General features: G+C 46.4%; 1 protein-coding gene across 1 annotated transcript; it reads right to left on the minus strand.

The window, feature by feature from the left end:
* Window positions 1-30,940: 30,940 nt before the first annotated feature.
* Window positions 30,941-59,443, minus strand: MTURN (maturin, neural progenitor differentiation regulator homolog). Its single transcript, XM_010988036.3, has 3 exons — window positions 59,050-59,443; window positions 49,654-49,776; window positions 30,941-36,241 (listed from the first exon to the last, which is right to left on the minus strand). The coding sequence occupies exons 1-3, from the start codon at window positions 59,209-59,211 to the stop codon at window positions 36,131-36,133; spliced, it is 396 nt and encodes a 131-aa protein (XP_010986338.1). The 5' UTR covers window positions 59,212-59,443; the 3' UTR covers window positions 30,941-36,130.
* Between the last annotated feature and the right edge of the window lie 1,505 nt (window positions 59,444-60,948).

The following is a 60,948-nucleotide window of genomic DNA, read 5'->3' on the forward strand; positions in this document are numbered from 1 at the left end:
CCCATTCCCTCCTTCCTCAGTGCCTGGCAACCATCTTTCTACTTTTTGTCTCTATGACTTTGACTCCTCTAGGTACCTCAAATAGTAGAGTCATAAGTATCTGTCTTTTTGTGACTGGCTTATTTCAGTTAGCATAATGTCCTCAAGGTTCATCCATGTTATAGCATATGTCAGAATTTCCTTCCTTTTCAAGGCTGAATAATATTCCACTGTACGTATATACACCACACTTTGTTTATCCATTTATCCATCAAAAGACAAGAACTGCTTCCACCTTTTGGCCATTGTGAATAATGCTGCTATGAATATGGATTACAGATAGCTCTTTAAGTCCATGCTTTCCTTTTTTTTTTTTTTTTTTTTTTCGGTTTCAACAACTTTTTTGAAGATTCTATGTCAACATAATGGTCATTAAGTCCATGTTGAAAAACCATCAGGTAAAATTAAGAAGTGAGATGTGGAGAAGTTGGTCCAAAGTTAACTCCTTTTTGAGCTCATTCCTCAGCTGATGGTGGCAGCTTAGTGAGCTCACTCTGCCTCTGACAGTGAACTTCTCAGTGATTCACCAGATAAGTCACTGAAGACAGGCAAGTAAGGACATGGAGAAAAGACACAGGGAACTAGGGGTTTTCAGCTTGTCCCAGAGTGGACTCAGGTGTCTTTTCCCTGATCCAAGGTAATCTTGATGGCTTCCTGCTTAAAAATCAAGTGTTGACTTAGTGACTCTCCAGGGCTATGATTGTGGTTTGTCACCTTCTGGGTAGTGTGACCTCAACCAAAGCAGGAGGAGAACTCACCAAGATGTAAATATAAGGCAGGAAAAAAGACTTTTGCTATCTTCACATCTTGGCTGCCCCACCCCCAAGAGGGACGTGGCTTCAAAAAACACCTCCAAACTTTTTTTTAATATGCTCTGTCTTTTTTGTCAAACCAAGTAAACAAAACATTTTTAATAGCTTCAACATTAACAAAAAATGGGACCAACGTTTTTAATTTTGCTTGTAAAACGAAATCAGGCACCTGCAATCTAAAAGGTGCTAACTCACTGAAATCCCACACAGGGGTTTCCTCATGTAACTTTGCTTTTCATCAAACAACCAGGGCAGAGGGAGGGAGCAGGAAGCTCTGGAGCCAAACTCTAACATGGCCGTTACTTGAGATGCCAGGTTAAATGTCAATTCAACTTGCGGGCTAAATCTTAATAAATATCATCTTAATCTGAAAGCAAACTGAGTCTCTTAGAGAGAGGAAGGCAAATTTTCCATTCAGAAGACTAAAAGGAAATTGAAACTTAAAGCAAGCCATATGGGTCATGAGCCCCTGTCTGGAGGACCAAAGGGAAAGGGCTGATCTTAGAGACATTCCTTAGGAAACAGCAGTCCGCCTGCTGATAGATGGAATGTGTCAGAGTCCTTGGCAAAGAAACGTCTATTGAATCTGAAGTTGTTTGGGCTCCTTTGAAAATACTGGTATTAATCCAAGTCTATTATTACCATTGCATTTTCATTTCCTCTTTCCTCTTATGTTTATATTTCTTGTTGCCCACACTAGTCCTGAATGGTTTACCTGCCATTTACATGCAAGTAACACAAATATTTTTAACTACAGTGAGGTCACATCCTGACATTATTAACAGGTCTTTTGTTCATATTGAGTCAGGGGGAAAATTCTCTTGCTTTTCACGTAGATCTTAATTGGGCTTGAATAGAAAAATAATTTGAATTCCTCCTGTAATATTTATTAAGCACCATACTGTGCTAATATTTACCTGAAAGTTCAAATGATGCTGATGTGGATCTCCACCCCCAATTATCCCACTTTTTCTCTGCCTTTTATTGTTCTCTTCCACACCACTTCCCCCCAAAGAGAGGTGCCCTGTGGGTCAGTCAAAATTCACAATGGAACCTTTCTGAAAGGCCCACGCGGAGTCCGCCTTCTTGCTCCACGGCAAATCTGTCATCTAGCGGTTGGTCCTTTTTCCTCACCTATATAATGAAGCTTCTGATTTATTACAAACTTGGTCCACGGCCTAATTTCTGTTCATAACACCCTGTCATCTTTGGATGAACTGTGCTGTGCAAGGGCCAAGATTATAATGAAACACTGGCTTGACCATTCACAACAGCGGGAATTCAGAAACACAGGAGATGCTGTCTTCAACTGCGAACAAAGACGTTTAGAATACCCAGCGCCACTGCTTCTGAGCTGTGGGTGGAGGTTGCCTCCTTTCGTCCACTCTGCTAACACTTCCAAGCCAGGATCCTCATACACTTATTGAACAACAATGTCCTTATTTCAAATCTTTCAAAATACCACCTCTTCCAAGAAGTTCACTGGAATTAAGCAGAGGTGAAGTAACGATCTCCCTTCCTTATTCTGTTGCCTTGGAACAATTTCTGACCTCCCAGCCCCCAAACTGGAACCAGCTATTTACTGCATCTCCAGATGGGTTCCTTCATCTATAAATGTGTTCCCGCGATGTTTGCTAGAACATAAATGGCTTAAGACATCAGATGGAGCGAGCACAGAAGATACTAAAGATTAGGAGCTTTGCTTATTCAACTGCCTGTTCCAAAGGGCCCAGCACATAGCTGATGCTAATCATTAGGTGGAAGAATTAATTTAAAAATAATTAGGCTACTGGCTTATCACACAAACAGATTCTGAGATGCTTCTTCATAAGATCCCCACCACCTTTTAGGCTACTGAACACCGTGCTTGTGTTTCAAAAAAGTAAGTATAAATAAAAGAAACAACTTGGACCTTGGACAAATAGTAACAAAGCCAGACAAACCCAGCCCTGAAATGAGCAGTGGCAAGAATCCAACCACTGGTTTCTTAGTATCTGGCACTTACAGGAATGATGAGATGCTGCTTTGATACTGATTCCAAATTGCTGCTTCTTAGTCACTTAGCTTCTGCAAGATAATACTTTTTTTTCTAACCTTAAACCACAACGGTCAGAACCACAGAACAATATACCGTAACAAGAGAAGTGTGCACTCAAAGTGGTGTTTCTCAAAGTGGGTTCCACCCAGCAACAGTCCCAGGAGTCATCTGTGTCAGAAAGTGTTTTCGGGCCAGGTAAATTAGTCAACATCGCATATCACATCACCATCTGGGGCGTTACCACGTACACTTGTATGTTAAGGACTCAGAGAAGTTGACCTGCTAAATGTACTTGATCACAGAATCTTATTTTCATATAATGTCTATCACTTTTACACAGAACCCACTTCAGGAAAGACGTCTCTGCTTCAAGTTCATTGACAGCATTTCCATGCATGCAGAGCAGAGATTTGCAACCTGCAATAAGTTCATGCCAGAAATGACATGTGGGCCCTTGGCTACCAACACATTTTCCCTTCTTCTTCTGACAGATGACCTTGACCATCTGCCATGGGAGTTACATTTACCACATACCCTGCAAGTGAGGCTTGGCAGGTAGACCAGAAGGACCAGAAAGTAGGATGCCTGAGGCATAGTCTTACAAAGGCTGTCAACCATAGGGTAGCAGTGCCAACCCCCAGCTTGGGTTGAATGTGCCCTCACTCCTAGAGACACAGCGATGTTCTGTTGGTCAGAGATAGACTCTTGGCTGATCACAGGACTGGGTGGCAGCCCTGGAAACACATCTGATACTTATGTCAGCAGCAGACCAGAGACTGGCCCATTTCCTATGAATACTGGATTTAAGGGCGTACTTACTATTACTTTGAATAAGGTCCACAACCTAGCAGATTAGATGGGGAAATGTACACAGTTTTCTCTACAAAATTCAAATAGTCAGGGGTTACTGAGGTTTCCAAGGCAAAATATGTCCCAAACGTTGGCGTGTGAAACAGTTTTCCCAATCCTGATTGCAGGAAGCTATGGTGTCCTACTCAGCTGGAGGGCTGTGGTTTTCCTGCCATGATCAGGTGCTAGACTGATGTGCTTGTCCCCTCCCCTCCACCCTTCCACCCTGTGTCCTTTCCCCATCAGTCAGCCTGACCCCCTGCTCGCCTCAGAGATGAGGAGACACTGCAGAAAGCTGAGAAATATGTTAAAAAGTCATTTCTTAGCTTTTGATTTTTAAAAGCCTAAACCTCAGGAACAAGAAGAACTCAGGGCGTGAAAAATACACGTGGAAGAAAATCTGATGAGGGGACATAGTTTCCACCTGCCCCCATTCCCTCACTCAAACGGGCACTTTCCCAGGTGGGGAAAGGAGAGCAGAGAGGAAGGAGTGGGGGACACTGATGGGTCCTGGATGTGTGCTGTGCCCTGCTCTCCACTCCAGACTGAGAGTCAGAGAGGGGGAGGGATGATGGAAAAATCCAGAAGGTGGGAAGAAATGAAGTGTGTAGATGTGTGAAAGTGGCGGGATGGCAGAGATGTCTGCAGACTTTCTGAGTTCCCTTGAGAGCCGCGGGATTACCAAGTGTCCACAAATAGCACTAAACGTGTACAGAGAGCAGGGATGGGTGGGAACAAGGGGTCACTCGGTGAGTCAACGACCAAAACAATAAACCAACCACAATTCAACAATCTGAAAGGGTAGAGAGGTCCCAGGTGGGGTCCCTAGAGATGATCCAGGCAGACCTGTATGATGAACACAGTCGGACCTCTGCACACAAACCTCTGGCCCTGGTACTGGCTTCCTTGTCCCCTACTGTCCCCCAGCCCTGGTCTCGGTCAGTGTCAATATGGACAGATGCCCATGAAGACCAGATATGACTCTCACATACTGGTATGCTGCAAGTCCTCGGGAACTTAGACAATCTCAAAGGAAGAGGGATGGGAGAGGAGCAATGCTGAATTTATTGAGATTCAATTTATGCCTCTCCCACCCCCCAAATAGGAGGCTTATGACAGAAATTAATTTCTGCTGAAGGAGAAGTTTTATTTCATGCACACCTATGTTGGTGGGCTAAGATTTGTGCTTAATATTCTAGAATAGACAGTGATTGAATCCTAAATTACATGATTACCTCTATTCTGACAGGTTACCGTTTATCATGCTGAATCATGGTAGAAAAAAGGGTATAGCCTCATGGAGCTCAGAGACAGACACACATACACACAACACACAGGGAGACATACACAGGTACACACATAACCCCTAACATACGTATAAACACAACCGTACATGCTAGAGACGCACAGACACACACAGCATCTCGTACACATAGACACACACACCAAACAGACTCACATGCACACACAAACACACCCCTACTCCCCGGAATCAATCTGAAGAACGGATAACAGCGGCCTTTATATGAGTGATCCAGGCATAACTTCTAGAGCAGATGACCCTCAGCCACTGCTGTTAGACTTCAGGCATATGTGTTCTGTTTTGTTCCCATTTAATCTATCTTCCCTGACTGTGGACTCAATCCGCATCCCACGGGACTCCATCTGGAGTTCCTCACTGAAGTCTGCAAAGGCACATTTCCAACTTTGGTTCAATTGCCAGTGAGGGCAAGAAGGAAGTGTATGCGCTGCAGTGAATTTAAGGATCTGTTAAATCTGTAAAAGTGGATCAGATCATAGATCGAGAGCCTGTGCAGAGTGCTGCACTATACAGAATATACATTGCTCATTACTTTTGGTACCTACCACTCAGAATAAAAACACTTGAAATAAAACACACACACACACACACACACACACACACACACACGTATACATACACAAATGTTTCCTCCTTTAACCTATTTAGATTGTCCACACCACCCATTGCCTGATGATTTCTCACTGTAAGAAGTGTTGTGGGCAATAATTGGCCTCTACCACGGGTGGTGAAGGAGTGTCGTGTATCTTTGATCTTCTATATCAGATTTCATCTGCTCCAGGGCAGAGGAGTGTTGGACCCTACTGCAGTGGGAGAGGCTGATCTCATCGTCTGCCCCCTCCCCATAGCCAGACTTTCTATCCCTCCCTAGTTTTGAGCTTGACACATGGATGTAGGCATGGCTGAGACCCCTTTTGGAGCACGTCAGCACACTAGGGGTGACGAGATGTCAATATGGAAGGACCTTGAACCCCTGTCCCCTTCCCAGGGCCAGGCTACTACACCAGCATGAACTGTCCCACGTGAAAGAGACGTACTCTCTCCTTTCAGGTTTTGTTATCTAGGGTCTCTGTCAAAGCTGCTTCTAGTATATTCCAATTAACACCACATTAAAGGTGTTTGAATTTTAATGTCCTACTGAGAACAAGAGAAAGAGCCTTGGATCCACACATGATGGAGAGTTAGAACTGAGACCTTCTCCTAAAAGCAGAGCCCCATAAGGGCCACACACTTAATGGCTGGTTAGTCAGATAAAGTCCATTCGGAAGGGAGATGACAGAGAAAACTGTCTTGGACTTGGCTCTGGACGGGGAAAATATGCTTTCTGATTATCTCTAACTCCACTTGGACTGGGGCTTTAAATCTGCATTGCTTCATGTCTGGTAGAAGGAAAAAACACCAAACTCAGCCTGTGATGCACCTGAGACATCAGGCACAATCAAAGGCAGAACCACCCTGAGGGGCGCATCTTCAGCCCGGGCTGCACAGACAGAGGCCTCCTGGAGCGAGCTTTCAGAAGCCAAACAGGAGAAAATGATCCACCACAAGCAAGAGTCAGTAGGCAGAGCAAAACATTCAGGAAACAGCTCTCTGGTTTTCATTCCTCATGACTCCCCTGTGTGATGAGCTTTGCCGGAGCCCAAGGGGACTCCCTTGCCAGTCTGGGGCACAGGGACCTTCGCGAAGCTGGAACCCTGTGTCCAGGCTCCAGACTCTGGGTGCACCAGGCACATGGCTCTTGACCCAAGGAACTCAAAGGGAGCGTGGCATGTCCCTCTTGGGACTGCAGGCTTCAGGCTCCTCTCCCTTCTCTGGAGAAAACTGCATACGCACACACACAATCACATTTGGACAATTCAACTTTCCCAGCACGCAAAGCCTTTCTGCCATTTAGAGGGGTGTGTGTGGAAAGGGAAAAAACCCTTCCACACTTATTCTTCTGCAGTAGATACAAAACAAAAAGTGGTATCTCAATAGATTATTTTGGGAGCATCTATTTCAGAGCTTTTGGAGAGGATATTAATTATTAGTTTGGACCTCTGTGGAGGCTCTTGTCCCGTCTGCTTGATCCCTTATCTCCTCCCTACCGCCTGCCGGCCCTTTACCATTCAGCTCAAGTGCCAGCTCTCCAAGAAGATTCCCCAGGCAGTGGTACTTAGGTAGCAGTCGGTAAAAACGAGGACAGGCAGGGTTTACTGAGCATTTACACTGTGCCAAGAACTTTACAGGTAGTATCTGATTTCAACTTTCCAACAATTTTATGAGGTTGGTGAAATTATTACCTTTTTTTTTGCAGATGGAAAAACTGAGGCACAAAAGATTAAACAAGTCGTCGGAATTCCCACAGGAAGCGATAGATAGAACTGGCATTCAGACCTATAGGTCTGACTTCAGAGCCCACCTGTCTGTGTTTAGGTTCCCAAAAAGTAGACCCTTGAGATAAGGATGTGGGTGCAAATGGTCTGTCTAGGAGGTGATCCCAGAAAACCCAGAGGGGGTGGGGAAGTGAAAGAGGGAAGGAGGAGAGCCAGTAAAGGAAATATTCCTCGAGGGTTATCACTGCGGACAGAAGGGCTCAAGCTTGCCAAAGACCTTCTGAAGGGCCAAGGAAAACATACCTCAAAATTGCTGCCCCCAGGAGGGAGGGGGCTGGGGAGCTGGCGCCATAAACACAGTCCCTTGTTTGTTCAAAGTTGGCCCGCAGGGTCCTGACCCCTCAGCACTCTAGCCCGTCCTGTGAGCGGCCTGAGCTTGCTCCTCCAGGCCGAGAGACATGGGCGCTTGAGTGGGAGGCTGAGGCTGTGTGTGGAAATGGTCCCCAGAAGCTGTGGAAGACGTCCAAGGTGGGCCGAGCGGATACAGGCGGGGCACCCGTGGCATCTGCTGTACCAGCCGCCCACCCATCACGCTCTCCAGCCTCCCCTGTTATAATGCCATTTGTCACACTCCTGGGAAGTGGATTTTCTGCGTCTGCTTGTTAATCAGAACTCTTGCTTATAAGCGAAGAAAACTCCAGCTTCAATTAACTGAAGAAAGGGAGTTTGTTGGTTCATGTAACTACAAAGTTGGACATCGATCTACCCAGGATGAGGTGTTGCTGGGCAGGGGCTCGGGCGCTGTAATCACACCCTTGCTCCAACTCTCTCTCCCATTTCTTAGCTCTTCTCTCCTCTAGATTAGCTCTAATTTCAGGCAAGATTTTTCCAGGAGGTGGCAAAGGCAGCGCCTAGCATCTCCAGCATTATGCTGTCCTTACTTGCTGTCTCCGATGCTGAGAGTGCCTTTCTTTAGTTCCATCAAAAGTCCTGGGGGAGGATTTAAGTGGCTGACTTCGGGTCACATGTCCATTTATGAACCAACCACCATGGCACTCTGATTAGCCAAGCTTGGTCATGTGACTGTCCCTGGAGCCGCACTGACTGTGAGTGGGGCTCCCCACAAAGAGATGCTGAGCAGACGAAAGCGTGCATCCTCTATTCTTGTCTTCACGGCTAGACCACAATCTCCTTCAGTGTAAGGACTGTCTGGCTCCGCCTCGCACTCCCAGCTTCTCACCCAGCACGTGGCACATAGAAGGTGTAGACTTCATATTTGTTGAATGAATGAATCAGGCTCAGTCATGGTCTGAACATCCACAGGGCATCCATGAGGCTTTGCAAAGTTGTTATAAGGCATCCTGAGGTTAGGGTTCTCCCAGTGTTTGTGTTACCTGGCACAGGTGTCCTTCAAATTCAGACTCGCTCTAACTCCTATGCCAGTCTCCTCCAATGCATCAAGGTCTCCCTGAATGCCCCTTCCTCAGAGACACCTTTTTCCATCTCCTTAATTAGGACAAGACCCCTGCTGCAGGCTCCCAGGACACCTCATCCATCCCCCTTGTCAAACTCATCGCCTTATTGTAATTCCTTGTCTCATTATGCACCTTCCCTGCTGCCCTGTAAGCTCACGGGGGTGAGGGAACTCTGGGAGATTTTCTGACCACAGCCAATATTCTATGGATGTCAGCTGGGTTCCTACAATCCAGTTCAGTTCTGACATTAACTCTCCAGAGTTAGCCCAGACCCCCCACACACACAAGTTAAAGGCTCAGACCCACAAAACGACCCCCATTTTAGACGCCAGTCACAAGTCCCAGGACACTCATGCTTCTGACTCCCCAGCTCTCAATCAGGGGTTCCCACAGCCCCCTCCTCAGGTTCGATAATTTGCTAGAACAGCTCACAGAACTCAGGAGAACACTATATTTATGTTTACTGAGTTATTATAAGGGATACAAATGAATGGCCAGATGAAGTGGTACATAAGGCGAGGTCTGGAAGGGCCCTGAGTGCAAGAGCTGTTGAGCCCGTGGAGCTGGGGTATGTCACCCTCCCAGCAGGCGCAGGTGTTCATCAATCCAGAAGCTCAACGAATCCCCATGTGCAAGAGCTTTTCCAGAGCTCGATCTCCAGACAGTCCCATCACAAAGCTCCAAGAGTTCTGGAAGCTCTGTGCCAGGAACCAGAGACAAAGACCAAGCCCATTGCTTATCATGCCATGGGAAGGTGTGGGCCACATCTGCAGCTGTGCCCATGCCTGGCACGCACAGTATTTACCCAATGAATGAATGAGCTCACAAATGAATATGCTATTCCTGCTGACGTGTGGAAGAAGCTCCCCCAGGCGCCGGGATGGCAGCATTGAGCCCTGGCCCGGGAGCCTGTGTGGGTAATTAACACTGGCTCCTGCCAGTTTTCCAGGAGCGCCCTGGGTGGATTTGAAAGTGTGTCTCTCGTCACTCCAAGAAAAGCGATTGGCTCCCCGAGTGGCTGGCCCTAATGGCGCCCCAGGGGAAGCAGCTGTCTTTGGGACAAAGGGGACAAAAGCCACCTGGCTTCCAGTTTTCAGGCCAGCCCTTCTCCTGAGAAAGGCAGGCTCAGATGGGGCTTCAAGGAACTCCATGCTGGCAGCCTTCTAGTAAATTAGTCAGTGGAAAAAAAGGCCCAGACCCACCAGAAAAGCAGTTAAATAGGATTGTGTGGTCCCAAAGCTAAAGAGAAATTTTTCCTGAGAAACAGCTTCCCAGACAGAGGTATTGAGGTAGAACCAAATCAACATAATTCCAAATTGAGAATGTCTACCAGCAGGTTGAGGGATGGGGGACAAATAACCATATTAATGATTCTGTTCAGTCACTTTTCCATCTGTTGTCTAAGAAAAATTTTTAAAAAATAAGAATATTATTTCTGCTACTGCCAAAACCAAAGAAGTGTGATGTCCAAAATCAGTGAGAAACCTGGATCTTCTTTCACTGACATCAGAGCTCAAAGGGTTATAAAGATAAGAACAAATGGTATTCAAAAGATATAAAATTTGAATATATTTTCATCAAATAGGGTAAATTAAAATAAGTGTAAAAAACTTAAAACTTCTAAATGTTCATGTTTTCAAACATCTATTTGTCTTCTAAAATTCAAACTTTATCTTTGAAATTCAAAAGCAAAAATATAAGTTATAATGCAAGATCGCTAAATGTTTAAGTCAAAATTATTTAAATGAAATCATTTTAGAAAAATGAAACTATTCATGATTCTAGTGCCCAATGTCCATCGAGTTGCGCATGGAAGAAATGTGTCACACTTCACTCACGTTATATCAAGACCCATAGAAAAAATTGTTTCAAGGTAATGTGAGTGGCTTAACAGTGCAAAATGTCCTTCAGTTGTCACGTGCATCTACTGTAAATACCGTGCCAGTCTGAGCACTCCCAGAACCAGGACCAGGAATTGAAACTCAAAGAGAAGCCAGGCCGCCTGGCTGCACCAGGAACTGATACTTTGTTATGCAAGACTGGACTCCCTTTTACGCTGTCTGAGAGGAAGGAGTTGACAAACTGATTTGTCATTTCTGTTATCTAAGTACACATGCAGCTCAGATCCTCCTTGCACCCCAAAGCTGTGCCCACCTGAGTCAGGAACAGCAGAAGCTCCAGACTTTCCTTTGGTGGCCACAGGCCGATGTGGAGGTCTGGGGCTTGAGCTGTGCTGGTCACGACAGTGGCTGTTAAGGGGTATGGGTAGCTCTCTGCCAGCGCTGGTTGTTAGATCGAGAGGGCCAGGATGGATCTGAGTTCTTTAGTACATTTCTTGGGGGGATATGGTTTGTGCTGGGGGGCCTTTGAAAACAAAAGTGGGCAAATTTCTTTTGTCAAGGTCCAGAGGGTAAATAATTTTGGCTTTGGTCTCTGTTGCAATTGCTGTACTCAATTCCTCTCTTGCAGTATGAAAGCAGCCAAAGACAATTTCTAAGTGAACAAGAGCAGCCATGTTCTCAGAAAACATTATTTACCCTAACAGGCAAGATCTGGTCCAGTTTGCAGGCTAACACACTAACACACTAACCAACACACTAACTGACACACCAACTAACACACTAACACACAAGGCCCTGGGCAGGGGCCTCTCTTCCCTGGATCTAAAGGCAGCCCTGACTGTTCTCGTGCTACAATCCCATGAATTCAAGCATTTCTAAAGCAAGGGAGTCAAAAGAAAGGTGACACCTCTGTGTTAATCAGCCTGATGAGATTGCTGGGGTCATGGTTTAGTGACTTTGGGCAAATCCTTGAACCCCTCTCAGCTGCAGTTTCTTCATCTGTAAAATGGCCAACTTGCTCTACCCCGCCCCCTAGAGGATTGTTGAGAAAGTCAAAACAGTGATGATGATGATGATACTCTTCATTTGCAAAGTGCTTCACTGTTTTCCAAATTGTTTTCCACTTAACCCTTGCAAGACTCCTATGAGATAGTTATTCTCAATTTCATTTTTACATGTATGGACACTGGGAGGCAGAGTGTGTAACTCCCAACTGGTAACCAGCAGAAACCAGGTCTCAAAACCATGTATCTTTATTCCCAATGGAGGGCCCCTTTAACTGTGGGACCTCCATGTAAATACTAAGTGCAATGCAAAACCAGTGCTATTTGAAACATTATTTCTTTCAACTTGGATCCTTGACCTTCTGGTTTATAATTCTCCTAATATTTCAACTTACCATTGATGCTAGACGTTCTCCCACAATGTCTGTGACACATCTGAGTTACTAGTGAACAAACACCATTTACACCTATATCTTGGGCTGTGCCAACAGGAGCAGGAGACATGCCAACTTTATTAATTTCTCCCCGTATGGGCTCTTTCATTAGGCTGCCAATGAGCGAGCTCGCTGCCAACTCGGCAGTGGGTTACATAAGCATTGCTTCCTCTTGCATCTTCCCCCTGAAATCACTCTCACTTGTACAGGTTCAACGTGCACTTTGAGAAGGACATTCAGGAAACTCTCCTCTGCTTGACCGGGTTTGGTGATTAGATCTGACGCTGCCTCATTTGTTCATCATGGTTGTTTACCAAAGGGCACAAATTTTGCGATTGTAAACTCCAAGTCAAAGTTCAATCTCTTTTGTTCCAGTGGAATTACAACTTGTCAAATAGCTCTTGAAACCGGACTGTGTGACTTCTAAAGTTTAACAATGGTTCCCATTGTGCTTGTTTTTTACACTAAAGGGATGTAATAAGGATTATGTTCATCACTCTTTAAAAATTTGGTTCTTTCTGATGTTTTCAACCCCACAAGCTATTTCCTTATATTCACATTTAACTGTTCCTTGTCCATCTTTGCCCTTTCTCACTTAGATTTGACCATTTTAATCTTAAAATGCTCTGCTGCCCAACATGGTAGCCACAGATCACATATGGCTATTTAAATTAATTAAATTTGAAAATTCACTTCGTCTAGTCAAATTTCAAGTCTCTCTATAGCTCATGTAGCAATGGCTGTACCATACTGGGCAGCACAGATAAGATACAAGACTTTTCTATTCTTGCAGAATGTTCTATAATGGATTTACAGAAGTGAATGATAGATTTAGGAACTAGTTTGACAAACTTCATAATCTGGTACTAATTCATTTGAGAATGGCTCTTGACCCACCTGCTTTCCTCTTTTAAACCACTCATACTAATACTAAAACTAAGAGTGCCAGTGATCACAGGTACCATTTGCTGATTTCATGTCCCGTGCCAGGCACTGCCTATGCCCTTAGTGTATTTTGTCTCATTGAGTCTTTATAATCAGCCCACTTTACCATCAAGACTTAACTGGAACCTAAGTCTCAGGGTCACATAGTAGGAGGCAGACTTGAGATTTGAACCCAGGTCTTTCTGGCTGCAGAGCTGGAGGTCCTAAACACGCTGCTCTGTCAACTCCCCCTCCTCCTCCTCCTCCACAACCCTACTCTGATGTGGACCTGGCCAGTCAACCTGGCGACAAGGCCAAGACTGAAAGTCATGCCGGAGGGGTACCCTGCCAAAAACAAGTGCAGGGCTGGGCATGAGGAGACAGCATGAATTATCTAGGTGGGGGTGATTCAGCCCAGGCTCATTTCGTGCCAAAGTGAAAGTAGTGTTCTTCATAACTGAGCTACTGAGGCTTTTCACAAACTGGATCCTTTTCCGCTGGGAAGACCCAAATAAGATTCATCACTAGTGGGTCTGTTGGGATTGGTGAGTAAAATTTGACATTAACCAAAAGAACTGAATGCGTGGGTGGCAGCTCCTCCTCCCTGCCCCCTCTCCCCTTTTTCCATCTTCCGCCTCTTCTCCACCTCCTCCTTCTTTTCTCATTTTTTTTCTTTGTGAAAAAACTTACTTCATTCCACAGGTCCCATGTGCCAGCTATCATTACAGTCTGTGTTTCAATATTTTTCTCCAGGCCAACTCTAGGAGACTGGCTGCTGCCACTCCTTCAAAGCAAGCAGTCCGTGTGTCTGCCCTGAATGTTGCATTTTCACTTTGAAGCTTACATTTAGTTTTGCTTTTAATGCAAATAAATCTGTAGATTAGCTAGCAGGAAATTGCGTCCCTAGGAGGCAGCCTAGACGTTTCCTTTAGCTCAGCTGAAAACCCCACGTTTCACATCAGTCATGGATTTCTTAATTATCCTTCTTCCCTAGCATTCCTTTCTTTCCCTTTTTTCTTCTTTCTTTCACATGATTCCTTAAAATTTGGCTTGTTAGTTGTCAGGAATGACCGTATCTATTATTCCTTTTTAAATAGATTATAACATTGCCAGAGTGAGCAAATCCAAATTGGAACAAGTAAGATAGAGTTTTCCCCAAAATGAGTTTTCACAGAAAATGCTAAGCCTGGGATGCAGGGAAAATGTCGTTGGAATCAAACGATGTCATATGATCTTCAGGATCTAATTTGGCCTCCTCCAACCCACCCTGAAAGGAAAGGTGCTGGATGGCAGAAGGGAGAGCTGCACAAACCTCCCTCCCAGGACCATGGTTCTCTTGAACCTGAAGATGGTGTCTCAGATTCAGTCATGAGACCATTGATCAAGCATCCCTCTGGCATATTGGACACATGGAGTTATTAGCAGCAATCAGTAAGAACGCCAGAGCAGACCAATTAAAAAACTTCCATCTATTTAGTCATATTTGCAAGTTACCAACTATCAAACACCAGCCAAATCCTGTCCCTAATCAAGAATAATAAAACTTCCATTGAGAAGGCAGGATTCTGAGATCATGATGTCAGGATTGGGTTGAACTGCATGAGTCAGGATGGAAATTCACTAGGTCAACAGACAGAGTGATTTATACGAGATAGTAAGACTTGAAAGAGTCAGAACCAATGGGCTGGGACATAAAAGAACCACGTGTCAAAGCTGAATTTCAAGATTTCAAGACCTGGGCAAAATGGTTTCTAGATTTAACAATGCTGAGTGCTCTGTAGGCTCCAAGGGTCACGGACCATGTCTGTTTTTACTTCCTATTCAATCTCTAGCATTAAACAGGGCTCAACACAGAGCAGGTAGGTATTCGGTAAGTATTTTGTAAAGTAATGAATAAATAAATATATAAAGTGAAATTCATTCTTTATCCTTTGTCACAAATACCACCTCCCTTGGTCAGATATTGTCAAGGTGCCCTGAGAAGCTGTATGGCTGCCCAGATGCCCCAAATGGACAAACCCCACAATGACCAACGGTCTGTTCATCAAGAATTCCTGTTTTTTTCTTGTTTTTCTGCTCTCCATCAAACCTTAACTATGCTGAATTCTTTCCCTCAGAGCCAGTTCATTTCATTAACTTTTTGTACTGGGTCAATGCATGTAAATAAGTGTATCCATCCCTTATAATGCATTTTCATTCTAATGCCACAGTTAAGAGTGAGGAATTTCGGGTCAGACCTGGATTAAAATCTGCCACTTAATAGCTGTAAGTCACTTAGACTCTCTAAGGCTTAGTTTCCTCATCTGTAAATAAGACATCTAAATAATGCAATACCTACCTCAAAGCATCCTTGTGAGCACTAAAGAAAACTATCTGGCACGGTGCACATCACACAGAAAGCACACAGTTAATCAGCAGTTCTCAAAGTGTGTTCCCAGATGTCAACATTGGCACCATTAGGAATTTGTTACAACTGCACATTCTTGGTCCCTCTCCAAACCTATTGAGTCTGAAACTCTGGATGTGGGGCCCAACAGCTGTTGTTCTAATGAAATTTCTAGGTGATTCTGATGCAAGCTAAGTTTGAGAATCACTGCAGTAAATGCCAGTAATAATATTAATACAATAGCTAGCATTTATAATGTTGCGTTGATATTGTTATTGCTTTGACAGGAACCGTGTAGATACTTTAGCTCAATTGGTTTCCAGCCAAGTTCTGGGAAGCTTTAGGGCTCAAGGAGATACATGGGACACCTCTGCAAAATGTTGAGGGGCAGATCCCAGACAAAGATCTAGGCTGTCCCCAGCTCTGCTCTGACAAGTGAGCTCTACTTTCGCAGTTTCATGGACTTCAGTTCCATTCTACGCTGAGTTTTGCTCTGAAATAGATCTGGACAATCATTCCCTTGGCCAAAATGCCAACAGGAATTGTGCCAGACTACAGGGGAGAAGGGGCAGGCAGGAAGATTTTTCCCAGGGCTGCCCTGCATTCGGATCCAAGCTGCACAAGCATTCTCTGGGAACTGCGCTGGGACCTTTTGTCATACATCATATCACCAAATCCTCACAAGGCCTTCTCCCTGTTTTTTGGAGGAGAAAATAAGAATGCGAAGAGGTTAAGGAAACATGCCCAAGGTCACACAGCTTGTGCCACTGGGACTAGAAGCCAGATCACTGGATACTGAGATCTGTTCTCATCCTCCAAAAACGGCTGCGAGCCACACTTGAGCAGATAACCCCAACATGCAGAGAAGTCATCCATGGGGCTACTGGATACCTCTGCAGGGATGTTCAGATTATAGTTTTGGACTAATAAGTAGAAGGCAGCTGGCTTTTGCTCTACCATTTGCTCAGAACCAAGTCCTGGGACAACTGGTTGGTTTCTTCCAAAATGAGTCACAGTCACAAGGAGTTAGAATGTTCCAATTCAGAGGGGCTTTTCCCTGTTTGCTAAATCTGCCAGGCTGGGAAGATGATCTCAGCACACTGGATATGTAGGAACTGTGAGCTGAGAGTCCAAGAATCTGAATCCCAACACCCTATCACCATGCCAGCTCAAGTGTATGGTTTTAGGGAAGGCAAGTGTACCCCTATGGGCCTTGGTCAAATGCTTAAATAAATGGCCAGACTTGATACCTATCATCCAAGCTGGACTTTGAAGCTAAATTAGATGATATTGAGAGATCTTTGTGCATCTTGGAAATATGCAGTTGATTAATATTTTGTCATTAACTGCAGTATCATTCATTCATTGATGAAACCATCCCACAGGTGTTTTTTAAGTACTCATCATGTGTCAGGTGTTGTACCAGGTACCAAGAACACAACTGTGAACAAGACAGATGTGGTCCCAGCCTTCGTGGCGCCTCCACCTCGGTAGGGATGAGGGATCTCCGCTAGAGGTCTGTCCTGTGCTGATTACGAAGTATTGTTATGCGTCAGGTGCTAGGCCTGATACGAACTGCTGCACACAAGTGACTTCACTTGATTCTCACCACAGTCCTACGAGGCAGGAATAATGATCTTCAAATTACAGAAGCGGAAACTAGAGTTCGGAAAGTTTAAGTAACTGGCCAAAATAGGGTCTCCTGTTACTAAAAGGCAGGATCCAGCTGACTTCCAAGCCGTACTCTCAGCCTCTGTCTCATAGGATCTGTGTACACATATGTCCACATGCAGGAATCTCTCTGTCATGGTGCCTGCAGGAATAGCTGGCCTCCAGTGAATTCTTAATACGTAGCTATTCAGTAAATACACCCATCTGGGCCAAACTAGAGGCAGAGATCCCAGACGATAAGATGAATGGGGGTTGAGAAAACCGAGGGAGCATTGTAAGGAGTGAGGGCGGTGGGGACAAAGCCCCACCCAACAGTGGCCTGAGAAACAGGTGGGAGCAGAGGGACGCCTGAAACTGCTGTCCAAGCTGCTGAGAAGACACAGCGGTAGAAATTGTCTCCATCAGAAGTTTTCAGGGAGCGGTGGTGGTCGCCGGCGGAGACAGGAAGACGGCTGACACTAACCATCTCCCCCAGCTGTCATCACGGAAGGACATTCCATGAGTCAGGGACTGGCCCGTGACACAGACTGGAAGCTCTGTCCACCTGAGTGGCGTGAAAGAAGGGGGCTCACGGGGAAGGCTGGGCGGCAGTGTGCTGGCTGGGTTTCTCCTGCTCCTCCACCTGCCCTGTTTCTCCAGAGCGGCAGCGTTCAATAAACAACCAATTTGATGGGCCTGGCACGCAGAGATCATTTACCAGTGGTCTCTGAGTACAAGACTGGGTGAAAAGGTGACAACCGTTGTTATCAGCTGCCTTTACAGCAGGGCCTCATCACTCTCCCTTCATCACTTAAGCTACTCAGCTTTAAATAACCCTGTTTTAGAAAACCCTGTTAATTTGAAAGTCCCATTTCTTGCTTGCAAAAATCAGATTACTCAGTATCCTTGGTTTTAGTTGATGGAGTCGCATGAGGAAAGTAACTTCATTGTTACCTTTTTGCTCAGGCCACAGCAGGGAATAACTGCTGAGGATCCAGGCAAGCAGAGAAAGAAGAACCCAAACATTGGAGGTTGACATACCTGGGTTAAAACCACAGGTGTTTCTTCCTGTGGCGAGCTGACTCAGATGGCCCCCATCACCCTCCTCCCAGTACTCATGTCCTAGTGTAGTCCCTCCCCTTGAGTGTGGGCTGGCCTGGCAACTTCCTTCTAGCCAACAAAATACAGCAAAAGTGATGGGATGTCACTTCTGAGATTAGGTTATAAGAGACTATAGCCTCTGTCTTACTAGCAGACTCTCCATTGAGTCTCTCAAGTGAAGTTGCTACGTTTGTGGCAATCTGTCATACAGAAATAAAACACTAAGACCCTTCCCATCTGGGTGAATTTGGACAGGGTATTTTACCTCTTTAAACCTTACTTTTCTCATCTACCAAAAAGGCAGGGGTAGTAATAAAAAATGATAACAATAGTATGTCTGCCTTTGGGGAATTAAATGAGAAACTGCAAAAAAGTGTGCAAATGTTGAAGTCCCTTGAGTGAGCAAGAGATCTGGGCTCTGTCTGGGCTGGAGTCTGAAGAATAGGGGTGGGGTGGGGGTTGGAGTCACTCAGGAGTGGGAAGGGCTTCCCTGCAGCCATGAGGCTTGGAGCACAGGGATCTAAAGACAGGATGTCAAGTGAGAACAAAGTTGGGGACCCCAGAGATCACCAAAAGAGTTTAGCCAGACAGAGCGACAGATGCAGAGTAAAAGTGGGAAAGAGAGCTAAGAAGGTGGAGGGAGCCCTTTACATGGTGCCAGTGATGCTGATGGGTGGGAAGAATTGATTAGGACACTGTTTTAACACAAAGCAGAAATCGATTCATGTCAAGGGCACTGGAATCCAGGGCTTGGGTGCCCGCTGCTCTTGGCCCTGAGTCCCCACCCCATCTTATTAATGGAACTCCTCTCCACACTGAATCCTAGGGGACTCCTCTCTGAATGTGATTCCCAAGCCCTCCATCAGACGTCTACATTCAGCTGCCTGCTCAGCTTCTCTACTTTGTATCTAGTGGGCGTCTTAAATGTAACGTGTCCCGATCTGAATTCCTGATTTCAAACTCTTCCTCAAAACTCTGCTCCAGCCGCAGCCTCCCCACTTGCGTTTGTTCTGACACCTCTCTAGGGAAATGGGATGAGCGAAGACAAGCAGAAACTTACAATACATATTGTAAAAGATGCAAAATAGAGATTTAAGGAAAAAGAGTAAAGTGAACACCTTCCTCTCTCGGTCCTGCTGTCCTCACTCCTCTCCCACCACATCTGTGAGAACTGTTTCCGTATCAGAACCTGCAGAGCTACGTGCAAGCACCTGCCCAAGACATCACCTTTCTGCTCTGGATGAACAGATTGTTTCCTTTCCCTTTCTTTTATTATAAGCAACATGACGATGAACATCCATATCCATATGCACAATTATTTCTTCAGGATAGATTCTTAGAACTGGGATTGCAAAGTCAAAGTGTTTACACGTGAAATGTTTGGTAGAAAATGACATGATATTTTAACGCGTCTGAGCCAAGATACACTCTCACCAGCCGTGAGTGACAGTGCCTCTGAGCCAATGCTGGCCATTCTCAATCTTTTAAAACTTTGCCAAGAATGAGGTCTTGTCTTAATTTGCAGTTTCCTGATGACTAGAGAGCATGAACGCATTTTCAAGTATTTACTGGCCATGTGTACGAGTTCTTCAGGGAACTGCCTCTTTGTAGCTTTGGTTCATTTATCTGTCAGGTTATTTATCCCACATCACTAACGGAAAATCTGAGGACTGGAGAAATTAATTTCTAACTGGCTTGAAGTCTCACAACTAGTAAGTGGCTGAGCTGGGACTTGAGCTTGGCTCTGTTTCTCGAAAGTGCACACTCTCAACCACCAGGTCCGTTATTCTGCTTTCTCACATGTAGTGAGGGTTAACTAATGAATGAAAACCTGAAGGGTGCCTAAGGAAGCCAGCATCACTCTCTTGCAGAAGCCTGGCCCTTCCTGCTTTTACCTGCAATGGCCCAGCTGCGTGCAGCCACTCCCTCCAGGGGCCAGGCCTCCAGGAAGGCCCTGGGGAAGGCCACCAGCCTACCTGACTGACCACCGTGACTGCTGCCCTGCGCTGGGCCTGCCTGCTCGCTCTACAGCATTTAGCTGTAGGGCAATTACATTGCCCCTAAAGACACAGGCAGCCAGCACTAAACAGTAACCTATGGTTTACCGCCATTTCCTTACTTAAGCCAGTTGGAGCTAGACAGTCCTTGGCTTTTGGTGCAATTTATTCTCCCAAATTCAAGCCCAAGACAGCTCCCTGGATCTGACAGAGCTCAGCTGTAGACACGGAGAGGGAACACACAAGCAGCTGCTGCCAACTCATCTGACATCACGCCAGGGCCACCCTACCATTGTTTGTGGCAGAACAAGGCCTTTCTTTGGCAGAGGTTCGCAGCCCCGGCCGTCAGCGCCTATCAGGAATCTGGCTACTTCTCAGCAGGCCCAAGAGTGCTTGAGTGCACCCCAGGAAAGCCTTCTCTATAAACAGAAGTCCTTTGCAGGGTTTCCAGCCCCTGGCAGCCTGAACAGCATTGCACCATGTTCGACATTCTGCACTCGCCCAGCTGCGGTCATGGTGGGAGAGAGAATCTTGGGAGAGGATCTGGTGCTGTCAACAGGCAGCTGTTCAAACGTCCCAGCCTGGGGCCATCACAGACTGGCACTGGGGGCAGACCCTTGCTGCAGGCAGCTGCAGTTACTTCCACAGTGAGTCTAGGCAGCTTAGAGGTTTGATTCCACAGGCATATAATCAACCTGATCCTTTCATCACTCCAGACTCATGGATCCTCCTGGACAGTGATTCCAGTTGGGTCTTTGTGAACAGGTTACCATGACTTGGGGGATCCCTGAGGTCAACACAGACCCTGCTGGAAGAAGATGCTACAGGCGGAACCTGGTCCCAAACAGAACCCAGTTCTGCCACCCAGTGGCCCCAGCTTTGAGAAGGTGTCAAAGCTCTAATACAACTAACATATATAAAATAGATAAACAAGTTTATACTGTATAGCAAAGGGAACTATATTCAATATCTTCTAGTAACTTATGGTGAAAAAGAATATGAAAACAAATATATGTATGTTCATGTATGACTGAAGCATTATACTGTACACCAGAAATTGGGACAACATTGTAAACTGATAATACTTCAATAAAAATTAAAAAGAAAAAGTTCTAATACAGCTCTCTCCTCCAACTGAAATCCCTGTTCCCATCTCTGGAAGTCACAGGGAAATGCCACTTAATCTTCTATGGCGATTCTCAGTCTAAAGCAGAAGGGTCAGGTCTGTGGCTGGAGTGACCATTCCTGGTAACCAAAACCTGATCAAACAGCCACAGGGAGAAGGCCTACACCAGGAATGCATGTCCTTGCAGTACTGGGAAGGGATGTGCAAACCAAGGAGCAGGAAATGGGAACCAACTGGAATTAAGTAACTGGAAAAGAAAGGAAGATGGAGGCGAGAAACAAGGTTCTCAGGACATTGAATCCCAAAGGCCGGTTGTGCCAAGAGCTTTCATGGACTCAGTGGCCAGCACTGGTGGACTGGCCCTGTGAGACCCTAAGGAACCTGCCACACCCCTTGGTGACCATAAAGCCGTGAGGCTGGGTGGGGAATGGCGAAGATTCAGAGAAGTTTCTTTCAAAGAGAGATTGTTGGAAAAATTTCTAGGATTCCTGGGACTCTGAGAACTGGGATGGGACTAGATGTATGTGGTTCTAGACACAGAAACCTAGGTAACTTTATGCTACAGATTGTTTGTGTCCCCCCAGATTCACCTAATCCCTGGAGCAATGGGATTTGGGGGTGTGGCTTTGGGAAGGTGATCGGGTCATGAGGGTGACATCCTCACGTATGGGATTGATGCCCTTACAAGGAGACCTGAGAACTTCTTCCCCCCCTCATGTGAGGATACAGGAACCAAGCAGCAGGTTGTCCTCAGACACTGAATCTGCTGGTGCCCTGATCTTGCACGTCCAGCCTCCAGAACCGTGAGAAATACACGTCTGTTGTTTACAAGCCACTCACTCTATAGCTTTCTGTTAAAGCAGCTCAAACTGATTTAGACACTTTAATAGAACAACGTCACCCCCACCCCTCACCACTGGCTGGGAGGCACACGGGCCATTTTCCTACTCCTGGGCCTTCCTGCTTGAATGGGGCAGTTTCCGAGTCTTCTCAGAGATGGCGTACAGGCAGGCAGCCTTGGAGAGCAGCACCAGCCACGAGAAGGCGGGTGTCTTGTGTCGGGGCAGCCTCTATCCTGGGTTGGAAACTGTGTAGGAGGCAGGAGGGGCCACAGCATCTGTTCTCGCCTTCCCATCGGGATGTGTCTGGGGCTGGGGCTGCTTTATGACTTTCCTATTACTGATGCCACTTCCTGGAAGGTTGGCCGTTCAGGGATCATGTGCTAGAGGCAAAGAGGCCTGTACCATCCACCCACTCGTGTTCCCATTTCCTGGTAAAACCCAGAAGTCTCGGAGACTCACCAACAACATTCCCAACTCTAGGACAGAAATAGCCTTCCCAAGATGTGAGGACAAGGGCAGGTCCCTGGGGCTTGTGACTGGTCGTGTACTTCCGGTGCTTGCCACTCGACCCCCGAACCCACGGGAGCAGGCCAGTCTCAGAGCAAAGCAGATTCCCAGGAGGAAGATTAACACTGCTTTCTTCTCCCCTCCCCCATTCATTCATTCATTCATTCCCCAAAGGTTCCTTAAGAGACTATGCCGTGCCAGGACTGTGCTAAAGCATGGGAAGTGCAGTGGCGAATGGAACAGACAGAATCTTTGCCCTGATGCAGCTTATGATCCAGTGGGGCTGATAGGGAATAAATAAGTAAACAAAGAAATAAATACATTAGTGACTTATTTAGATAATGAGGTCTCCTGCCTTCTGGCCTCTTCCGGTAAGAGCTACCTTCAGTTGGCCAGCCTGATGGTACATTTATATTGAAGGAAGTGTAGTAAATTTCAGGGGTCCTCTGATTCAGTCTTTCGGGTCCCTTGGCAACACTCTCATCTCTTTCCTATTGGGGCTGACAGATGTACTGAGGGTGGTGGAAAAGTTTTGAGCTGTAATACAACTTGGCCTCTGCCCACTACTGTTCCCCACATGCCACAGGAGCAACGTGATGTCCTGTGACAGAGACGAGGCTTTGCAATCAGGCAGAATTAGCTTCTAGTCCCAGTTCTGTCCCCATGAGAGCCTAGAGGTGACTTTTCTCTTCTCCAAGTCATGAGATTTTAGTGGAGATAAAGCAGCAGCATCTCTGTAAGGCTTGTCTCCTTGTGAAGTAAGATGTGTTAGGACCATGGAGGCATTCTGCCCAGCACCTGGCACAAGGAACCTCATGATGAATCTTGGCTCCCTCTCAAGGCAGTGAGTGAGTTCTTGCCTGGAAGCCAGCTCAACCCCAAGGTTTCTCAAAGTGTGGTCCACGGACCACCTGGCAAGAGTATTTGTAAACACGTATCTGTCTGTGTCCATCAGTCCCTGAAGCCAGGGATCCAAGAACCTGCCTATTGCTTAGGCTCTTCAGGGTTTTTTCCCAAAAAGCCTACAGCTTGAGACTCCCTCATCCAGAGCCTTGATTGGTGGCCCAGGCTTTGTTTACTCTGAGGGTCAAGAAATCACTTTCTAATGCTTGACCCTGAAGTGTAATAGCTTTCACAGGTGTGGAGTCACCTGACACACACATTCTCGCCAAAGTACTTCCTGTGTGGGAGGAGATCACCCGGGACCTTTAGCCTTCCTCGGCCCTGGCTAAACCACCTCCACTCGGCAACTTGGGGGTCACCCGGGGGAGTTTCCCACCCTCTTTTGGGAGGATGGCAAGTCCCAGCTTCTGCCATTTCTGGATGGATTGGTAGCAGAGCAGGTGGGCCTGCCAGGAGCCTGCTCTAGGAGTGGCTGAGGGGCCTCCTTGGGGAGAATTCATGGAAATGTCAGGCTCACAAGCTGGGTCCCAGGATGACATCAGGACATGCTGGATTAAAAGGTGACTCTGAACCTGTCACTCAGCACAATGTCCAGCTCTTTGGACTCATGCCCCTTTGGTGAATGGCTGGAACAAAAGATGTCAGCATCCTGGGGCTGGCATCCTGGACCACACACCCAGGGCCTCTCCACCTCACACTGGCAGCCCCAGGGCCGACGCTGGCAGGTGGCAGCAGCAACGTGGGCACCTCTGGTGGACAACAGCTGGGTCTGTCTGTGGGCATGGCAACCTGGCTCCCATTTTGGAGTTCTGCAGCTGTGAGTTTAACCCAGAAATGGTGTTTGGTAGCATGTGTACTACCAAAGATGAGCTTGTAAAACATAAGACACCCCGGGACCACTCCAGAATATTTGAGAGGAATCTGGGGAGGACTGATGACCCCCAAAGTCAGTGTCAGAGCCAGAGAAATGTGCATTTCTGCCTGCGGTTGTGAGTCTCTCCTCACCCCCAGGCTGGAGCAGTCTGGGGAAGATGGAAGATGACATCAGTGAACATCCAGAGGTTGGGAAACAGAATTAGTCACCCTGCCCCAGAGAATGAATTCCCTCGTTTCTGCCTCCTTGTGACATCACTGCTCCAAAGTGTAGCACACTGTGCTGCCAGACGAGAAGTTCTATTTCTGGAGGATTCACAAAAGTGTCATTGTCTTGATGACGAACCAACACACCAAAGCCATTGTACTTCCCAGCAGCTGCTCTGCCCAGCTCCACATCTGTAACCCTCGCCCTCAGCAGCAGGCAGGGCTGTCCCTGGGCAGAGGCGCTCTCAGCAGCAAGCAGCATATCTAACTTGGCATTTGTTGTCTTTTGTCAAAACCCTGTCCGGAATCACCAACCCTAGCCTCCAAATGGAGTTTTCAAGGACATGTGGCTCATCTTTGTGTGTGTTTTTCCAGAGCTGAAGAGTGCGGGGTCAGAGCAAGGTCTCCAGTGCACCTCAGGGAAGACGCTTTCATGCATTAAGCAAAGGTTTGGCCCGAGTTCTAAAGAGACTGGACTGCGCGGATGGGTTTGGTGAGTTCATCAGCTTGGGGCTAGCTGCCGTTTTCGGCTTGCTTACAGATAGCAGATCTCTTTCAAAAGCTCGCGAGGTGGAGGAGATGCTGCCCGCCCACCCTGAGAAGGAAATACTGGTTTGTGTTTCTTGCACAACAAGACCTTTACACCATGTCACTCATATTATCTCACTCAGCCGTTCTTGTAACTAGTTACAGGAGCCATTTGGGAGCTGGCCAGAGTCAGAAACAGTCCTTGAAGGAAGGGGGAAACCGAAAGAGATCGCGTTGTTTAGCTCTGTCACCAAGTATAACCCACTCCTCAGCCAAATCACCAGTTTTAACGACCCTGTGCAAGCCAGCTTGGAAATGGCACGGGTTAAGTAACAATCACTTCCCATGCAGGGATTTTTCTCTGAGTACATTTTGAAAGCAAAGGTCACTGGCAAACATGAAGGACATGCTTCTGAAGTAGTGATTTTGTCTAGTAAAGGATTTCGTTCGTCAAATTGAGATGACCTTTGAATTATAAAGGGCTTAGTGTCAGGCGAGGTGGGAGAGGAGAGGATGGAGGGAGGGTTGGTGTGGTGGGAAAGCGGGACCTGGAGACAGTCCCCGCCCCCACCCAGGGTGCACCAGATGAACTGCGCATCCAGCTTGAAATCCTATTGCAGAGCAACAGCTGGGGAGAATGTGCAGTTCGCGTCCTTTCAGTTATCAGAGATCCATTTCTGATAGCCAGGACTACTGGCGTGTTGTTAAAGCGGACAATTTCCAGACCCGTTTTAAAGCTGACTTTCCCCTAGACTGTGTGTTTTTACGGCCCCTTGCAGACCAAGGCTCAAAGTGGCCCTTAACATCGCTAAACAGAAGAAACTGAAGATTTATAAGACCACTTGCCAGGGGGAAAAATGGGGGTGGAGGGATAAATTGGGAGTTCAGGATTTGCAGATACTAACTACTATATATAAGACTGATAAACAAGGTCCTACTGTATAGCACAGGGAATTATATTCAATACCTTGTAATACCCTATAATGAAAAAGAATATGAAAAGGAATATATATCTATTTGTATAACTGAATCACTACACTGTACATCAGAAATTAACACATTATAATTCACCTATACTTCAATAAGAACATATATATATATATATATATATATATATATATATATATATATTTTTTTTTTTTTAAGATCATATGGGAAGCAAGAGTCAGATGCAGAAAACCCACTTTTCTTCACCCCATTAGGACACTGTCCCCTTCTCCTTAAGAACCTGTGCAGCTTTGTGCTCCTGGGAGAATCCTATTTTCAAAGGTTTGTTTTTGACTCACCTTTTCTGCACTCCTTCCTCTCATCCGAGTGTCATCTGGAAAGTGGAAAAGCCCTGCTCCGGGATTTAGCACTCTCTCCCTGGAGCCACTCACCAGTGAGCCCATGCCCGCATGCAGGACCCACAAGGTGGGGTCTCTGTGATAACACTGGGGATCTCAGAACCAAGGGAAGCAGGTTTGGGGCACAAGCCTTTTTTATGGGATATGACATGGATGGCTTTTCTCTTCCCACATTAGTGGAGGAAACAATGGCAGATGAGATGCAAAGCGAACTGAATTTGCCTTTGAAATGTGCTCTCCAATTTCCACGCAGTCCCTCTGCATGACACTGTACGAAGACCAGACTGAGAGTCATGCACCGGTGGTGGGGCTGTTTAGGGTGTGGGTGCTGCTACCTCAGTAGGAAGGTGGGAGAAGAAAGGGCTGGGAGGCAGGGTGGGAGGGTGTTTAGATGGCTCAGGGAGGCACACTGAGACCGAAGCCGTCGCTGTGTGCTGGTGGCTTCACTGCGCGTGACCAGGTCTGAGTGGACGAGGGGAGCTTTCTTCTGGTTCTTAGGCGATGGCCTGACTACACAGTGAATTTCTGCTCCTGGTTATTTCAGAGTAAGCTTGGTTTTAAGCCCCTTCATTATGAAGAGTCTGTAATAGCCTCTTCTGTTCTCAGAAGAGTTTGTAACGGCCTCATAAAGGGTTGTTCGGGCAGCAAGACCGAGGAAGAAGCTTCCAGAAAGGAGGGCACACTGCTTGTCTCCACAGCCTTGCCTCTGCCCGAGGGTCCTCTTATTTTATCAATCGCTAAATTGTTTTCAACAAACCTGTTGCTCCAGTTCTTTAAGTCACTTTCGCATCTTTGCAACTATGTGGATACTGAGGGGGAAAATTGGTTATCATCTTAATCCAATCAGCATGGCCAACCTGATCACCAGCAAAGAGCTGATGAAACTGAACGAGGCGTTTGCTTCATTCCATCCTGTGCACCAGCAACCGTGGAGGCTAACAGCGGTCACTGCATAAAGTTCAAAGGTAGGGTCTCTGAGATGTTGAGCAAAAAGAACCAGAGATTTCATTAAAAGTAAGACCAACCCCGATGACCCTCTTCAGAGCAGAGCAGGTAGGAGGGCTCTGATGCCACACCGTGTTGGTGTGAATCCCAGCTCCGGCACTTAACCTGCTGTGCGATCTTATGAAAGTTACTTAACATGTCTGTACCTCAGTTTTCTCATCTGTAAAAGGGGGATATCAATCCTAACATCTATTTTATGTTGGGAGGACTGCGGGAGTTAAAAGGAGCTTAGAACAGAGCCTGGTACTTAGCAAGGGCCTTATAAAAGTCTATTAAAAATAAACCTATGCATGTAACAGCACACACAGCTGGGGTATGTTCACTCAGCACTGTTGGCTTCATGGCAGAATGACTGAAGCTTCATCAGGCTGTTCCACACTTGCAAAGAATGCAAGCAATGCAGGAGAGCAGGGTAACCGTGGACCTTGTCCATACCCACCAGAATCAACAAACAGCACTTTGAAACCTAATGGGAGCAGCGAGATGACTGCGAAGCCACAGGTAGCGTGCTAGTGACACGCTTGTTGTCCTTTCTGCCAGTGGCTCCCAGGCTCAGCCAAATCAACCAGCAAAGGACAACTGTCAATCCTATGGCTGTGACGCGGTTTACACCTAACTCAGCAAAAAGAAACAACAGAAACCCGAGATAGGACAAGGCAGAGAGAGGGGAGGGAAGGCCTTTCTGTTCCCTCTTGGGCTAAAAGGAAACCATGGGGCAACTCTGGGAGCTGCTGGGAACTCCTAAGGCTGCCTCCAGTTTTGGATTTGGTCTGTGACACCAGTGGCCATCACTGCGTGTTACTACTGCATTTGTGACCCCGAGTCCCCAGGAGTGATGACTAGTTTTTAGGGGCTCCCGATTACCCCATTTCTGGTCAGATGACCTACAGATGCTCAAACCCTTCCCCACCCACCCCTGATCTGTGCAGGCCTCAGGGAGCCTGATTTGGGTTCCCAGGAGACACCTGTGGTCCCAGCACCGGCTGCAGCACCCCAAAGTTTGGTTGGAAGTTGCAGGACTTCACAAAGCCTGCTGGTGGATCACTGGAAAGGCCAGGGCTGCCTCCGAACACAGAGCAGCCTCTTACCTCGCTCAAAGCAGAACGAGGTGTGCCATCTGCCTCCTGCTGCATTTCCCCAGCCCTTCTCACAGGGAGCTAAATGCCATGCCTCGTCGATCGGTCAGTAAGTCATGTTTATTGAGCTGACAGCAGGTACGTACAGGGTGTGGGAGCCGCAGAGAAAGACGGACGAGAAGGGAAGAAAACCAACCAGAGGCAGATGTTAGGGTTGATGTATAAAGAAAAGGACTCTCCGCCGTCCTCTCCTTTGTGCGGCTGGGCTGTCCGCTCCTGTCACGCTCCCCGGGACGTCTGCTCATGCCTCCCTCGAAGGCTCACCAGAAACGGGCACGGGACTGCCCAGCACTAGACAGCCCTTTCTTTATGCAGTGCTGACCTCTAGAGGCTTCCAATTAAAAAGCATCCCAAAGGACCGACTTAGTTTTACTGCTGGTTTTTACATTCCGTGTCGTTGCCATATTTTCCTGGAAAACGAGGAGAAAATCTCTCTGCTCCTTTATGTGCTGCCTAATGGGAAATGCCTCCCTTATTCTTTCGCTGCCTGATTACAGCTTGCTCAGAATTTTAGAAACATCTGTCATTGTTTTCTGTTCCAAAGAAGGAAAAATGATAGGTCAGAGATCAGGAAAGTATTTCAAAGTTAGTATTTTCCCACCAGGGAACTAAGAGGAAAGCCCCAGTGCCAGCTACTTCAGGACGCATTTTGTGAGTTTCCTAAGTACCGGACAGCCAGGCGCGCCAAGGGAGAAGGGGATGTTCACTGCCCACATCCAGCACCACCACCCCTCTTCAGCAGGGGGACGGCCCCTCCTGCACACACGAAGCCAGCCTGCCCGCCTGCTCCAGCCCTGGCGCAGGGTACACTGGGCAGTGGGTTTTGTTGTGCTCACTTTATTTCAAACCATTAATGTCCACAATGAGCACTGGGAACAATGAGAGGTGTTCCACCTGGCCCGACTATACTATGAAAATGAGACTCATTTCTAAAGGAAATGAGACTGTTCGTCACATCCCTAAGCAAAACCCCCAAATCTTTCTATTTTGTTGTCATTTTTTTTATCCTGTGTCCTTGATCACTAAAAGAAGGGAAGTGTAGGAAGGCAGGAGAAAGGATCCAGAGTGTCAGCATTGGGGATAAGATACCCCCACTATTTTGACTGAAGTCTTTATTTCTAAAAGGGATCTTAGAGAAGATGGGTTCAAAATCAGAGAAGTCATTTTGCTGATGTTGGCTGCCCAGCCCTGGTTTCATGAGACATTATTTTCCTGATAAACTTTGCTTCCCACCTGCCCTAACCCCACTAGCCAAGACAAGATACATTCCCGCAATGCCAGTGGCTGGAGGGAACCTGGAAGTGAGAACATACCCTTATTTTTACATATGAGGAAACAAAAACAGGGGTGGGCAGGTGCAGGGGACAGGTGACAGGCCCACGATCACACAGTCAGGGGGCAGACTGGGCTAGAACCCTTCACCCGAGGCAACCAATTTGAGAATGATTCACTGCACAGGGAAAGTGGATCTTTCTAACAACAGTCCGTGCCCTTAGATATAGAAGCCAATTTGCATTTTTAAAAGCATATCCGTGAGAGCGCTCAACTAACACTAGGAATTCTGTAACTAAAAAAGGAATTCTCCTGTGAAAAAGGCTTTGTCTGGGGAAGGCCATGTCACCATCAGGCTGAGGCCAGAATCTTACACCGAGTGAGGTCTGGAATGCTTACACACACCCCAGCACTCAGTACAACCTCTGACATCGGGCACCTCGAAAACAAAGAAGCACGAATTAAGTAATCTGAAACGCACACACAAGCCTCTAGGCTGTGCCTATTAAAGCAATCTCAAATCTAATTTAACAATCAAAGGAGACCTATTCATTTGGGGAAAGAAACTTACTCTTAATCAAATATGGGACTTTCCACCAACGTCCAGATTTATTCTTTAAATGCCGCTGTTTCTGAGTAACAACTGGGAGGAAAGTAGTGGGAAATGGTGTCATGTCATGGTGTAACAATCACAGGTGTCTGATTGGTGTCACAAAGGAGTCCTAATTAGGACAGAAAAAAATCTAAAGTTCGAAGGAAGAGTGGAAAATTACTGAATACCAGCTACAGCCATCAGGATAGATTAATGTCTCCAAACACAGCAATTATTAACACCTGAATCGTATCAGTGGTTCTTGTAACCATCCTCTCTCCCCCCCGCCCCACAACAGGCCCCAACAACAGCAACCGCAAAGCTGGCTAATGGTCGCTGTTCCCCACTCCGCCTTTATATCAAGTCAGGCATCCTCTAGGACGCAACGGGGTGAAGAGACCAAACAAGAGGCAAATATCACCAGGGTTCGGAAGGCTCTTTAATAGCAAGCGTATGGTAATTACATCGTCAGATGAGATCCCCTCTCTCAGGGTAGGGAGGGAGGAGCAGGTGTGGACAGGTTTCAATTTTGGATTTACACTGCTTGAAGAATCTAACGCAGGGCAACAATTTTTGGCAACCCACTTCACAGCTGTGTAATTTACAAGAGATTTCTTTGAAAGGAAATACAAAGGCAAAGAGAGCATCACACCCTGCACGAAACACTTCTTGCCTCAAAACCAAAACCAAAACCCCAAACCGTTCCTTGCTTTTGCTTCTCCTGTAGACAGCTAAACTTTGTTCTCTTGACACAAATTAAGACTGGCTCACAGAGAGCTTCACATTTTCCCTGGAACCGACGATTTACTTTCTCCTCTGAAAAGCTGACCCTGGTACAGAGTACGGCTCTGTATCTTATCTGCCTAGCTATCAGAAGGTACTTAAAGTCAAAAATGAATCTTAAGAGACAAAAACAAAAGAAAAAAAACCAGGCAAAGGCAGTTTCACAAAGAAGAGACTGTCAGCTTTCTCTGTGGTACTGAATAACTTGAATACACAGTCCTCAGCAAACTAAATGTTTATTTTTGTGTGGCCTGGCGCCTGCTTTTAAGTACTTGTGCCTATTCAGCCATACCATGCTGTAAATGGACTTTCCAACAACGTGAAATGCTCACAGGTCCTTGACTTTTGTAATCCAAATTTAAATAAAAATATCAAAGACAACACAGTATTTAACAATCTTCCCGATGAACATGAGCTATAGATATTTTACCAAGGACACTGTGTTGCCATGGATACCAGTGGCTACTGGCATTCTGGCAAGTTTGAGAATTATTCTGTATAAAATCTAAAAGACGTCAGCCTTTCATGTCATACCTGGTATCACAAAACCAAGATAACTGATTGTGTCTTTATGGAAGAGGATTCGTTTTTAATTCGAAAAATATGTGAGGCTTCTCTGGTAATCTGAAGACTAGGCAATGGCATCTCTTTGGAGTTAACACTCACTACAAGGAAGAGGGATCTGTGATCCACTAGAGTTTTAATTGTGCTCTTTCTACAACCCAGAAGCACGGTGGAGTGAGTGGGTGGGCTCTGCCCTCGGGAGCACTCCCGACCCATGGCCTCCTCTGCAGGTGACAGCAAGATCAAGTCTTGTTCACTTTCTGCCTGCCAGGTGACTGGGGCCCGTCTCAGGTTTGTGAGCGCTTTGGAGAGACAGGTTCTCCTGCTGGCAGCTGGCCTAGTGAGGAACAGAACTCCACCAGATCTGCAGGACACCCGCTGTCTCCTTGGGTGGGGGGCATTTTTAAAGCCGTAAAGCCATCCCCAACCCAGGCCTTGCCTCTCAACACACAACCAGGCCCTTTGAGGACAGCAGGCTCCTGGTGAGACAGCCAGGACAACAGTGCTCGTGCACTCCACACGGTAACTGCTTCTTGGCTTATTTTTTCTTTAAAGAATCAGACCCTAACTCTCCCATTCTACCTCACTTATCTCCTTCCGCCCCAGAGTAAGTCCTGTCTATTCCTACGTGCCTCTCAAGCCATGAAACATCGGATATGCTCACACCCCAGCCTCCCCACTTGTGGGTTTTAAGATGCAAGGTGGGTTCCTCAAATGCGAGTTCTCATCGGTGATGCTCTAGCATCACTGCTCCCCAAAGTCCCTGTACTTTGTGCTCTTACGAAACAGAAGACGTACTTGTGCTACAGAAAGGTTTCTACTCCTATGTGGAAAATGACAGTGACTACGAGAGCAGAGAGGTTTTCACTTAAGGACACTGGAAACCTCCTTCTGGCACCAGGACACAAGGAGAACTGCTAAATAAAAGACTTCTCATATTCTAGGCATGGGAGGGAAAAAGCACTATGCTGCTGGGAGCCTGGGAGACTTGAGTGGACATCACAGTAGCCGATTATCAGGCAGGGAAAAGTAACCAGGTGGCCATTAGAAAAATGTCTCTGGGATTCACTCAAACCTGCGATCGAGGTTTTGTGACGTGATCACAGGCCTGACTTCACAGCTAGCCCACAGTGATCAACAAGCAGTCAAGTATTCCCCTATTCACACACCTACACACACACACACACACACACACTCACTTTCTGTTACTTCTCTTTTTCTCTACTGGATGACATGACAAAAAAGTAAAAGTCATTTTTCACTCTCATCCAGGTATTCTTTGTGCACATGTCCCCCTCTCAGTTAAGTAAGACTTATTCCACTTCTAAAGCCCCAGTCTGTCGGGGCACAAAGCAAATCCACGCCTTCCACAGCAGAGCACGCACAACTCGGACAAGTATGTTCTCCGTATCTCCTGGGGCCCTACTTTACCCTCTCACCTAAGGAACAGAATTCCATCAGCCCCTCAGCGTCAGCCCCGAGGGGGTTTCGACACTCATAGACCAACACAAATATGTTCTGAGGGCGTCCTGTGGCCAGGATCCTAAGGATGGCAAGGTTCAAAATGTCCTTCCTTCCCACTTCCCAGAAAGTTTCCTTGATTGTTGCTTTTCGTACACACACGTCGTAAGGCAGTTAAGGAAGGACGGTGGTTAAAGCCGGAAGGGCAAACACCTCTCATTTCAGGTTAGTGAAGTGACTTTCCCAAGAGCACGCAGTCACTGGCAGAGTCAGGATGAAACCCAGGTCTCCCTCCTAACTGCTGGGTCTACCCTCCTCCCACGGCGCCACACTGCCTCTGGGTAAGTGTGTTTACGTGTCTGTGGGAGTCCAGAACTTGTCTAGCCAGGGAACCACTTCCAGAACAAGAACCACGCCTGCCTGACTCCCGGACATGTCCGGTGACGCTCTTCACTGATGCACACACGACCCGGGCAGGAGCCCACGGGGCGGGCGGGAGAGAGTGTGCACGTGAGCACGTGTGGCAGCGAGCACTGGCAGGGACGCGCACAGCCGGAGAAAACAAAGCATTAGAGGAAACAATCTGATTCGCAAATTCCCTTTGGGGGTTTTGCCAGGAAAATAAGTAACGCACAGCAATGTTCTCCCCTGCCAGGCGGCAGAACAAAGACCAGATTTCTCCTGGGCCCACTGAATGGCCCACTGAATGGCCCACTGAATGGCTGAGTCTCTCTCAGCTTTACAGACAGAGAACATTAACATAAAAATACCAAAATGCATTTGGTCTAAGCCTAAACACTTTCTTGATAAAATACATTTTATATTAATGTCTATTCCATTTCCAAACATATGTAAATTTAGGTTTTAAGCCTCTACATATAAAATTCCAGTTTACCTGTGAATGGAGTGAGCTAGTCAAGCTTCTTCATTTCAGTGGCAGAAGTCATTCTTCTACTGTGTTAAAATGGAGCTGGAGCTTACAAAACTGGGTGCTATCTATGGGAGGGCTGGCTCACAATCACCTGTGCTCAGGTACAGAGCCAATCAGAACCCAGGCAAGGGAGCAAAGCACGGAATCCGCTCGCCCTGCGGGATGAAACCCCAAGGCTTGTTAACAGGCTACTCTGAAGGAAATTCATTTCACTGGAAGTTAAACTTTTATACACTTTTTCGAGGAAAGAAAAAAAATGGGGGTACCGAAGCACAGATGGAAACCACTACATTATTTTCCCAGTGATGTAAAGCTGCTGTACACTGTTTCACCACAAGCAGCTGCGCTCCTCACAGCACCAATCAATTAAACAGAAAATGCTCAGATAATCAGGTTCACGCAGACGTGCCTGGAAGACGTACAGGACTCCCCTTAGCTGTGGCTTCTGCTGCTACCTTTTCCTTTTTTTTTTAATCCAAACTTTGACAACCCAACAGGCGTGTGTGTGCAAGTCAAAAAACGTTTCCACCCCAGATGTTACATTTAGTCAAGTGTTGTAAAAGAGGCGTTCTGCATCCTCCATTATTAAAACCAGAGGTGCAGAGAGGTCCAAGAAAAATGAATGTTTTAAATAATCCCGTGTTAGCACTGCAAAGAACCACCCCCACCAAGTGTTTGCTGCTAAGTGATGACAGTGTTTCCAGTTATGACAGCAGTTGTTTCTGTGTGTTGTCTGAATATTCTGGTCATTAAAACTTCCCCTTTGTACCAAGCTAACCCATGATTAAAAGATTCCCAGCATCATGTCACTTTAAAACTTCACTGCAGTTAAGGTTCCCCAAAGCACTTGATTACAATTTTTTCATAAATTATACAGTGGGATCCTTTTCTTGACTTGTTTTTAAGAATAAATGTTTTAAGAAACTAAAGAAGGATTCCATCATATTTCTTAAAAAAATTTATCCTGGTTTATTTTCCTATTAAATTTATCTATGGCTTCAAAGTTTAAGTGGCACTTGGATTTGGGATGTTTTCATGATTTAACAAGTTGCCATCTTGTTATAAAGAGAGAAGGTAAATGTTTCATTTCATATGTGGGGTGGTTTATAAACATTTTAAAGAAATCAATAATTTATGTCACCCCATTTGTATTCTCCACTCTTAGACTTTAAAAGTGGCTTTGGAATCAGCATGTTTTAAAATAATTGAACATGCAAGTAATGTGTATACCTAACCATGAACCAGCTGCCATATATCCAGGTAAATCAGTGATGGCAGAACACTTAAACAAAGGCTTCCTTGCCTCTCTTACTCCCTAATCCAAACTAAGTAATTCTCCTTTTCTGCCCTTGTACTTGCACTTGTGCAGTTTAAAGACTAGATATTAAAACTCATGCTTTATAAGCAAAACCTTCCACTTACATACACTTAAAAGGTACATAAAAAGTGCAGACTGCATTTCTTCTCTGCCATGCTTTCCCTCAATAATGTCACCTGTGATGACTCAAAACATATCCTTAATACATTCAGAGTTCCCTACATTCGAGTCAGCAAATGTTAGTTCTCCTACATAAACTCAAGAGAGAACAGTCAGCCACAAAATGGACTCTAAATTCAAAACGGCAAAGGCTACCGAGACAACTCCATAGAGACCCACTGAAACGGGAGTAAAATTCAGGTCACTTCTGAGCAAAGCTCATCCCCGATATTCTGTGGTCGTTAAAAAAGGTGTTTCATTTTAATTTGGATGCTGGGAGTCAGACGTCCTGTTTCGAAGTGCTAATGCAAAATGCTAACCCAGGAGCTCACGACCCCACCTCGGGCACCACGGGGCTCACTCTCCTTCTCAGGTGGGAGCCCTTGGAAGTCTACTGCTGACTGACCCCCATTTGGGGGTGGTCCGCCTCTGGCTCCTCCTCTTCCACGTCTGCACTGTACTCTTCAAACGCATCATCATCTGCATCCGGAAGCCCCAGTAACTACAGGGGAGAGAAGAGAAGAAGCTGTGAGTACCAAATGGCCCACAGGCAGGAGGACACCCAAAGGCATCTGATCCAAGTTCAACAGCACTTACGACAAAGGAGGCGAGACTATACAATGGAGAAGAGACAGTCTCTTCAATAAGTGGTGCTGGGAAAACTGGACAGCTACATGTAAGAGAATGAGATTACAACATTTCCTCACACCATATACACAAATAAACTCAACATGGATTAAAGACCTTCCATGTAAGACTGGAAACCGTAAAACTCCTAGGAGAGAACACAGGCATAACACTCTTTGACATACATTGTGGCAATATTTTTTCAATCTGTGTCCGAAGGCAAAAGAAATAAAAGCAAAAATAAACAAATGGGACCTAACTGAACTTAAATGCTTTGTGCACAGCAAAAGAAACCACTGACAAAATGAAAAGACAATCTACTGAACAGGAGACAATATCTGCAAATGATATGAATGATTAGGGGTGAATATGCAAAATGTATAAACAGCTCACACAACTCAACAAAAAAAAAATACCCCAATTAAAAAATGGGCAGAAGACCTGGATAAACATCTTTACAAAGAAGAAATGCAGGTGGTCAACAGGCACATGAAAAGATGCCCAGTATCCCTGTTAGAGAAATGCAAATCGAAACCACAATGAGATATCACCTCACACTTGTTAGAATGGCTGTCATCAAAAAGTCTACAAGTAACAAATGTTGGAGAGGAAAGGAAACCCTCGTACACTGTTGGTGGGAATGTAAATTGGTGCAGCGACTATGGTAAACAGCATGGCAGTTCCTTAAAAAATTAAAAATAGAACTACCATATGATCCAGCAATTCTACTCCTGTGTATATATCTGAAGAAAACGGACACACTAATTCAAAAAGATACATGCACCCCAATGTTCATAGCAGCATTATATACAATAGCCAATATATGGAAGCCACCTAAGGGTCCATCAACAGATGAATGGATAAAGAAGATGTGATACATACACCCACACCCACACCCACACACATACACATACACACACAATGAGGTGTTACTCAGCCATAAAAAAAGAATGAAATGCTGCCATTTGCAACAATGTGGATGGACCTAGAGAGTAAAATGCTTAGTGAAATAAGTCAAAGACAAATATCCTATGTTATCACTTATATGTGGAATCTAAAAAATTAAAAAAGCAAACGTATACAACAAAACAGAAACAGACTCACAGATACAGAGAACAAACTACTGGTAGCCAAGGGGAGTGGGAAGGAGGGAATAAGGGGTACAGGATTAAGAGATATAAACTACTATATATAAAATAAATAAGCAACAAGGATATATTGTACAGCACAGGGAAATATAGCCATTGTTTAGTAATAACTTTAAATGGAGTACAATCTAAAAAAATACTGAATCACTACTGTACGTCTGAAACTAATATAACACTGTAAATCAACTATACTTCAATTAAAAAAAAAACTCAACAGCACTTAACAGGACTTAGCACAGCAGCTACAGACTTCCCATGGGAGTCAACTAACCCCGCCATTATTTTTGTAAACTTAGTACATGGAAATGTCAATCCTTCAATGGATTGGTGCCCAAAGGGCTAGGTTTTAGTGAGGAGCCTGGAGATTCTCTACTTCTAAGTATCAAAGCATGGCACCACCTCCACGTATGCACAAAGATTTATCTATGCACACACACACATATCTGGGCTGTCAGCAGTAGTACAACCAACAGTGCTATCCCCACAAGATGCTAAAAAACTATTCCCCTCTCTATTTTCTCCCCTAAAAACACACGATACCATTATTCATAGTACACGTATAAAAGTGGAGAAACTACGAAAATGTTCAACAAAATGGTTAAATAAATTATGGTTCATGCACAAAGTGGACTCCTATATATCCACTTAAAATAGTATTTTTGAGTAACTTAATGATATAAAAAATACGCTCATACATGTAAAAAGAACATGAGAATCACATTTTCATTATGATACAAATTTTCTTAAAATGTATACACAAATGCACAGAAAAAAAGACTTCAATGAAATACATCCAAATGTTAAGAGTATTTTTTTAGACACTGCGATTATGGGTAAATTTTTCCTTTTTAATCTTTTTGTGTTTTCCAAATGCTCTATAATTTTCCTCAGGGAAATTCACAATAAACACACAGTATACATTTTCTTAAAGCACCGGCTGGTCTCGGGTTAGAAACTGTGAGTGCCCTTTGCTGGGCCTGTTCAATGTGGACAGAAGCCCTAGTGCTGCGGAAAGCCGTGGCTGCGGGCACCTTGGCCTTGTCTGCGATCCTGGGGCTGCCATCCCACAGCTCCAAGGTAAACCTTTCTCACATGGTTGATCATTTTCAGCAACTTCACTGAATGGCCCTATGATCCAAACACTAACTGCATGAGGACTAAAGTGAAGCTGGACCGTTCACTCCGTGTTGCCTCCCAGTGCCCCGCCCCCACCCCCTCCCATTCCCTCCAAGCAGACAAGCAGAGTCATGATGCAAATAATACCTTTACTCTGAAACTCTCAGACCACAACTTGCAGGTCTCACAGAGCCTATGAGCACACTCAGGGCCAAACCATCTGCCAGGCGTTCTTGGTCATATGAGGCACGTGGCTTGCCAAGGCGTCACAGCCAACCGCAGACACGTGCCTCCCTTAGAGCTCAGAGTGCCCCAGCTGTCTCAGAGACACTGCTAACTGGAGGCCGGGGGTGGGGACAGGAAGGGCACATCGCAGCTTGTCCAAACGTCTGTAGCAATCCTCTGTGTGCTTGGGAGAAGGGAGAAGCCCCTTTCTCTTACTACTGTCTCCCTTTCATATCTTAGTGGATGGAATAAAAGGTCGTTTGCCTCTAAAGGGGAAATATGGTTGGTCACAATAAACACAGATGACTAATATTCTGGTGTTCAGTTTTATTTCAAGAGCTGCTGGGTGACACAGCAAGGTGGAAGTATCAAAGGAGTGGGAACATTAAAAAAGCTGACAAAATATAAATATTGTTGCCACTACCAGGAACTCCAGAATCACTGAAATGCCACAAGAAGATGCATTAATTGAATAATAAACGTAACTCCTCATTGCACTGAAGGGATGCCTCTTAAAAAGAGAGGCATGGTCAGTGGGTTCTTTCTCAGTGAACAAATCTGACTGGCTGCCTGGAACCCTGGGTTCAGGATTCCGAGGCTCAGTGGGAGAGATTGTGATTAGTTCACAATAGCCGTCGTGGGTACAGGGGGCACAGCTGCACACATCGGCATATTTGCCATCTCGTCCTAAAGTGACATGCCATTGATTATTCTTTTTCATAACACATTTAGGTTATCCACATGGACTCAAACCGTAGGTACCATTTAACATCCACCCTCTCTTCAGCTTAGGGTGGCTTGTAGAAGAGGTTCCAGCAAGCCAAGCATGAAACCACTGCTGTCCACCTTCCCCTCGCTCCTCTTCCTGGCTCCCTACCTTACCTCTGATGTGAATCCAAAGCATGTAGTTCTAGGTCAAGCGCCTCAGACACATGGGAGGCCCTTCCCTTTGGCAGGAAATATTTAGATGCTAATTTGAGAGCTGCTCACCCTCTGTCTTTACAGGTGGGAGAGAGAAGAGAAGCGGTTCTCAATGGCTTTCAGGATGCTTAAGACACCTTAGCCAAAGGTCTGCAGATTCACTGAGAGGCTGTGTGGAGAAGGAACTAGACTTGGCATCTGGAAGCCAGGGCTCTAGTCGGGGACCTCTGCCAAGCCACTACCTGCACTGCGCTTCAGCGTCCTTCTCTGCAAAGTGGGGACCGTGACACCTGCTCTGCTCCAGAGAAACTATGAAGAGTGAATGAGAAAGCGAATGCGGCCACAGTCTACAAACCATAGCGCCTTATGTGAATCACCTAGTCACACTATTTCACCTTGCTTCTCATGTTAAAGCACAGCCAGTTCTATTATTTGGGAGTCACTGCAGCAGCACTGGAGCGTCTCCAGCCCCTGCTTCTCCCTGTCCCTTCTGCAGGGCTTGCTGCTGGACCACCTCATTGTTAATCAGCACAGTAGGAAGAGGAGTAACTCGATTCTCTCAGCCTCTTCATTCAATTCTCAGGCTTACATTCAGTGTTCCATGGAACCAACCAACTCTGTCTCACTTCAGATTCAGTAATAATAGCTAATACTGGTTAAGTTACTATCTGCTAGGCACTGTGTAAGCAGCTTGTAAAATGTATTCATTCCTTTGGTCCTTGTAATAATCCTATGGGGTTGATACTATTACTATCTCCCTTTTACAAAGAAGATCTAGAGATGTTGAGGAAATCTGCCCATAGTTGCCCATTAAGTGTCAGAGCAGGATTCAAACCCAGGCCAGCGAGGTGCAGACTTTACACATCGAGCCACGAGGCTACCTGGCAGATTCCCTTCCAGCTGTTCCTGTAGGTGCAGGCGTCAATGTTTTCTACTGTTTTAAAAGTTCAAGCAGAACTTTTTAAAAAATTCAATATCCATTTATAAGTATGTACAATTTGGAAGTATGCAGTGGAAAACAGAAAAAGTGCCAGAGCTAGAATTTGCTGGGAATTCCAAAGGACACCAAACAGATATGTAATAATCTAGCAATGCCACCTCTGGCCTCATGCTCAGCTACGGTAGGGAAGTCTGAATTTAACTTTGGATCATCAGAGCTGGGGGTCGGGGGAGGGAGAACTGGATGAAGTCATTCAAAAAGTACAAACTTCCAGTGATAAGTCGAGTAAGCACTAGCGAGGTAACGTACATCACGATAAATGTAATGAACATTGCTGTATGCGCTATATGAAAGTTAAGAGTAAATCTAAAGAGTTCTCATCACAAGAAAAACAGTGCTTTTTCCTATTTCTTTAATTTTGTATCGATATGAGATCATAGATATTCACTAAACTGACTGTGGTAATCATTTCATACATAAGTCAAATCACGATGCTGTCCACTATAAACTCATACGGTGCTACATGTCAATTATATCTCAATAAAACTGAAAGAAAAAAAATATAAACTGAATACCCAGATTGGAAAAAAAAATAAACGTTGTTTCTGGATCCAAATTTTTTACAGACAAGAAGACATATCAGAGACAGACGTACAAACAGACTGGGAAGAATCCTAGAGTCCTTGCCTTTACCACACACACGCGTTCTTGTAAGGAAAAGGAGACAGGCCAAGAAATTCTGTCAAGTATATTTAAATTAACTCCTGATAGTTAAAATCATTCATTCTTATTTCAGTAACGTAGTTTTCAGCTGCCTGGGAAAAATCTCTCTGGTCGCTCTCGACGAGTGTTGGCGTTCCCAGGCCCTTGCTGTCCGCCAACCTTCTTTGGAACAACCTCCCATCACATGAGAACAACTGGGGCTCCCCCATCCTAACAGGGCTGTACTTGGGTAGAGATGCCAACCTCAAGAGAGTTATCAGTTACCTGCAGGACTGACTCCAGGTCTTTTGGAAAGTGGTATACAATAGCTGAGGCTGTATTCAGCTGGCATTTAGCACCTGCTGTCGCCGAAAGTGGTGCTCTCTCAAGCACTTGGGCTCGCGTGTCTTTGTAAAAGTTGGGGAGGTGGTATCCAGGCCTTGGAGAGCACAGTCCACCAGGTAGGCCTTCAGGGCGTCCAGTAACTGCCCTAGGCTTTAGAGGTCCCTGTAAGCTCCTTCCCAAGGATTCTTTGAAGCAGCATTTCTCACACTTTACTGTGTATATGACTCACCACAGGGATCTACCTAAAATGTAGATTCTGATTCAGTGGGTCTCAGGTGGGACCTGAGAGTCCGCCTTCTGAGCAAGCCCCCAGGGAAGGGGGCTGCTGCTGGCCCAGGACCCACACTCTGAGTAGAGATGCCACAGCATCTGGGGAACTTGTCACCATCTACCCTAATGATCCATGATGCTGGTGGTACCATGAAACCTCCAATGCAATCCTGGTCAGTCTGTCTTCTCTATACTAGGGGAAAAAAGAGGTAGGTGGCAAGACTGACGTAGGACCCAAACAGGCAAGAGCAGCAGTACCTCTGACTTCAGGGGCCATCACACTTTCTACAAAAGACAAGGGTTTGAATGTTCATAATATGAGCAAAAACCAAAAGCCACGAAAACCTTAAATTGTCAACAGTCAATGTTTTTTTTAATTAAAACTTGCGCATAATCTTTCCATATCAGACTTTCTGACCCACCGGGGCAGCCTCCCACAGGTGGATTCTTTCTTTTCTTCCAGACTCTGGACCAGACTAGAAGAGAAATAAGAATTGGACTTTTTCTGGGTCACAGAGGGTTTTCCTGTGGGGTTTAATCCCTGGCTCTCCAGCCATTGGTGGCAAACTCAAAATACTAATCTTGTTCATGTCAGTAAGACAGAATGAAGGGAATTTTTCTGGTGGAAGTGTCTCTGCAAGAGGAAACACGTGGAGTCACAGAGCAACCCCGGGGAGGCCATCAGGGTCAACCAGAGTGAGGAAACCTGCGGAAGCAGAGGCTCTCACTCCAGGTAGAGCACCCAAATTGTCCCAGCAACAGGTGCCTCGTGACCCTAATGTCCCCAGAGCCAGGAGGACGAGCAGTACTCCAGGAGAATAAAGCTCTGAGGGAACTGAAAGGGCAAAGATTAGGTTTAGTTTTGCAGCTCAGCTGGAAATGGTAAGCTCTCTCTTGCCTTGTGAACTGTTTTTTAACCAGAGGGAGGACAGTCTGTCATCACTAAGTAAAAGATACAGAAACATGGAGGGAAAAAGTGCATGGCATGGTCACCATTACTTAGACCCATAGCCACTACTTCCTTATCTAGCTCAATCACGTGATGACCAGCAGCTGTCCACCCAGGGTCACCTAAACAAGAAAAATGCAGCACTCCAATAATTCTCCAATCCCAGGACATGGATAAACCTGCCTGCTCATGGCTGGCAGAGGCAGCCTGCTTGGCACTGCCATTTGCATACATGTACCATTCAGATGTGACATTCCAGCAGGAAGGAAAAAAACTAGGTACAAAGTCGGAGGCCCCTGGAGGGGAGTTCTAGAATGTGGGTCAGTCTAGGACGGAAGCGTCCCTCCCAGAGCCACACATCCACCCAATAAGCAGTGCCTAACAGCCGCCCTGAGCCACAAATAGAGGCAAACCACAGCAGGGTGGCTGGGCTTTGATAGTCCTTTGTGTTCTACCTGATTTTGAAGCTCCCCATGCATCCACAGGGCAGCAAAACATGTATGTCCCCATTTTAAAGATGGGGTCACTAAGGATGAGCGACCCACTAGAGGCCACATGGGCTGGGCCAGCCAGGCCAGGCCAGGGGAGGGCTGAGCCACCTTGCCCACCCAGGGACATCTCCAGTGCCTCTGAGCTAAGGGGCCAAGACGGACTTTCCTCTCGGCCAGCCCTCGTCCCCCTCTGACCTCGCCTCACGCTTGTCCTTTCTTCAAGCCCTCCTCTTCCTGAAGCCGCTGTCTGCCCTCCATTCTTCAGTGAGCCCACTCACACCTGATACTCCTAGTCCTTCTGACACATCTCAGGCAAGATTGCTTTTGTAAAAAACACAACATAGTTTCTGATTATAAATGTTTTTTGTGACATAATGGAAAATTTAGAAAATACGAAATAGAAGAAAATAAATATCACCCAGAACCCTGTCACCAGAGGCTCTCTGGTCACACGTCCCTCTCGGGGGACAGGAGTGACAGGCGCTCCCACTGGTCTTCCATGCAACACTAGCCTCGGACTCAGTGAGTTGTATGGATTAGGTACTGAGTGGATGATTATTATTTTGCCAAAACCAATGTTGATAAGCTTTTGGCTCTAATAAACCAACAGTACCTCTTTAAATTCCCCTACCTTAGCCAGATGCTTCTGTTAAGCATGTGTTAAAATCACTTACTAAATTGTTTTCTAGCCCCATCAAAAATCTAAGGGTCCTACAAAAGCTTTCACTGTTGAGCTCACTTCTCAACAGTATTCTGCCAAATGTCCTCATTCTGTCCATATCAAGGTCAGGATTTAATCCGTCCTTATCATGTGTGACGTGCTGCACTAAGTACCCAGCAAGAATCCTGTCATTTAATCTTCACAGCAACCCTAAGGTAATGATTGTACTTTGCTGCCTAATTTTACAAATGAAGAAACTGAGAAACAGTAAAGTCAAGTAACTTGGTTGAGGTCACACAGCCAGCAAGTGGCAGAACTGGGATTTGAATCCAGGCAGCCTGCCCCCAGAGCTCGGGCTCCGCATCGCTGTAGTAACCTGGCTCCGCATAACTAGGGAAAGGGACCACAAACAACACCCCGCGGCCGGTGCACACTCGCTAACATCCTCTAGAAAACATCTTCCCAGAGAACCAGCAAAGCAGAGTAAGCAGAGCAGGGAATGGAACTCCTCGGCTTGATCTGCACAGCATCTAGCAGGGTGTCTGGACCAAAATGAATGCTTGTCTTGTAACCTGGAATTTCTCTGGACGTTTCTGTGGCTGTCTCTCCTACCAGAAAGCCAGCTCCTTGAGGGCAAGGACTGGGCACCGTGCCCTCCCCCTCACTCTCCAAGGCAGCATTTCAGCAAACAGCAGATCATACGTTTTGTTGAACACATGACGAAGAGGCAGAGTTGTAAAAAGGAGGACAACGGTGGTGAATGAGAAAAAGAATCACTATTTTTTCCTTGTCAAATCCAACCACAGATTTCTTTGGGGGGGGCTTTGTTATATGGATTGTTTCAGAGAGGGAAGCACACAGTCTTCCAAGCTGGACCGTGGAAAGGCACAGAGCCTGCAGCGGCACACCGAGCCCCGTGGGCAGGACCGGAGAGGGCCGGAACATGACTCGGCTCTTGGCCGGTGCAGGCGGGAGTGCCCGGGCTTCAGCGGAGTTAACTGACTCCACTTGACTGATGCCCCAAAAGATAGCAGAAGGCTGCCAACAGAAAGGGCCTTATCTTTCTAGAGAGACTGCACAGGGCAGGAACTGGTGATGGGCTGGCCAAGGTACAATAAAGATTCAAAGCCACGGATAAGGGGGTTCCAAGACAAAGGTAAAAATATTTCCTTCTGTGGTTTCCCCGACTATAAGCAAAAAGAGGCCGCACAAGATGGTAACTAATATATATAAAATAGATAACATGTTTCTACTGTATAGCACAGGGAACTATACTTAATATCTTATAGTAACCTATAGTGAAAAAGAATATGAAAGTGAACCTATGGATGTTCATGTATGACTGAAACATTATTCTGTAAACCAGAAGTTGACACAACATTGTAAACTGACTACACCTCAATAAAAAGGAATGCAAATAAAAACAAGCAAAAAAAGCAGCAGCATGAATTGATCAGATTACCAAAAATTTTCAGGGAAATGATGTGCTGAAGTTTAGCTGCTTGATAACCTTGTAGCATTTGTGTATGTGTTTCTTCAACAAATACTTTCAGCCACAACAGCAGCAAGACCCTTTCCTGTATCTTATTTCTACACCTAAAGCTCCTTTATATAAAACAAGTAAACAGCAGCAGTGGGAAGAAATGCACTCTCCAGTGGAGATGGAGAGGGTAAAAGCCCCCCCACCGATCGCCAGCAGTCCTTCCCTTGGGGCTATAACACTCCCCCTCTCATCTGATCTGGGGCACATCTGGACTGAGAGAAACCAAACCAAACCAAACCAAAGTACTTCATCCTCACTCTCCCAGAGTAGGCGCCTCCCACCAGCCTCTCCCTAAGGCAAAAAGACGCAGCCAGAGGGCCCAGCACAGAAAAGCGTCCCCACCAGAGGGGACGCAGTACCAGGTGAAGGCCTCATCTTCGGAGCACCACCCCTGCCCACTACGATGTTAGGCTCTGCTTCAGAAATGAACCCGGGGAGCCCAACAGCATTAAGTGAAATCTGTGTGTCTCCGTGACACAAAGCAGCTTGATCTGAAGGAGAGTATTCAACCAATCCAACTGCTTTTAGCTATGCATCTAGATTTTTTGGACTCCACCCCCCCCCCCCCATTCACATGTGGCTGCCTGGTTGCTGAAATACAGCCATAGACTTGGTAAAGTAAGACAGCAAAATGAGCTCTGGTGGGAGCTCACCTTCACCAGCTAAGCCAGTTCCACAGGCAGTCCGTTGCTTGCCGCCACAGATGACAGCCACATAAAGGGGAACCAGGTGGCAAGCTCATGAGTGGTGAGTTAAGATCTGAGGGAATCAATTTTCTAAAAAAAAATTTGCCTTATCTCTACTTGGATATCTAACTGGCATGCAAACACTGACACGTCCATAACCAGATAGCCTCACCTCCCCACCTTTTCCTCCTGCAGCTTTCCCCGTTTCAGTGAACCACAACGTCACTGCCTTCATCGAGCAGGCAAGGAGCTCTGGCGTCATCCTTGTCTTCTTCCTCCCACACCACACTTTCCATCTGCCCGCAGGTCCGGTTGGGTCTACTCTCAAGGCACCTCCAGAATCCAACCCTTTTGTCCCACCCTCGCTGTCACCATCCTAGTCCAAGCCCCATCACCTCTGGCCTGGATGGCAGCGACGTCCTCTCACTGGTCTCCCTGCGCCCACCCACCCCCTCACAGCAGATTCTCCACTTGTCAGAGGGAGCCTTTCAAACTGTGAAGTCAGAGCCCTCCTGTGCGCACATCCCCCTCAGCGGGTCCCCAGCACAAGGAGGCAAAAGCCCAAGTCCTGCTGAGGCCTGCCAGCCCCGGAAACTCTGCGGGCTCACCTCTCGCGCCCCCCCGCTGCCCCTCCCCTTGGGCCACACCAGCCCCTCTGTGTTGCTGGAACACTGGTTTGCTCCCACCCTGTGGTCAGATTTCCTGTTCTCTCTACCTGGAAAGTCCTTCCTCTAGATATCCTTATGGTTCATGCCTCACTTCCAGTTTTCCTCACGTTACCTTCTCAGTGACGCTTTCCCTGCTCCCCTAATCAAAACGGTCAGCACCTCTGACACTTCTTGCCCCTTGTCCCTGACTCATTTTTTTCCCTCCGCACTTGTCACTAGCACATTATGTGCTGTACTCCGTTACCTTGTCTCTCCACCACTAGACACCAGCTTTGTGAGGTCTAAGATTTTCATCTGCCTGAGTCAAGTGCTAGGAACAGAGCAGTAAAGAGGGCCAAGTGCCTACTGGGTGCTCAGTAAAGATATGAATGAATGCAAGTGGGACAGACCAGTACTTTTAAGTCAAAAATCTATTTTGAATAAGCCAAACAGGCTTAGAAAATAAACAAACAAAAAAAATGAATCGCTTGGGCGAATGATACAAATCAGACAAAGCGACAAAAGCCATTTGAAATTCCACTCCTTATAAAGGTGGATTAAGTGATTAAGATGGGGACCAACTCTTCCATGGAGAACTAAAAAAAAAAGGGGGGGTTCAGTATGAAAAATGCCTTCTTAAATATACTGAGAATTAGAACCCAGAGAGGTAAACCTATCGTGAAAAGTTGCTTTTGTCCTGAGTACATTTGCTGACCTGGAAGAGACAGCTAGAAAGTCTACTGCATTCTTGGTCTACCCACTCTAAGAGCTAGGGAGACCAAAGTCAAGCCCAGGGCCTTTCAGAGGAGCAGATTACGACAAACCATCCCCACCTGAGGCTGGGACCACAAAACCCTAGGCTTTGGTCTAAATATCTGTGTTCCCTCTAAATTCATATGTTGAAACCTTAACACTTGAGGTGATGGTATCAGGACACGGGCCCTCTGGGAGGTGATCAGGTCACGGAAGTGGGGCGCTCACAAATGGACTAGTGCCCTTACAGAACAGGCCCCAGGATCTCTCTCTCTTTCCACCACCACGTGAGGTTCCAGCAAAACGATGGCCATCAGTCTAGGAAGTGGGCCCTCACCAGATACCAAATCTGTTGGCACCCTGATCTCAGACTTCTAGCCTCTAGAACGATGAGAAATAAAAAATTTTAAAGTTTTTTTTAAATAGAAGTATATTGGTTTACAATATTGTATTAATTTCTGGTTACAGCATAGTGATTCAGTTATATATATATATATATATATATATATATATATATATATATGTATATATATATTTCTTTTCATCTTCTTTTTCATTATAGGCTATTACAAAGTATTGAATCTAGTTCCCTGTGCTATACAGTAGGACCTTGCTGTTTAGCTATTTTATATGTAGTAGTTAGCATCTGCAAATAAATTTTTATTGTTTATAAGCCACCCAGTCAATGGTATTTTGTTATAAGAGCCTGAACAGACCAAGAGAGCTCTCAGGACAGGGATGAACTAGAAGAAACCAGGCCTGCAGCCTGGCTTTCCATCACCTGAAGGGTTCTAAGAACCACAAGACTCAGATTGTTTGAAGGTGGTCTCACACTGACAGGGTCCCCCAGGCCTGGCAGAACCAATTAAAAATCATCTCTGGAAGAAGGTATTATCATCTTAGGCCTCAATCTGTTGCTATATATAAATTTTCAAATACAAATAAACAAATTTTCAAGCACATAGAGATAATCCAACACACAAAGAAAGAAGACACCAGGGGTGAGAACCAGTGGAAACAAAAGATGACAGACAGACTCACAAACTTTGAAATACTGGAATATCTGAGAGTCTGTTATGCAACCAAGCCTACCATGTTCAGAGAAATAAAAGACAAGCTGGAAAATTTCAGGAAGGAAGTAGATACTATTTTAAAAGATTTGAAAAAAAAATAGAAATTCTAGCACAAATAACATTGAACATGCAGAGTATTTATGGTGGGAAGGGAACTAAACTTGGGGGAAGTGTCACACAATCTGACTTTATTGTCCAATAAAGAAAAAGAGAGACACGCAGTCTTCAAAATAGGGGTGACTATTCATTTTACATGTTTTTTCAGCTAGAATGAAACAAACTGTCAGCTAATCACAGACATACAGATGCCTGAATCCTAAGGGGCTGGGGGGAAGCAAGCTCTCTATAAGAGACTTCATAAAAAGAGAAAAGAATAGAACCAATACCCAGGTTCCTCCTTCTCCATATCCTCAGACACGAAGGTACATCCTTTAATTAGCCCTCTGGCAATTTCCTAATCTAAGAGAGCTTCCATTGCACTTCCAGGCAGTTTGGTTTTGTGTCTACTGGACAAGAAGCAGAATACTCAGTTGTCTCATAAAGGCTCTGTTTGCTTCCACCCAATCAGAGATTCTTAACTCAAGTGATGCTAGAAATAACCATCATCCCTGCAACAAACAGCTGTGTCACATCCCGTCTCGCCCTCCCTCTCCGCCCTCAGCCTCCCTCCACTAGCTGCTATCTTTAAGCCACAGGGCAGACAAGAGAAAAACAATTAGTCATCCCAGGGTTTGCCCACTTTCCCCACCATCCATGTTATTCAAAGCACAATCACTGGAGACAACAAGACAGCTTTAGAAGCCAAGCAGGCACCTACAGGTCTGAAAGACTTGAAGACTTTTTCCAAGACTTCGTGGAGCGTCTTCTTGCCGCAGGAGGAGATGTAATCCTGTGCTAGCTGCAAAAAAGGCAGGCAGTCCTCGCTCTCACTCCACACGTGCTACGTGCCCACCGGCAAGGGAAAGGAGAAAACAAAGACACACAGTCATTATACTCAGTTTGAAATACACAAAGCCAAGAAGACTTTATTTTTTAATTGCATGAATTTGAAGAAGGACTCCATTCCTTAAATCCATATAGTCATTCTTGATTTGTTTGCATGGAAAGAGATCCGAATATGCATGCCCTGCAGAAAATCCCCATGCTTCTGCTCCATAAGCTCACCTGCTCAATTCTCCATCAGATCTGCTCCCTCGAAGTAAAAAGGGCAGTGGGATCAATATTCCCCCAACCCATGACCTCCACTGTTCCACCTCATGGTGCAGGCCAAGAGTGGTTATAAAACAGGAGGAAGAGAAGCCAAGAGCCTGCATAATCCTTACCTTTGCCTTCAGCTATGGCTGAGAGATTAATCAGCCACAGTTTGTAGCTGCTAACTTGGAGACATTCTTTACCCAGATTAGCTAGTGAGTGGGGGTGACAGTAAATTTACTTCAAAATGAAATGAATTTAGGAGAACATACAGAAAAGTCATTGCTAAGTCGTTGGGAAACAAAGGCTTTCTGAAAGCTCACTTTCCCTCTAAATGCTTTAGGAGGGCATCATACCCAATCACCACTTTGCCATGTTAAGACACACCAAGAGGAGACTGATTTAGGCTTTGCTTTTTCTTAGGGCTAGACAAGTGTCTTCTCCCACACAAGGATGTCCATTTTCACACATCTTTAAGGCTAGGCTGGTCTCTCCCATAAATGTTCAAGGATCTGGAATAAGCCCAAGAAACAGGCTTGAGATCTAGATGCAAAAGCCCCTTCTGTGCATATCTGAGCAACCGACGGGCATTGAGCTACCAGGATAACATCAGGTTTTAGGCACCAAGAATCGCTGTTTAGAGGGGACCGATCAGTGACAACTCAACACTGGTGAAAAGAGTGTAGAGGAGAGGAAGATATTTGGCAGTTGAGAGCAGGGACTAGGCAGCAAGAGACAAGGTCAATCTGGAGAAACAGTCTATGTCAAGTAGACACCTGTCCTCTTCTATTAATACAAATGATTAGAGTCTCACTCCAGAAAGTTACATGCCCGACACTCAGTGAACACATTTCATCTCCTTCCTTCTCGCTGTAGGCTCTCCAAGAACTAGAAAGACTTAAAACACTGCTCTGATCCCAGAGAGAGTAACTAGGTGCTAATGTGACATCTTTACACCCCAAATATCTGTGTGTCACAGATATGAAGGTCCATTTCTGACACCTGCTGCTCTAATTCTAGCAAACTTCTAGAGTAGCTTCCACCTCGACCTAGTAGAATTGGCTTCTAGATTCTCCAACTTTAAAGAATAGCTCAAACACGATTCCCTATTAATTAGAGACCCTTAAAGTTGTCGAGCCACTGAAATGCCATTTATGCACAAAAGTCTCATAGTACAAAGCGCTTTTACATCCATTATCGCACTTGATTCTTAATCAGTGGAGATTCAGCAAGAACAATAAAGTCCACTTTAATAAAAGTTCTGCCCAGCACCCATTTTCAAATTCAAATTTTTAAATGTTCTGGCGTACTTTAAATTCTTATCCAAGTAAGAGATGGGATTAACATCTAGCACCACACAACAGAAAATTTTAAGCCTGCCTTCCCTAGACTTGTTGTGAAGATTAGAGGAAAGGTAAAAAGTTTAAAAAGTGCCTGCTACAGTGCCTGGCTGGTAAATTGCAGATACTGAATGAATGGTGGACATAAGTCCCCTATTTCCCTTTTTGCATCTGCAGGAGGATGAGAGTGGGGTGCTTTCCATCTGCGACAGGGTTACATCAGACACCCTGTGTGACTTCACGAGGACACTATACAAGGCAACTTGGGTTATTGTTAATTCAGAAGCAGGTGTATCTATGAAAACCCTGTATGCCTTTTCTAAGTGCATTTTTTTTAAAAAAAAGTACTTCAAATGAAAAAGCAAATGATGGAAAGTGTATCAAACAATAACAGCATTGCAGTGTATCCATCACAGCCTAGTAACCAGTTTCTTTAGGTTAAGTGTTTCTAGGGCATCTTTTCTAACCTCATGAGATTATTCATGCCACAATTTTCATTACTCCACTTTTGGAATTGTTGATTTATGAATATATCGGAGAAGAAAGACTTAACACCTGCCAAAGGGCCTTCTGTCCAGTCTGCCTAAATTTCCTTCACTTGGCTGCCTAACTCAACCCGAGTTCCCAGTCGGGTTGGTTTTATGGTTTTTAACAACAGTTTTAACTGAATCCCTGCCCATATGATAATGTGAGGGAGCAAGAGGTTAGGAATCAGACAGACCCAGGTATACATGGCCACTTAAAAGACATCACTTACTAAATGCTCATTGTTTCATATTCATTGTATCTCATAACAAAAGGCGTTCAGTTTTATTTATTGAAACTGCCCCCTCCCAAAATGAATCGAGGCAGTCAGAAAGATTCATAGACTACAAGACAAGATGAACTAAAAACTAAGCCTGCAGTTGGGAAAATAAGGACAGAGAGGAAACAACAGAAGGAGAATAAGAAAAAAACCAAGTGAGATTAGGGCAAACAGTGCCAGGTAAACAAGCCTGGGATACAGATTTGCCTCCACTGTTTCCAGAGGCCCAAGCAAAGAAAGACACACCATCAGTGCCCAAGGCTGTGCCCACACAGAAAACAGACCAGCTCTTCAAACAGGCAAGGGACTGGGGCAGGATGGTTAACCCTTAGGAAAACTAGAGAGGCCATTCCAAAGCCAGGGAAGGGCAGAGAGAACATGTGATGGCTGGGCTCAAGCTGGGGAATACAGGATCTGGGCTCTAGTCTTGCACAGACAAATGGGCACTTGAAGACCCAGAGTCCCGCACCACAGGGCGTGGCCACAAGGCCTTCAACTTGGAAAATATTTTAAGCATGTGCAACCAAACACCCACTCTGACCATGAAAAAAACTACAGCAGGGGTCATAGAACCTGTGGCTCTGAACAATGTAACTCCCTGGCAAATACAAATCTGGGTACACAATGTATTGTTCCAATAGGGTAGTTAGAGCAAAGGCAGATCGCAGACCTGGTCTGTCATGTCAAGGAAGGGCTTCGAAAGGAGGGGAGAGCAGTTGTCTGAAGCTTTAGCTAGCCTGCATAACAATCACCTGGAGACTTATTAAGATACAATCGCTGGGTCCCACCCCGGAGTTCCTGACAAGGGTGGGGCTGCGAATTTGCATTTCCAACAAGTCCCCAGGTGACGCTTATGCGGCTGGCTGGGACAACCCTTTGAGAACCAGAGCCAGAACGGAACTTTGACTAACTGCATATTTGGGGGTGGGGGATAGCAGATGAGCATCACATTAAAAAATCTTAATATCATTATTGACTAAAACAAACTCCAAATCTCAGAATGGCATCAGTTGCAGTGAAGTGGCCCTCCTGGTACCGACCCTGAGCAGCCTGCCCTGCTATAGATTCCTGCTCGCTTGGAGTTGAAAATCCCCAGGGAGAACTCTGATTTCAGAACAAGCACCACCTGCGGCCCCTCTTTCTGTTATTAAGTTGGGTCAGAGTTTATTATCAAAGCTTGCCTGGCTTCAGACAATGTAACAATGTCATCTGCAAATAGGAAAATGAGCACCTTCCTGTTTTCTGAGGTGTAGGTGAGATTATCCAGCTTGTCCAAAAATGGTATTAGGTCATTAGGGTAATTCAACCCTACAGATATCTTTCTGAGCAGTCTGTGTGCTCCCACTGTTCTCACACTTCGGGGAAAGGCACGACTTCTTGGTGCTTAGGCAGAGTAGGGGGTGGCAGGGGAGCTAAGAACATACCTGTTCTCCTCCCAGGACTCTGTTATTTGCATCAAAGGGCCATTGCCAATGGCCTCCCTCTCACTATGTGGGTTTTCTGCTGTCGGCAGTACCGGGGAGTTCATTTTAAGTTGGTGCGGCTTCACTGGCTTAACTTGCTGCTGTCCACAGAAGAGATGGCAGAAAAGGATAAGAGCTACACGCCATCCCATGCCGCCCAACACACTTCTGCACAGGGAGGGAAGAGCGTGGCTGGCTGATCCTATAACCTGCGCTGGTGGCAAACAAGGACCTGTTTTACCAAGGAGGAAACAGAAGCTCAGAGAGGTTAAGCAACTTGTCTGTGGTTACACAGGGAGCAGTGGGGGAAGGCAGGATGTCAACAGAGGTGTCATGCCTTCAATCTGAGCGTCAGCTCCTGCCTTTGTATGTCACAGAAAGTAATAACACCCACAGGGTGGATATAAAGATTCCAGGAAATAATCTGTAGACTGCCTCTCATTTAGCAGGGGCCCAATAAATGCTGGTTCCCATCTATTTGAATCATATTAGCACAATTTTGTTCTCCTCAGGATTACCACTCTATGAATATACAAAGGATGTATCTTTTCCCTGAAACCATCTCTCTATATGAATAATACACAGCCACCGTGGAAAGCGTCAGTCTACCACTACTCCCTCTTTAATCTTCACAGTAATAATGTGATGTAGGTACGATTATCCCTCCTTGATAGATGAGGAAACTGAGGATAGAGTTTAAATTGGACAAGACAATGCCTTCTCTCCATCATATCACCATATAAACATGATGCAATCAAACAAGTTACATTTTCTTTCTCCAAAATGTAAAGGTTGTTATTTAGTCACATAGTTAAGAACAGAGACATACCTAGGGGAAAAAATATATAAATAGAGGGAGAGACACAGACATAGGCGCACATACAAAATTAAACTGCACAGTCCTTCTATAAATAAAACATTTTTCTTTAATACTCTGACAACTGCTATCTTTGTTTTTGCACTGAGGAGGGATTAAACTATACAAAATTGTAGATCCGAGCATGCTGTTGATGGTTGGGAGGACAGTAAGGGAGTGCCCCTGTTCCCATCAGTAGTGCCCAGGCACCAGGGAGGGCCAGGGCAATGCTCCTTGTTCAGAGAGCTCCCTTCTCCTGGTCTAGGCAAGGAGGGAAAGCAGCTGGTGTTGCCATTCCCAGGGGCACATGCCCCTCTGTCCATCTGGCATGTTGGTGGCTGCCAACACCCCACTCCTCAAGCCTGACCGAGCCCTCAGGACCTTCCGAGTTGGCAGAGGAGGGGAGCATGCCAGTCTGTGAGCTTTCCGCCCCCTCCCACCTGTAGAGCCAGGCAGGGGAGCCCCGCCCCTAGCTCCCAGCACACACAGGGCACTGGCAGCATTTCATCCCAGGGCCTGACCTCAGTGGCCGTCCATGGAGAGGGGCCTGAATCAGGGCGGCAGTTTGGAAAGGGACGGCAGGAATGGGATGGCCTGTGAAGCAAGAAGGGAAAAGAGTGCAAAAGGGAGCCAGGAGCTGCTGGCGGGGGGGTTGTGGGGTTGTGGTGAAGTACTTGTTCCTAGGCCCCTGGAGCTCCTGACCGGAGCCTGCCTGTGGGACATTCTGCCTGGGGAAGGGGCAGCTCTCTGGGCCTGGGATCAAGTGCCAGCTGTCACTTCTCAGTAGCATAGTCCTGGATGAGCCACTTAAACTCATCAGCCTCAGTCTCCTCACCTATAAAATGCGGATAACAATACCCATCTTACAGAATTTTTGTGAGGCTCAGTAAGAAGTGGCCCTTGAACCCACAGTCTGAATTGGGTCCTGTGCTGTCACTCCTGTGATACTATGTATTCGGGACAGGCTATGGTTCACGTTGCTCTACCACTTATTAGCTGTAGGAAAGTTAGTAAACCTTAGTGTTCTCATCTGTAAAGTGGAGGTAATTTTACAGAGTAGCTTGTGGGATTACTAAGATTAAATGAGTTCAGATACGCAAAGTCTGATAGATGGTAAATTGCACTTAAGTGGTAGTTGTCTTTGAAGCTGTCATTCTTGAAATTTAACATCTTTCTTCTACACTAGACTGTTGTTTGTTCATTCTTACAAACATGGATTGAGTGCCTATTACATGTCTGACACTGTTCCAAATGCTGGGAAAGGGTGATGAATAAGGCAAGTTCTCATGAAGCTTACAGTCTAGTTGGGGAGGCAGAAATAAATAAAGGACTATCAAGTACTAATGAATGCTATGATAAGAATGAAGGTGAAGTATGTGGTCAGGAAGGTTTCTTCCAGGCCTCGATGGCATAAAGGAGACTGTGTAAAGATGTGGCGGGAAGTGTTTTAAGCAGAGGGAATAGCAAATGTAACAGCTCTAAGGCAGGGATGAGCTTGGCTTGTCTGAAGACCAGAAAGACCAGTGTGGCAGGAACATAGTAAGCAAGAGAGAGGGATGGTCCAGGATGAGGTCAGAGAGATGGCAGGAGACAGATCATGTAGGGGCTTGAAGCTTGGATGAGAGCTTAGGTTTTACATAAAAGTGATGGGAAGTCAGTTCAAGAGAGGTAGAACATGACCTGGGTTGTATTTTAAATAGATCCACAGAGAGTGCTGTGTGGAGACGCCGCCAGGGAGTCACTAATATCATCGCCCCCACTTTAGGCACTATTCTCAAAGTCTGCTAGAGAGGTACTAACATCATCCCCAATTTACAGACACGGCAAAGAAGGGTTAAATAAATTCCCCCAAGGCACAAAGTTAGAAGTGAGGAGCTGGAGTAGCCTGACGTCAGAGCCTGTGCCTCTGAGTATATATTATACCACACTGCCTCTTAGATGAGAAGAATGGCTCCATTCCAGGCAGTCCCAGCCTGGTGCAGAGTGAGCCCTCAATAAATGAATGAATCAATGATTAAAAAAAAACACTTTGTAAATTGAGAAATGCTTATGGAAATATTCTTTTTGTTAACAAATCCTTCAGATTACAGGGATTCCAGTCATCTCAAATTTCTTCTAATGCTTTGCAGATTTTCCTGCGGAAAGGAAAAGAACAGAGGTAGGACATTTACTTCATGTCTGAGTTCTTTTAACTAGAGGCAAACAGCAGCTTGACAAATCTGGCCTGGGACAGATTCGAGCAGAGGTCTGGGGCTAGGAAAACTCCATTGGTTGGCATCTTGTCCATTATGGCCTCCAGAAACGGAAAAAGTTTCAGTCTACCCAACGAATTACTTCCCTCCCCACTGTTTTCTTTCTTTCCTATTTCATTTCGTTGTCAGTGAATGAATACTTTCCAAAGAAATACGTTCAAGCATTTTACTCATACAGGTGGATAAACACTTAAAATACAATATGAGTGGCCTTGAAAAGAGCCCGATATATTTCACGTTTTCTGAATGATGGTCTGATAAACATATTCAAGGCAGGAGAATAGCCTTGCTTTTCTCCACCCACTTACTCTCCTTGGGGTAACTTCTTTGGAAATGTCTCCTTCAGTGCCAACAGGAAGGCTGTGTGGAACTCTACCCCATAAAATTGGGAACCATGAGTGATTCTTGCTCCATCACACACAGTAAGGAGGGGGAAAGGCCTCTGGCAGCCCAAGGAAGCCCAGGGCTCGCAAGGACTCCTAATCAAACCCTAACACTGCAGCAGTCGGGCGCTGGTGCCCTTTTCACTATGACCCTGGCGCTTTACTCACACTTCTACAATGGAGTAAAATCACCTTTTAACGATTTCCCCCTCCTCCCAATAACAGACAATGCTTACTTCTTTTAACTTCAGTTAGCAGTGTTCTTTACATATATTTATAGCTTACTTGCTCTTCACAAGTACCTATGATAAAGGCATTCTGATTAACCTCATTTTACAGGTGAGAAATTCAGGCTCTTAAAAAAGAGACAAGCTCTGAACTCTGGGGAACGCCAGATCTCTGACCCACATTTGTGGGGCCCTTACTGTGTGTGGAAAGCATTAAAAGGCATTTGACCAGAGTCACAGAGCCAGAACTCAAATCTGGGCTGCAACCCAAGGCCTTCCCTCTTCTAGAGTGTGTCAGGGCTGGGGCCAGGTGGGTTCTTCACCTTTGCGGGGTGGAGTGGAGGTGGTGGGAGGGGCACGCTTTATCAGCAAGTCATAAAGAAACCTTCTCTCTCCAAGGCCAAGAAACACTATCGTGTCCTCTCTCCAACTCCTTCGCGAACTTCCAGTAGGTGGTAGGGGAGCGCGAAGGCCTGGATCTCGGCCCAGCTTTGTCTCACCCCACCTGAGGAGCCAGCGCCAGGCCGCGCCTGGTCGCTGCCCCACCTCTGTCCGCAGGGGCGGCAGCAGCGCCAGCTCCAGGCTCAGGCCGGTAACCTGAGCCCACAGCCGCCTCCATCTTACATTTGGGACCATTATTTTTTCCCGTCCTTACAAACACTTCATGGAGCGCCATCCTCGGCCAGTCTCTGCACGTCCCACCCCAACTCCCCCGCTCTTTACATCCCCTTCCTAGACTGCCAGTGCCAAGATTCCAAGTGGGCGCAGGATGCAAAGTCGGAGATTTGGACACCACAGTCCCAGGTCCCGGACCCTCCGAGAGCCCGGAGAGGGGTGGGGGTGGGATGGGGTGGTGAGGGAGAAGTCCCCCTCATCTGGAAAAGCCAAAAGGCTTTGCCAGGGCCGCGGCGGCAGCCTCAGCTGGACAAAACCGCTCAGGCTCCACACACCTCGTTGGAAGCTCACAGAGGAGCAATGGAAGCACAGGAGGAAACGGGGATAGGCGTGCCTGTATGGTGTGTGTGTGTGTGTCTGTGTCTGTGTGTGTCTGTGTGTGTGTGTATGCGCACGCGCGCGTGCGTTTTTAAGATCCGAGGTGTAATTCCGCAAAGAAGGTCCAGGAGATGGGGCATCGCTAGTGTGGACAGAGGCTTTGTGTCCAAACAGCGCAGGGAATAACATGGGGGGAGGGGATGGGGGAGTCTTCCCCCATCGAGGAGTTGTGTCTGTGCATTTGGAGGGTAATGGGATTCCTCACTCGGACGGGACGCCTGGGTGTAGGAAGCTCCCGACTCCAGATCCAGCTGGAAGGGAGTGTCCGAGTGCCCGGGTCCGTGCGCCCTGGCCCGGGCTAGTGCTGGGCGGGGATATCTCCGGAGATGCTCCAAGCCGAGCACTATGCTGGGGCCGGTGGGTCGCGTCCCCGGAACAGCCCGCCCTAGCCTGGCGCCCCAGTTCCTAAGGGCGCCCTTGCCTGTCGCCTACCCATACCCACCCGGAGCGCTGATCCCAACGCGCTGGGCCCAGGGACTCCCCAGGCGGCGCACGGAACAGCGGGATGTGTGGCGGCCGGCCGGTTACGCCCCCACCCACCTCGCGCCCCACAGCCTCCCCAATGAGCGGGAGCTCGGGGGCAGGGAAGCGGCCGCGAGTCCACACTCCCGCGCGTTGAGGAGGTCCCTCCCCAGGCACTCACAAAATTGTCCCCGCAGCCGTTGTCCGGGCACAGCACATAGAAGGAGACGCCGGGGTCGGCGTAGAAATCCATCCTGCGCTCGGTCTCCTCGGTGGCGATGAGCTCGAAGGGCGTGTTGGAACACCATTTCTCCGCAACGTCAGCCAGCTGCTGGAAATCCATCCTGGCCCGCCGCGCCCGTCGCTCCCTAAGCCTTCTCGCGCGCCGCGCGCCTCCCGCTCCCTCCGCCGCCCGCCCTCCTCTCTCCTAGGGCGCCCTCCTCCCGGGCGGGCAGCGCGCGGCTCCGCGGGCTCTCGGGCAGGCGGCGGGCCGGGCGGCGCGGGCTCCCTCCGGTCCCGGGGCTCCTCCCGGCGGGGACTGTTTACATGCTGTGTGTAACGGGGTGGGCGGCGGCCAGGGACGGCGCGGCGCCGCGCCCGGCTCCTCCCCGCTCCGCCTCCTCGCCCGCCCCTTTCGGGCCGTCCCCGAGGCTGGCGCGGCTCGGCCGGGCACGGTAGGCGGCGGGTGCGGCGGAGAGGGACGGGGAGCGACGGGAGGGACTGGGCGCTCTGCGGAGTCCCTTGTCCCCACCCTCGCTTTTTAAAAACGAACCCAGAGCATCCCCGGGCCCTCCCGAACCCAGGGCGACCCCGGCTCGTGACGTCATGGGCCCCAGCCAATCACCGGAGCTGGAGACCTGCGCCGTGGCCTGCGAGCCCGGTGACGTCACAGCACCGGCCCGAAACCCGCGGCTGGCAGGTTACAGTGAAGCAGAGTTGTGTGGTCGTGTTTTCTGGAGTTAGAAGGCCGGGAAAGCGTTTTCCCAAATGTCACTTTAACTCAAGGGAGGCTCACAGAATTGCAGATAACTTGTACCTTTTCTCAGCAGCGGAGCTGAGAAAACCTAAGGGACACGGAGCTTTTTCAGAAATCACAGCTCTCCGTCTTTTGATTGATGTGAAGAAATGTTTTTCCTAAATACATTTACTAGACACTGATATGAATGTTCATTTGGAAAGGAAGCTGAAGGTTTGGGGATATGGGTTTTGTTTTTTGTTTTTTTTTTTTTTTTGCGTTAACATAAAGCTTAGTATTTCTTAGTAATACGCTTCATAATACTATCTTGTATATTACTCACCTTCAATTCATATTGTATAACCGAAATGATCAACTGCTAGTTTGGAAGAGGAGAAAGTACATTTTAAAACAAGAGTACATGCCCAACGATTGCACCTGTTGAATGCTCATTCGCTGCCATGGGCCAGATAGGCATTGCTGGATTGCAGAAAATGCACGAGGACAGAGCCCTGGCCCGCAGGAATTGAATGACTACTAGCAGAGAAACGTTAAATAGCATTCATTCTACAAACATTCAGTCAGTTTTTATCTAGTCTTCTGAACCAGGCACTGTGCTAGCCCTAGGGATATAAATATGAATAATATGTAGTTCCACCCTCAAAGAGTTGGCAGACTAGCCAAGGGAAGCTCATGACATCATGAACCCACTGAACACACACTTTACTCAGTAGAATAGATGTGATTCTGGAGAGTTATTTCTCTTACACATTTCTGGGATAGGAATTCTTTTTCCCTTCACTTCCCTTAATAAAATCGAAGCTGCATTCCCATAGTGAAAGTAGAAAATCCCCTTAATCTTTTGGTAGAGGAAGAGGTCAGGATGGTGATTAGTCCAAAGTCATCCTGGGCATTGCATCTTACCTGAGCTTTTTCCTGATAGGAGTTGTCCTTACTTGAAAGTTAATGCTCCCATGTCACAATTTCATGACTTCATAATTTCCCAATTCCTTTAAAACAGTTCAGTTCAATAAACATTCATGGAGCATCTGTTGAGTACCAGACAAAGATGCACAAGGCCCAGTTTTTGCCATTAAGGAATTTACAGACTGTGAACTAGGGGAG

The sequence above is a fragment of the Camelus dromedarius genome, chromosome 7 (assembly GCF_036321535.1).
Source record: "Camelus dromedarius isolate mCamDro1 chromosome 7, mCamDro1.pat, whole genome shotgun sequence".
Taxonomy (NCBI): domain Eukaryota; kingdom Metazoa; phylum Chordata; class Mammalia; order Artiodactyla; family Camelidae; genus Camelus; species Camelus dromedarius.

Bases quoted from the DNA above. Each gene is read 5' to 3' on its own strand.
- MTURN (XM_010988036.3), bottom strand. From the start codon at position 59,211: ATGGATTTCCAGCAGCTGGCTGACGTTGCGGAGAAATGGTGTTCCAAC. The intron at 49,777-59,049 runs GTGAGTGCCTGG...GTGGGCACGTAG, and splicing joins ACGGCTGCGGGGACAATTTT to CACGTGTGGAGTGAGAGCGA. The intron at 36,242-49,653 runs GTAGGTGCCTGC...TCTCCCCTGTAG, and splicing joins TCTTCAAGTCTTTCAGACCT to TTACTGGGGCTTCCGGATGC.